The sequence below is a fragment of the Parasteatoda tepidariorum genome, chromosome 5 (assembly GCF_043381705.1).
Source record: "Parasteatoda tepidariorum isolate YZ-2023 chromosome 5, CAS_Ptep_4.0, whole genome shotgun sequence".
NCBI lineage: Eukaryota > Metazoa > Arthropoda > Arachnida > Araneae > Theridiidae > Parasteatoda > Parasteatoda tepidariorum.
The window spans coordinates 89,940,924-90,013,012 of NC_092208.1; positions in this window are offsets into that span (position 1 = coordinate 89,940,924).

The following is a 72,089-nucleotide window of genomic DNA, read 5'->3' on the forward strand; positions in this document are numbered from 1 at the left end:
TAATTAACGTGTTTGTATTTCATTATCAAGTATTTTACAAGGTTTACTTACAACTGAATCTAGAACATAAAAGTATCCAGCGTTATTTTTTTTAAAAATTCAGTATATTTAGTATTTTGACGAACTTTGCTAGCAAATGTGTTTACCTCTACTTTACCAACTAGTTGTCTGTTTTGCAGTGGTTTATTGCTAACAAACATTAAGTTATTATACCAATCTTTGCCTACTTTGGTAGTGAAAGATTTTATCGAACTTGTTTACAAGATAGTTCGTCTTAAATTCATTTGTAAAAAAATGGAAATTGATTTTTTTTTCTGACTAAAAATATCGTCTTTGATATATTTCTTTTTCTAATTTCATTTATGGATTATTAAGTCATTTAAGAATTTTAGTTTGTCCTGTCTGCTGGATCCATGAAATATCACCGTAATGAACAAATCATCGTAACCTGGAGTGGAAGATGATTTTAATAATTTAGATCGTTGGTGTCGCTTCAGTTCTCCTCATCCTTAAATTAATGGAATTTGGGTGTGGTTGCCTCTTTATTAGAACTCCAGACACCGTTTGCAGGTGTCTTCTTTTGTGTCCGGCCTTCATGCCAACAGTAACTTTGGCTTCCATTGCAAGGCTGAATTTCATTTCACTGCAATTGGATATTCCGAATTCAAAAATTAATGTATTGAAAGCTGTAAACAATTCCAAAACTAATGTGAATCCCCTTTTTCATATGTCTATAATTTTTCTTTGTTTTATCTTCATTTTGAACACACACACACACACACAGATATATATATAATCCAATCAGTAGATAAAAAGTTATGGAGGTGTTCCGTTTATTATTTTTCGCATTGTTCGTATGATTCCTATTTGTTACTCTCAGAAATGTTATGATGTAAAATTGGAGCAGAATCGGAAGTATAAAAATCGAAGCATCAGAAGCGCTTCTAAAGCGTTTGCGCATCTATAAGGCAGCGGTTCCCAAATAGTGTTCTGCGGAAACCTAGGATTCCAGTGAAGGGTCAAAGGGTTTCCGAGAGTTTATTTTTAACCAGTTATGATTATCAAAACCTGCTATTAAATCTAGGTATATACCATTAATAAACGATTTATTATTTAATATTTAAGCTATTTTTATTAAATTATTTGATTAGCATGCTTGTGAGGAAAGTAAATTCAAAAAAATATTTTAATGAAAATAAAATAAAGAAAGAAGAATATACGCATTTATGAAAAATTTTAGTAGTGCAGGGAAACCTCTCGAGAGTGACCACTCTTCGATGCACTGTAAACGGGTCGTTGATGGAGGTGGATCGTTCTCAGAGGTTACCTTCATTGACTGCAAACTGTAATCGAACGTACATGATTTTTCGTAAACGATTTTAATTTTAGTCATTGTTATTTCATTAGGATGTGAAAATGCCACTTGTGTTGGCGTCATGAAAACCGGATGGATGATGACCATTTGGCGTCCATAAAAATGATCCCTACTCGTATAATTATGAGTAAAAACAAATTTACCAATTATGAATGATAGAACTATTTAAAATAAATAAACAATTATTTTATTTGTTTAAGTTTGCATTTAATTTTATATCATAATAATTAGTCAGCTTTAAAGCCTGTTTGTTTGAGATGCTTAATTTTTTTTCCAAAATAGCTTTGTTTTTTTCTAATTTAATTTTCAATTCTAAAAATAAATCATTGATAGCATCGTCTTTAAGGGCACTCTGACTACAACATGAGACTACTGACTACAACATCTCATCGTCAGAAAGAGCTCTCTAAATAAGAGCCTCGCACAAATATTTTGAACTCATTTTAATCTACTTATAGTTGTTTTGTTAAAATATTTTTGCTTTGATATTCTCTCGTATTTCCTTATTTGACATTTTTCGCATTGGGTGCTGAGGTGCCTCCCAAAAGTGGTCGTAAGGAGGTAGTGGAGGTAGAGGTGGTCTTTCCTGGAGGTTTCACAACGGATAAAAATAACCAATTTCAACAATGAAGAAGTATGTATTTCTGATAATCTATATTTATTTTTTTGTTTTCATTTTAATGCAAGTCGTATTTCAGCTCATTCATTTTCAGGTCATGTACAAACTAAATTTAATATGAGAACTAGACTATATTTTGTCTAAAGTAAGAACTCCCCTAGCTTTTCGTCTGAACCCGGGGCGGTGACTATTTCAAGTAGGTAGAGGTTTGGGGTCATTGCTTAGGACAGGTTTTGGTTCCGGTCGGTGAGAAAAGGGAATCCTATCATTCGATCTATAGCTCGTTCACCAGGAGTTGGCACTTGGCTCCGCCTTCATCACGTGGTATGCGACGATACTATTTCGCTATTTTTGGGAGAAGGTTGTGAGCAATCCTGAACAATGTTGCTATTTGGCGATCGTTTGGCAAAAATATTTATTTCGCAAACTTAATGTTCATTTTTTTAACAATGAATATTTCATAAATTTGATGATATTTTACACTATTTTTTATGATATTTCTTTCTTTTGAGTGAATAGTTTGTCCTTTATGAGACATTTCGCTGGGAGAACAACAGTTTTTAAATTTAAACTATATTTATTTAGCTAGTGTAACAAAAGGTATATTAGCAGATGATAAAGCAAAGTAAGTGAAAACGAATTCACTTTCTGTGTTTGGCGCAAATCAAGGGTTGTCTCAATTTCAACAACGGAGATGTTTTTCCTCTTACTCCCCCGCGCTGAAATGAACTCTGCGTCCGAGGAGGTGGAGCCAAGTCTCAACTCCTGGTGAACGAACTATACTGTGTTAGCCCTTGATTGACGAGAAGCTATCCTCCCTTAAATGCGCTATTCTTGTTTCTATACCAGAAGCCGGCCTCAGACTTTGTGGCGGGGGGAGTTCTTACCGTAGACAAACTATAGAAACTGCTCCAGACCTGCGAATTCAAATGTCTGACCTAAAACCCAATTTTAAGAACAATTTTGATGTTTCAATGGATGGATGTGCGTTAATCGGTCGTTGTTGACTTTCACCGGTGAATGTTGACAATCACATAATCGCTATGGTGAATGTCCGAAATATATACTAGTTAAGTGTCATTGCCCGGTACTCCCGATATCAATTTTTTTTAAGGTCAAGTGCCCAGTCTGCATTTAACCGGTAAACCGAACACTGATGTCTCTCCTAATCTATCCTCAGCAGATATTATAATATTAAAATATCAGCGAATAAGTTTATATCAAATCGGATGTTTCGGACATTCACCAGAGTGACTATGTGATTGATGACATTCTCCGGTGAAAGTTGACATTCTCTTCATTTTGGTCATTCATTGACTAAACAACATGATGAAAAAATTTCATTCTTCATCCCTTCACTGTATAGATAGAAAGTAATTAATAAAATTTAGATCATTACATATTTTCAAAATAATTAATAGTCTTTCGTTATTTTATGTGTTCACAATTGCAAATGAAATTTATTCATTAATTCTCAGAGTTCCGCCAAAAGAATCATGAAGGGTTCCACAGCCGGAGAAAAAGGTATCAATTCCATTACACTATCTCATTTTTTTCCCCTCTAAAAGTTTAATTGATATAACATACATATTTAGTAGTAGTTATTCTTATGTTTCATGACTTTAACTTCATAGAGTAATATTTTGGAATATATTTTTCTACTTTTCAGAACAGTTCTGAATATCTCGAAAACTCGCTATCTCGAAATTTTTTTAGCGTCCCTTCAACTTTGAGATATCGAATAATACTTATTTTTTAATCTAAATACATCTTAATTCTGAAATAAAAAGGAAAAAAGCATTTGCAGAAAATATATGGCTCATTATTATTTTACATGGGGACCCTCCGATTGTGTGATAAAATATATTGCACTGGAATTACAACCAAAATGTGTAATCTTTGTTTTATTCGAATTTTTAAATAATTAGTAGTTTTTTAAGGTAACTGTAATAGTTATAAATTTTATTTCGTCATTGAATTGTTCTTTCTAAATAGTCTTTTTTTTTTTTCTTCTTCCAATTAACATCTACAACACTGGAGAATGTCACAATCAGCGATGATTTGCTTATTCTGAAATATATAATTGTAAATCGGCGATTAATTATTCTTTTCGATTATTTTGAATCTCCCATTAATATTATCAGAACTATATCGGAATTTAAAAATATCGATATATCGACAAGAAATATCGGTATTTTCCAGTAAAACGCAATATTTTTCCCATTTCGCAATTTTTTTTCATTGGTTTATACTGCTCAAATGAAATTTACCAATATTCACAATAATGATTATTGTAAGACTCGAGATATTATTATTCTCAATATCCATCGGTGTCGACACTAATCTCAATTTTATCGAATTAATAATTATCATTATATATATATCGATAATATTCACGATATTATCAGATTCTATTTTCCGAAATGTTGCTATCGTGGTAATATCGTTGTCGGTAATTATCGTATATCCGACGTTCATCGTAAGACGTGGTATTCGGATATATCGCCAGAGTTTTTGAAATATCGTTATTTCTCGATACAAACACTTATTACTTTGCTATTCCTCATATATTGCTTTGTTTTCCTCCTATAAGTTGCGTAGTATCATATAATTCTAATAAATTAACGAAGTTTCTGAAAATAGAGGGAAAAAAGGACACGCAAATAATTTGAGGTAACTGTAACTGCAATTTTTCGCAAGTTTTTTTCTTCCGAAACAAATTTTAGATATCAATAATTATATCGTTCAGACCTTCTGCACAACTATCAATTAAAAAACGGAGTTTAAAATAGCAAACTCTTTTATCATTATTATTTTTTAAAGCCATTTTCCTTTCTCAGTGATTGATGTTCAATTTTCGTCGCCATTCTAAAAGCAAATTAAACGATTGCGACAAAATGAACTAAGCGCTGCCCTCAAAAAAATAAGATCCAATTTCCAGTATTAAATTAATGTAGTCATTGTAATCAGTTATCTAATTTTCGGGAGAAAAAAAATGTATCTAAAATTCCAAAAGCGGAATTCCATTTCTCTCGCAATAAGCAAAACCTCCCGAAAATTATTCTGCGTTCTGTTTTTATCTCCTGATCAATGGGACGCCATTGATTTCAGACGAATGCGAAGCAAAGGTAAAAAGAATTCTTCCCCATAATTCCAAATTTTGGCGGCAAAAAGAATTTCAGAATCATTCTTTTAAAAGGAGAGATAAGCTTTTGACATGTCGACTATAAAAAGCTTAAAAACATTCATCTGTGTTACATTTATAACGAATTTTATGCTTTTGTTTAACTTTTTTTTCCACTCATTAAATTTTACCTAATTCGCTCCGAAGCGAAAATTAAAAAATAAATGGTCGAGTCTAACCCTTTCGTTCCTTCCTCGCCAACTCAGGAAAACCACGCGCCGGAACTGGCGATAAGACAAAAGAGCCCGGCTCCCTTTGGCGGAGATATACTTTCGCCTAGAGAGAAACAACATGCAAACTAGAAGGGAAAAAAATTCTAATTGTCAGTAATTGATCGTTTCCCGCTTTAAAACAATGCGGTTTGAATGTGTTTCGGTTGTTGAAAACTGACTCAAAGTTTGGGTTTGCGGTTGCTAAAACGGAAAAAGCCTGTTTTTTTTTCCTCCATCTTTCTGCCGTTGCTTTTGTTTTTATTTTCGGAAAGGGCATTCCTGGTTCTCTTGCATTAAAAGGGTTAATTAACATTCTTCTAGTTTTATTTGCGATTCTAAAACAAGATATTATTTTTGTTGTTGTTTCGTGAAAATACACTGAATCGTTTTATTCTTTGTGTCCCAAGCATTGTTTACAAGAGAAAGTTTCATCACGGAGATAAATTGAATATCTTTTTCAGAAATTAATGCAAAACTGAATTTCTATGCTTAGAAAAATTAACGGTTGAAAAAAAAAATTCCTGTATAAAAATGTAATGTATTTTTAATTCAATTATCTGTAAAAGCAAGTGTTCTTTAAGGAATAATGCCACTCTAAATCATCAGAAACAAATGTTTATTTATTTATTTTTTTCGGAGAGATGGTTTCCACAGATACATTAAATCTGCAGCAAAAATATTTTGAAATTATTATTATTAATTTTTTTTTTGATTGTGTGCACTCCGCCAAGGAAAAAAAACGAGCCACCCCGATTTTAACTTTTGATCTAATGATCGGATCTTCACGTTCATGGACTTTATCTTAATGGTTCAAAGAAGTGGCCTCAAATATGCTAATTAGTTACTACAGGCGATATTTTAGGTTACGAAATCAGACACAAAAAACGTACTTTATCTGAATAAACATACCTTTCTTCAACGGATTCGGATTTCTGATCCCAAAAATATGTAGGCGCAATCTGGCCAACATTATTTTAAAGTTTGCAATTTTACATCGCAAAATACAAAATTTAGTCGAAATTTGTTGAATAGTTCCTAAGAAATCGATTAAAATTCGATTTCTCAGAAACTATTTTACAGCTTTTGCTCAAATTTTTTTACATTCTGCCATATATAATTACTTCAAATTGATGTTAAAAATCGCATACCTTACAATTAAAAATTTTTTCGACAGTTATTAAATACAATAATAAAAAATAATAAATATTTACTGAGACTTATTTTTTGTAAGGAATTATCTTTGGATAAAGAAATTTCAAAATTTTATGCAAAACATTCCGACTAGTTTAAAAAGTTTTAGAGATATGACTCAACGAGTAAAATTAATATAATATAAAGGAGTCCAAACTATGGCTCGGTCTCCTGGCCGAAGTGTAGGGACCCTATTTCAAAGGTCATAAATCCGACTCCATTGAAAAAAATATATGTTTATTCACAATAAGTACGTTTTTGTGTTTGATTACCTAACTTAAATATCGTCTGTAGTAACTAATTAGCATATTTGAGACCCCTCGCCCCCTGAGCCATTAGGATTGAGTCTTAGAACGCAAAGATCCCATGATTAGATCAAAAGTTATTAAGGGTCCGTTTTTTTTGGTGCACTGTACGTTTTAAATATTCTATTTGTTATTGAATAGCTTGGGGTTATAGAATAGCATGCCACACTTTTTCTGAAGCTCACATTTTAACAACTAAATCTTCTTTAGTATTGTTTCCATATAGGCAGATAGCGAAATTTCTCTAAATGATAGCAGAATAGAGAGACATTTTTAATTGTCTGTGGTTTCATTAACAAAAATTTTTCTCAACTATTTAAATATCTGTCCTCAAGAGGGCGGTGTACAAGTGACAGAGAAACTTTTCATGGCGAATTCTATTCCACCTCTATGGATGCTCTAGAATTCAAAGTATAGAAAAAATGAGTCCGGATAAACCTAGAGTAAATCATCAAGTTTCAAATGCTGAAAAAATATTTTCAAAATATCAAAATGCAAACAAACTATCTCGGAATTAGAGTTAGAGATGGCCCAGGTTCGAACCACAGCAATGTTGACGTAAAATAGAATCTGTTTTAGACCGATTCTGAGTTCGAAACACTTTGTCCACGGGGAAAGAGGGTGGAAGATTTTCGTCTTTTTGTCCACCACGTAACACAAATACGGGTTAGTTCCATCAAAATGTTCTCCATGAAGAATAATTTGTCACAGTGATTAATTTTGAAGTGCTTTTGTTTTCTGGGTTGGGTTCAAAATTATAAAGTTATAGAGTTATACATTGACAGCCGAACACCCAAAAATGGGTCACCTGCCAGCTCAACGTAATAAAATGCTTCGATTTAAAAAAATGAAATGTTTTATTTTAAATAAAGATGTTTTCTGGAGGGCATATCGTTTGGGTGAACGAAATAAAATTTTATAAATAGGTATTACGTAGCTCTCGCCGTTACAATTTAAGTGAAAAAGTTTCGAAATTTTCAAATGGCTACACCCACTTTTTTTTTTATTTATTATCAAAACGTAATCTTTACTTTAAAAAGACTTAAATTCGAGTTGGAACGATATTTTTAGAAAAAGAAATGGCAACGCCAAGCATTTGTCAAGCTTCGCCATTTTTCTTATAATATCGTAGTCATAAAAAAATTACAACAAAAGCATTTAATGTTTTAAAAATGTTCCGTTGTCACGTATCCATAGCTTCTTCTCTGTTGTTAAAAGTTTTTATGCAGTGAACACTCATTGCTCCACCGTGAAAGGGTCGTTCTTAGGGGTTAACTCCATTCACTTCAAAATGTTTTCCAAGGTACATGATTTATCGCAAATGATTTTAAATTTAGTCAGTTTCATTTTCTCGTTGCGGTAATGCCGCATGTGTTAGCGTCACCGGATCGATGCGTAAATTTTAGGATCAACAAAAATAATCCTTACTGATATAATTGTGCAAGAACAAATTTAACAATTATGAAATATAGAACTATTCTAAATAAATAAACAATTATGTCTATTTATTTAAGTTTGCATCCAATTTTTTATCATAATAATTAATTAGTTTTAAGGTTTGTTTGTTTGAGATGCTTAGTTTTTTCCAAAATATTTTTTCCCTCTTCTAATTTAACTTTCAATTCTAAAAATAAATCATTGATAGCATCGTCTTTAGGGCTCTCTGACTACAACCTGAGATCTCTTTCAGAAATGGTCAAAAAGAGCTCTCTAAATAAGAGCCTCGCGCAAATATTTTGAACTCATTTTAATTTACCTATTTTTTTTGTTAGCATTTCATGCTTTGATATTTTCTCGTGTTTCCTTATTTGACTTTTTCCGCATTGGGTGCTCAGAGGCTTGCCCGGCCGGTGGGTGAGGTTTTGATGGTCTTTCTTAAAGGTTTTCTTTAACACATGCCTATGGAAAAAATTCCGTTCCTTCCAAAAGTGGTCGTAAATAAAGGAGGTCGTTGCATAGAGGTGATTTTTCCTGGAGGTTTCCCTTTACACTATCTTCTCGTAAGAAGTCACGAAAAATGGCAACAATTGGAAAAAGCCTAAGTGCCGCTATGTCTTGTGTGAAAAGTATCGTTCCAACTCCAATTTTGGTTTTTTACTGTAAGGATTCCTTTTTGATAAAAAAGTGGGTGTTGCCAATTGAAAATTTCGAAATGTTGTCAATGTAACTGTAACAGCGAGAGCTATGAAATCGTTCTTAACACCATTTTTTAAGCGCTTAAATCGTAATACCTATGTACTAAATTTTATTCTGTTTACTCAAACAGTATGCTATTCACAGGGTCATGTGTCAGATGCAACCATTAATACTGGACTCTATCGGAATTTAAATATTTCGTTATTTCATAGTAAATCGCGCTATTGTTTTCCTATTTGACTAAAATACACATTGGTTAACATGACTGATTAATAGGACTTCACCAAAGGAAATTCATCAACAAGAAACACGGATTTTGAGATAATGCATAGTTTAAAGCTCATGATAAAAAACACGATAAATAAAAATGACAATTGACACTATAAAAAACGCACGACGAATGGCGACATGGAAAAGTTAACATGACGAATGACGACATGGTAACACGAAAAAAATGAACATGGTGAATGAGGAAGTGATAACACGAAAAAAATGAACCTGACGAATGACGACATGGTAACACGAAAAAAATGAACATGGTGAATGAAGAAGTGATAACACGAAAAAATGAACATGGTGAATGAGGAAGTGATAACACGAAAAATTGAGCATGACGAATGACGACATGATAACACGAAAAAAATGAACATGGTGAATGAAGAAGTGATAACACGAAAAAATGAACATGGTGAATGAGGAAGTGATAACACGAAATAATGAACGTGACGAATGACGACATGGTAACACGAAAAAAATGAAAATGGTGAATGAGGAAATGATAACACGAAAAAATGAACGTGACGAATGATGACATGGTAACACGAAAAAAATGAACATGGCGAATGACGACATGGTAACACGAAAAAATGCACACGGGGAAACGATGTTTTGAACAGTAGCATCACTTGAGTTTCAATATAAAAAATAAAAAAAAAGAATCAAATTTCAATAAAAATATATTTTTTTCACCAGTTGAAAGGTGATTATTTGCACTAAGTAATTAAGCGGAAACATTAAGTAGCAAAAGGAATTAAATAATTTTTAAAAAAATAAAATTGAAACTAAAATAGATTAACCTTCATAATGGTAACCTCATTATTCGAATGCATATGATTAAAAAGGTAACTTAATTGTTATTCGCAGTTAATACTTTTTTGGTGATACCTGATATTTTCAGAGGAGAAGAATTATGAAAATGGAATTCTGTCGATAAAGAGCAGGTAATGGCGAAGAAAACTTAAATAAGTATTAAAATAGTCTCCGGTGTCTACGAAGCGACTTTTTCTTCTTTTCTCATCCTTTTCATGTGACGAGGGAAAAAAAAGACGTTTGGGGTAGTCGGCTTTCCTTTTGTGTCCCAATGTTCTGTTCTCTTTTTAGGTGGGACATTAGGGGAACATTGAAGATACAATATAAGGATTATTCTGGATAAATCAAACGAACAAATGTTCCAACATTATTTTCTTCTTTTCATTCTCGGACAGAAAGAAAGTTCTTTTTCTATCTTCTCCTAGCCTGGTTCCTGTTTTTCCTTTTTTTTTTTTTTTTTTTTNTTTTTTTTTTTTTTTTTTTTTTTTTTTTTTTTTTTTTTATAATCCTATTTTTTTTCGCTGTCGTCACTGTCGGGGGGGTTACTGTTACCTTATTCCGCCAAAGTCGAAAGAAAAGAAAGTCAGAAATCAGACCGCCAAAACATGTTTTTTTTATTTTTTTTAAAGGTAGAATTAAATTCTTGGGCTGAATTTAGATGTCAGCGGTAGCAGAATCAGTATTGGCTATACTGCGCCAGCACAAATGATATGACATGCTCAGCGTGAGGCACACAAGTCTACCGCAATATTATTGAAGCTGTACACAAAAATATTAGGAGATTTGGCACAGAGATTCGAAAGAATTAGCTAAGCGTTACGGTTTCCTGTAAACTCAAACGTTAACGCCACTTGAACATACGCGAAAATTTTCCAACGAATCCAAATATTGCAAGGAGTAGAAAATAAAGCTGGTTAAAGTAAAACAAAAAATATACGATGTCTCTCTACTGTCTGACGGCTACAGTAACACTAATCTTATTTGTACTCTTTGGCAACACTGCAGCGTGTAAGAAAGTTTCGCACACACCCTTTGAAGACCAAATAGCGTTAACGTTAGAGTTATAGAGAACCTTAACGTTTTGCATGATTATTATATTAATATCCTCGATTTTCTTACAGATAATGACAACCTGAATAACTTTTGATGTAAAGGTCAGATTTTTCACGTACTCGGACTCAATGGTTTGAAGGCCTACTCTAAATAATATGTTAATTAACTAATCATAATATTAATTATATAGAATAATTATATTATATAATATGCTAATAATTATAATATTAACTGAGTAATATATTAATTAATTAATAAATATGTTAATTAATGATCGCAGACGACATTCTAAGTTACACTGTAAAAAATTTTAAAAATATTTTGTCTCAATTCTAAAAAAAATATGCATTTCAAGCGAATTTTAACATTTCTTTGGTGAAAACTTCTACCAAATCATCCATTGGTCATACTCCCGCAGAAGAAATATACGGCCCTATTGCTGACCGATGAGAAAATTCTTGATTTCACATGTCGCAGAGAGCACAATAATAATAAAAAAACAGTGAAAAAAGATATCATTAAATGAGAGATATATAATTTACAGGTGAAAAATAATTTTATTTTAATTTTGAAACAATTGAAATCACGAAGTTGAAATTGCTTTTCAAATTCCCGATCTTGCAGATAATTAGGATCCGGTTAACACTACTACTACTACTGCATATATATAGGGAGAGAGCACCCCCCCCCACACACACACTCTTGAGTTACCCCCGCGGGGTCACTGAAAAATATGCTTGTTTTTAAAACGAAATGCTTTTGCAATGAAGTCCTTAAATTGATTCTAGTTCGCATGAAAATATGCGTTGTTAGTAAATAAAAAACAAAAATGAATAAATAATTAAATAAAACTATGACAGTGAAAAAGTGAATAAAAAATGTGACTTCATCCACTGTAAAAATTTGTAGTTAGCCTCAATGCAATAATAATGATGGCAACTAGACCCCAAAATTTTTTACAGTGTACGAAATCAAACTCAAAAACGTATTTTCTCTGCATAAATATAACTTTTCTTGATCCCCTTAGCATGGAGGGTAGCCTCAATCCTTAATATTAATTTTGCTTTTTTCATATTTTGCCACATCTGAAAAACGTTTAGAGCAAATCAAAAAGGTTTCGCGTTTATTCAAAGATAATTTACATATTTTTTCATTATTTTATTTAATAATAATCAAAGCAATATTAAATTGTAAGGCATAAAATTTTTTACATCATATAATGTACGATGTATCTATATACAATTTTTTACATCACATAAAGTATGACGTATCTATGTACAAATGTTTACATCGTATAATGTATGATGATGAGCCGACCGGACTGTGTAGGGGTCAAGGAATTGGCCCTGCATCAGAAGAGTTCTGGCTTCGAATCCCGGGCAAGGCATGGATGTCCTTTTTTTCTCTGTACTTACTGCGGGCGCAACGTTGACCCACTGAAAGAGTAACCGACAAATCTACTCTGTAAGTACCTGAATTGACGAAATGTTAACACAGGTGAGCATTGGAAATAAAAATGTATCTATATAGAATGTTCTATACCATATAATGTATGATGTATTTATATACAAAATTTTCCATCACATGATGTATCTATATGCAAAGTTCTATACCATATAATGTATGTTGTATTTATACGCAAATTTTTACAACACATAATGTATGATGTATCGATGTACAAATTTTTACATCATTTAAAAAAATGTAATTTCAAGTGAGAAAACACACTATTTGAACGAAAGAGGTTGAACAGTTTCTGAGGTTTAAAAAAGTTTACATTTAACACTTTATTTCCAAAAAAATTTTTAATTTCCGATTTCGTTCAAATTTTTCATTTTGCTATTTAAATTTACATTCTTTAAAATGATGCAAAAATGCGCATACCTTACAATTCACTTTTTTTAAAAAAAATAAATTAATTAATTAGCAATTATTAAAAATTAATTTTTTGCGCGGAATTATCTTTCAATGATGCAAAAAAACTTTAATACGCATTAAAAGTTCACGTGGTATGGATAAATACGCAAAAAGTAAAATTAACATTAACAGTCCCCTAATTATCGACCACTCTCTTGATCAAAGTGTTGGGACAACATTTTCTATATTGCGGCTACAACCCACATTTTTGTGAAACTAGATTCCTAATGTGTCGAAAAAAAGATATGTGTTTTATTTCGTTATTAAAATATCGTCTGCCATAATTATTTAGCATATTTAAGATTATGCCCTAGAACCACTAAGATTAAGCCTTTGTGAGTGAAAATTCAATCATTAGATCAAAAGTTATTCAGGGTTTCACACTATCATTTTCACTCATTGTGAATGTTAGCTCATGCTTGTATTATGAATGCGTATGTATGTTACCGTGATTAACCGAAATCAAGAGAACGTCGACTTTCACCGGTGGAAGTCAACAACCGCCCATTTCTGTCATTCACAGTAACAGTTATATATGTTTGTGCTTCTAAGCAAATGTTAATCCGTAGTTTTCTTTAACTTTGTTAATAATTTAAAAATTATAATTACGTTCCCCTGCCTTTGCAAATATGACAATTAGGGTCTGTTGCCTCTGAGTTCTTTTAACCTTTGTATTGTTTATCATTCAGTTTTAGCATATGTTCATTTAATGTATTATCTAATTTGGATGTTATTATTGATGTTGATTTCAGTTAATTTATATTTGTTATCACTGTATTCGAATGCTCTTTTGGGGTGATGACGAAATAAAGCTTCGATTATACATAGTAGAACTCTCCAGTTTGTACCATGCACAGTCAAGAATGTACCATCATTGCTTTCTCACTCTGTAGAAGTCGAAGCAGGTCGCAAATGATAGTTGATTGAAGTGGATGAAATCAACAACAAAAAAGGAGAAAAAAAAACTGAGGGTAAGTATCATTTTTTTCAAGCATAATTCTAACATTTTTTTTTCAAACATAAAATGCATAAGAGCAACGTATTACCAAAATGAATAGCGGGAAACTTTAATTTTGTTTTCTCACTTCATTGCCAGAGAAATATCATTTCCAGAAACAATGGACTGTGATTCAAAAAAAAAAGAAGAAAAAATGGTAATATGAACTACGGTTAGTATCGTATTGGTGCAGTTTTAATACGAAATTCAACTATAGACGAAATAATGTATTCATATTTTAATGAACTAGAATAAAAAGAACTTATTTTAAACAACTGTTTATAAATATTTTAAACAATAAATTAAAAGCCAGATGATGAAAATGTTATGATCCAAAGTTATTATTAGGATTTATAAGAATTCTATTTGTTTTCAAAATTTCGATTTTAGTATGCTGCCACTGATAAATGTATTTCACACAAAACTCAAATGTTAGAGGGTACAAATTATTGACACATTTGTTAACTGGGTACTTGCACTTCAAGAAGAAGAAGATCACGATATCCACACATGTGACCTATGACTTCTTAATGGCGTGTTAAAGTTGGGCCAACTTTCTCCCCAATAGTTAGAATGTTAATTAATTAAATATTGCTCAGTATCACACATGGGAATTTGTTGAAATATAATTTTTTCTCGTCTACGTCTTTTATTTAACTTAGATTTATTATTTGTTTATGTATTTCATTGTTAACATGATACATTTTTGTTTTTGTAATTGGCAACATCGATGCATCATTAATTTGTTTATATTCCACATAGCTTTGCGCCTTTCTTTGTGTTAAGTAAGAAATATACCAACTCACAATAGTATTCTATTGTGAGTTGGTTGCGAGCATCATGCTGAATGAAGCTGAATATTATTATCTATATTCCGATGGAATGAAGTAAAAAAAAACGTGCTCTGCTTAGTTTAATGAAAGTCATCGGAAAGAGCACCCAATAATAATAAATAATTTGAACCATTTTAGCTTTATTAATTGGGTAACTTGCACTTCAAGAAGACGAAGATCACTGACATCCGCACATGTGACCTATGACGTCAGCTCCAGCTGATCGTTCATAAGCAAAATGACGTGTTAAAATTGAGATAAGTTTATCTCTCACAAGTTAGAATGTTAATTAACGTGAAGTTATTTAAATACAGAGCCGTATAGCACATCAAATTTGCTGAAATAGAATTCCTCTCAGTATTTGTTTGTGTATTTTATTGCAAGCGTGATATATTTTTGCTTTGTGTACCTAGCAACTTCGGTGTTTAATCAGTATGTTTATATTAGTCATTGTTTCGTGCCTGTCTTTGCGTTAATTAAGAAATAAATCGGGAAATAAATGAAATCTTTGTGAAAGAATATAGAATGTGTCATTTAAGGGGATTGATACGAGAGAGGATTGGCTTACTCTAAATAGAATGGAAAGAGCAGTTGCTAACGTAAGCAAAAGCCAAGTTTGAACAACCCATCATCAGGATCGAGATACCCCACGCTACTTCACTTGCAGGTATCCCATTGTGTCAGATAGGCTCTTCAATTTTGATCATGGTTTTGTAGTATTGCTCAGTACTGATTTATCGATTTTTTTTCTTCTTCTGAAATTCATTCCGCTTCGCAGATTTACTTTAACAATACATAAATAGTTTTGGGTATCTTGATTAAAATTAAAGAGTCAAAAAACTTTTAGAATTTTTAAAAGGAACTTACCTTAGCTAACATCACGGTCTTTTAGTACGATCCCTGTATGCGTATGCCAACCGCAAGATAGAATAATTAAATTCGAATAATAGAAAAGGGAAAAACTCACCATTCTTGGAGATTTTCGCCAAACTTGGTAACCCTTTTTTTCTTCACTCGTTCTCATGTCAGAGATAGAGAAAAAGGAAAAGATGTGGGGGTGGTAAGGGGGAGGAAAAGGAAAAGGAAACCAAAGCATAAGAATGAAGGCGGTAACACCCAAAAAGAATGGGCAAAAACAGGAGCGCAAGTGAGTCGGGAGAGGGAAAAAAAAGGCAACAAGTAACAAAACAAAAGCAAAAACGTTTCTATGACGATAGTAACAAGGTGGCTTGACCACAGAGCTATCTTTTATGGCGAACCATCGGAAAAACCAACAATAGAGTTTGTCGCCTGCTCCAACAATGGACACAGTCCGTACTTTTCGGCTCCCAGAAACAGGAAATAGAAAACCCTCCCCTACTCCTGCACACCCACAAGCTTGAGACCCCCCTCCCTAAACGGTCCGAAGAATGTTTTCATGTCAAGGTTTGTTATGGGGCCCTAGGGCTATGTTCGCCTACTCAGAAAAGGAATATAGAACCAGATATATTGAGCAAAGAAAAAGGGGCACAATAAAAATCTTCCCCCACCCCCTCTTTATATCCTCTCTCTCCCCCCTACTCCATATTTGGATGTCCAGCATTGGCTTCTCAGCTGAAGTGTCTTCAACTTATGTGGAATATCTGAAAATTCAATTACAAACATTCAAAATTAAATGAATATATTACGCAAAAAATTATACTTGCTGTGAAAATTTGCAAAGGAAATATAGGTGATACTAAAATAAAAAACGAGTTAGTTTTTTTAAAGAAATCGCTATATTATACACGTAGTAACAAAATAAAAGTCATTTAGCCTAACGTTCACTCATAGCAACCTGCTGTTATATTTTACTCAACGCAGTTGTAATAATACAAATTTGATTCTCTTGCGCTCAGCGCATGTACGCGGACCAGAGAGATGTTACGCTAAAGTGCTAAACTTATTGATTGTAAGATAATAAAAATGATTGCGCTAAAAGTTATCACTTACAATTCCTTCTATAAAAATGTCACAAAATAATGACGCTAAGTCGTTTAAAGCTTTCGGGTCACATCTACCGAATGGACCCTTCTTCCTTGATATTTAAGATCTTTAATTGTAAACCAATGGGAACTAGAGTTAGAAGTAGTCCTAAGATCAGATGACTTGACTGTGTGGAAGAGGATTTTAAAATCTTAAGAATTACTTACTGGAGAACTATCGCTAAAAAAAGAGCAGAATGGAGGGATGGTTCTAGGGAAGGTTCTGACCCACAAAGGGCTGTCGTGCCAATAGAAGAAGAAAAAATAATGACACCTATTTTTTTGTTACTTTCTTCTTGAGATATCGTTAAAAAAAACTCCTCTTCGACTTAAAGTGGTTCTTCGGCTTGTTACTAAAAACATAAGAACACCTTTTTCGTATATTCTGCGCAAGAACCGAAATTGCAAAGCCCTGCTTAGTACATAATCACGAGAACATAACGGATACTACGTGAAAGTATCAAATCTCTAAGTCAACAACTTTTTATTTTATAACCGTCGTTGTACAGTCAACCCAATTTTGAATTTACGACTACGTTCAACTCTTTTGCCTTGTCATTTTGAACCCAAACCAGAAGACAAGGGAGCTTCTGGATCAAGTATAGGGAGAAATGTTGCCTTCGTGAAGGACTTTTTGATGGTACTAACCCGGATTTGCTTTACATCATGAAGAGGAAAGCCTCCCACGGTTAGCCTGACGGTAAGGGGACTCGTACCCATGATCCATCTAAAACTGAGGATATTTGATGCCATCACTGAGGTAGGTGAGAGCCGGGTGCGGAATTCGTATCGGCCAGCCATCACTGGGATTCGAACCCGGTTCACCTCATTGGGAGTGGGAGGTGAATGCTCTATTTCTAAGCCACTACGGCTCTAGTGTAGACATCTAATAGTGCAGACCTGAATTTTAACTAGTTTCGTCAACCACTGAATTGCGGAGTCTTGTGAAAAATATATCGACAATATAATTTTCTCTATTCCCTCTCGCTCTATCCCCTGAGCCACCACTGCTTAAGTCAACTACTTTTAATTTTCAGATGTCATAGTAATGAGAGGAATTCTAGTATTTTAAATTGTAATGAATTTATTGAAATGGTAATCTGCATTTTTCGCCTTTTGTGGGGAAAAAATCGAGATTTTTGGCATTCTTAGAAATTAAAACTTTTTAATAATTTTTAACTTATTTAATTTTTTTTTCAAGGTTGGGAGACGAAGAACGACGAATCGAAATGTGTTATATAATGGGAGCTGCTCCATGGATTGTCAGATAACGAATATAATCGAACTTACGAACATATCTTGACGAATAAACTCATTATCTGTTTTAGTATTTTTCGCGAATATTCCATGATGTGAACACTTGTCTAGGCATTTGTTTTTCTCCAACAAATTCGTAAGAAGTCCTTAAAAGTTTAATAATCTATTCAGAAGTCTAATTTATTTGCTTTAGTTCCCTTCACAGGTAAACGGACAGATTGGCGATTGACTTTCTCTTGGCGAAATTCTCCTTCGCCACTGTAACCGTGTGCCCTGAAGCTATTCCAGGTGGTGAAAAGAGGGAGGGAGTATCTACGACCGCAAAACCAAGTCGAACCATTCAGGATGTTTGTCCTAAAGTCCACAAAATTGTCGATTTTTAGAGAAGAACGAATTTAATAGTTATGACCACTCCTTCAAAAGGAGATTTTTGTCCGCTAAAAGTGAGCAGGCCATTGGACAGTCGACATAAAAGTACGGCCATACTTCCTTTATCGCTGAATCAAAGTTGCAGTTAATTTAGACGACCGTTCACACTTTTCCCCTTTTGGATTCTTTTTGATGGGGCCTATAAAAATGAAAAAGAAGGAAGTTTTCTCATACTGCTACGATCGTTTGCTTTTCAAAGACGTTCTTTTCTCAGTTGCTAAACAGATAAAAACTGGGCAGACGAGAAAAAAAATTTTTTTTTTGAAGAATAAAACTTATTTCCTACTTGACAAAAGTAAATGAAACTGATAATAGAAATTAAAGCTATAAAATGGTTGGGGAAAATTTTCTATTTACGTTAAGTCTGTTTTTCGAAGTTTCTGTAACGTTTTTTCTTTCCTTCTTCCTTTTTTTTCTTTTTACGAATAATATGCCCTTTTCATAATTGCTTAGAATTTTCAAAATTTATTCATAATCATGATTTTTAGGTCAAACTTAGCCAGCGTCCTCTATGCTAATTTTAAAAATGGCGCATCAATGTGAAAACATCAATATGGAGGGGAAAAAAAATCGATATTTTTGTGACATTGAAAAATGTTATGGATCAATTTTTTATTATTCAAAAAGATACATAAATTCTTGATCGTGAAAACTTGCAAAAATTGAAAATTATTCATTGCTTCCGATATTTTTCATATAGGTGGAAAAATTTCAGCCAATTTGTGGTTTATTAAAAACTTTTCAAAATTTTAAAGTTATTTTTCTGTTCTAAGACCCAGGGTAATTTTTTCCTACATTAGGATATCCAGCATTAACATATTGATGAAAATTAAATACAGATAATTAAAAGCATATCTTTCCTCTGAGGTCTTGCATATCATTCGATCTGCAAGAAACATACTTAAGAAGTAGAATAATATGGTTCTATACTTATCACCCTATTAGGGACATTTGAACGACAATGAGGTACAACAACTCCCTAAAATATCTAACAGTCTTCTCAGGTCGAGACTTGTGATAAAAGAACGTATTCCCTTTTCACAGCGTGAAAAGTTTGAATTCGCGTAATTGGTCTCACTTCCCATAATGCACTACGAGAGAATTACGCGTGCCCACTTTGTTATTCCCCCTCTCCCACCTCCTTTCATTTTATTAATTTTTTTCTTCTAGAACTCTGTCCTTTTATTCTCAATTATCTCTTTTTAATCTGGAAAGGAAGAAAAGAAAGAAGAAAGAAAACAAGTGTTGTGGGGGCCCCCCAATGATACGCCATCCGGACTTGGTGGCAAAATTGAATGAGAATGACATGGCCCCAACAATGGGGCCCTTGGAGAAAAAAAAACTGTGAGCAAACAAGAAAAAAGGCACTTCAACTTCCACCTTTTGTCTCTATTGTTGATTCAAACACTAAGCATTTATCTCTTTCTAAAGATGTAGTACTATTATGTACACAGAGGTGGGAGGGGGGGACACAGGCCAGCAGTTTTCATTCATAAAAATCGGAGAGAAATTTATTCACTTCTCTTCGGTTGGATATACAGGCGACTCACTCAACTTTTCTTTTATTTCTTTTGATGATTCAATAAAGCAATTTCTCCGATTCAGGATGTTGGTCCGTTTATTTAATTTCATTCTCTCACTTTTTTTTCTTATTTTTTTTTAAAAAAAAAGAAACTTACCTCCTCGAACTGTCTGATGAGGCTGTTGATTTCCAACATTTAAAATGTTGTAAGGGATTATTGGAATGGGCGTGAGAAAAAATAGATCTCTAAGTAAGTGACAGACAGGAGAAAAGAACGTCTCCCAGGAACTTCAAAGAGATTGCAAAAAATTCCGGTACAAACTACGGTAAAAAGTGATGGCACCTTGAGTGCATCATCCGTAAAATCCATTATTCCCATAAAATTTTATACCGCAATTTTTACAGCACTCTTTAGTTAATGATTCACAGTGATTCCGCAATTTTACGGTAACATAATTGCAAAAACTATGGTATATCAGATTTATCGTTCCGTAAAGTTTTACAGTAAAAATTACCGGCAGTTAGAGTGTTTTTACCGTCATTTTATCCGAAATTTTTGGACAATTGAGGAATTCTGCTGTCATTTTAATTTGGGTCACCATTAAAGTAAACAGATCATGTGCAAACGAACAACTAGGGTGAATTTCTTTAGGTAAACAATCTGCACATTACTTAACGTTTCAGTGAAAAGCTCGAACAACAGCAACTGAACTTAAATTAACAAAATGTTATTTATGATCTAAAAAATCAAGTTTTATTTTTAGGTAGCGAAACAACGGGATTAGATAGTCGAAACAAAGAATCATTCAGTAGCACTTTTGCATGGCGATATTTCAAGATAGTCAAAATTTACCTCAATCCAGGAATTTTCTTTCCTCCAATACTTACAGTCAGGGGAGGGGGGCAGAAAAAACCTATTAACATAGCACCTACTTAAATACCTGTATTAGCATACAGGGAAAGAATTTCAAATTATATGACGAATATGAAAAGTATTCGCCAAATGCAAATCGTAACAGTTTTTTTATGATTATATTAGGAAACTATACTATGGTAGTTTGCTGCAAGCTTATATTATTTGGACTCTATTCTAGTGGGTTATGCGGCTCATTTACTGAAAATGACTGTATTCGAATAAAAAATACTGATTGGTTTAGAAAAATTCATTTTGACGTGATTTTGAGAATCGAGTTAAATATATATTTTTATTTCCAGAGGAAAAAATCGTCAGAACACAACTTTATTCGCCAAATTTACGATTTTCGCGCAATTGGCGAGGTGGTGAATGCTTAGCGCGGGCCTTGGTACATTTAGTATTAAAACGATACATATTACCACATTTACAGTAGTACTAATTACTAAGACTAATTAAGAGAGGCCGGAATAGTCTGGTTGGTAGGGCACCAGGCCCATGACAAAGAGTTCGTGGGTTCGATCCCAGCTGGCCGAAGAATCCCAGAGTAGTATATGCTGACTGATGCACGTTTAATCTGTCGAGTCGCAAAGTCCTCCTTGTTCCCTTAACAAATCAATACCTCTAAGGGTACCAGGAGTTTCCTTGTCTTCTGGATTGGTTCAAAATTACAAGGCTACGGAGTTGAACATTAGTAGTCGTAAACCCAAAACATTAGGTCGGCTGTTCAACGACGGTTATATCTAAGCAACATGGCGTCAATTACAGATTGGTGATTTTTAACGTTGCTCCAAACGAATAAGTGCCTTTTCTCCCTTAATTTTCTTTTTACTTTATAATTTATTTTTTTTTAAATTTCAATTCTCATAATTAAAAAAAAAATGAGATAAATTTTTGAAAAAAGAAAGAAAAAAAAAAGGAAGGAAAAAAACAATTGATTTCCCAGCAATGGCAGGTCAATACGAATTCCGACCTCAGCACAGTGCTGACGTAATGTATCCTTAATGGTAGACGGATCATGGGTTAAAGTCTTCTTGCTGTCAGGCTAGCCGTGGGAGGTTTTCGTGGTATCTCTCTCAATGTTACGCAAATACGGGTTAGTTCCATCAAAAAGTCCTCCACTACTCTATCCAGGAGATCCCTTGTCATCTGCATTGGGTTCAAAATAGCGACGGGAGCGAACGTTGAAAATTCGTAAACTCAAAACTAAGTCGGCAGTTCAGCAATAGTTATAAATTACCATTAATTTTGAATTTATTCCTTTTTAACGAAACACCTTTTAAAAATGTTATTATAAACAAAATAAACGCGTGATTCCAGGTAACTTTTGAAATACTAATTCAGTGATGTATTATCCACGTTGATTCACTAAACATAAAGAATTAAATATAAATAACGAGCGGGATGCCGTTTGTCGTACAGGGCGAGGATTACAAATTAAAAAAAAACACATCAATGAATCTGTGCTTAACAACACTACAAAAAATCGTGCACAAAATTTTCAGACAAATACCGACGCAAATAATAAAGTTAAAATGATACAAGTGTTTTTTTATTTATTATTATTTGCAGACTTTCTCAGTGGCTTTACATTATTAGATTAAGCACGGCAAATTTTTCAAACTCCTCTTTCGAATGATTTAATTGAAATTTTTGAACGATTTTTAGGATCAGGTGTAAGTTTTTCCTCTCTGCAGCCAGTGTGCAGTGAATTTTAGGACAGGTTCTCGTTATTTAAGTTTTTGAGTTATAAGAGGGTCACACACACAAATTATTCATTCAATTATTACAAATAAGGCATAAATAAGCCTTTGCAGCCGCATTTCAGGACGGCAGATTAAAGGAATTCTAATGTAATTAGAGAAAGAGTAGCACAAACAAATTCTTCTTCTCATTGTTAATGATAACTTTGTTTGTATAAATTGATTTTTTGTTTTGGATCACATTTTTCTGCCTCAATTGAATTTGCAATAAATATACGTAAGACAATAAAATAAAATTATATCCAATTCGTTCCTTAGATTTGAATCCAGATCTCAGAGATTTGTGACTCCTATGCGAAAATAACTATAATAGTGTCTATAGAGAAGTGTTAATTAAATGAAAGAGGGTCTTTTATCTGAAAGTAACACCTCAACAAGAAGAAAAAAAAGGAACACCTTTAACATAACATCTTAATAGCAGGCATTGTTGCCATTCAATGGGAGTTCTAATTATAGATGCCTCACGGGTGCACGAATTGCTATCAAAGGTTGCCACGAATTGCCATCATTTGCTCTTAAGTGATTCAAACCGTGCACATTTATTGAAAGAACAATCTGAAGACTACAATATTTTCTTCAATGATTAAATGTAGAATTCTTTCGATGATGAAAACAATTCTGAATGCCATTCATTCTCTCTCTCTCTCTGTATATATATATGGGTCATTCTCACGAAAACTGTCATTTTTCAGTTCATAAAATCCCGAAAAAGTAAAGTGAATAAAAAGCTCTGAAACTTTTTATATTAATAGAAATATGTAATGGCATTATAAAGAAAGTATATATCCTATAAATTATACTTAATATTTAAATTAATTAATTTTTTAAATAATTAATTNCAGAAGCACCATAAAGAAAAGAGACCGTAAGTGAAAAATCGCTATAATAATACATTGAAAAAATTATATGGTACATGGGCCAAAGTAAGTGTTCGAAGTTTCTGCCACCGGCTACAATGTACACCTCACATCTCCAGCTCATGGACATTCAAACATTCTGCAATACTCCAGGTATATCTCGCAGGCAGCTACTGCGATTCTTGCAACCAGCTTTATCAACAGGGGTGTCATAAACCAGTGTTTTCATATGACTCCAGAAATCAAGACATGATAGGTCGGGTGACCGAGGAGGCCATGCAGTTTTTTCAATGTATTATTATAGCGATTTTTCACTTACGGTCTCTTTTCTTTATGGTGCTTCTGCATACGTCACCGCTTCAGGAAAGCATTTCCGACACCACATTGCTATATGATTTCGAATAGTCAGGATGCCCCCTACCCCTCTTAGAAATTCTGAAACGCTTAACTGAGACACCCTGTATAGATATACTAAAAGTAATTTCTTTGATAAAAAGTAGCCAAAAAATGGTTTCAAAAGGAACGTATTCAATAACCTGTCAAAATTAGTTTCAAGTCGCTAACATGTTTTTATGCCTATTATCTTTAGCGCTGGAAGACTTTATAGTATTTCTTTTTTCCTTCCATTTTAAGCTCTAAGAAAAATTTAATTTTGTGTATTATTTCACAGACGTATTTCTGTTTTAATAACGTGTCTCTATTTATGTTTTAAATTTAAGATAAGATATGGACGGCTGACTTGCAGATTAACTTCTGAGATCGGTTGAAGTGCGGAATCATAATTTTTCTTCTTCTTCTATTCAAGGATTCCGTAGCGTTAAAATGCAAAAACTTGTTTCTCTTCATTAAATTTTCCATCACATAATTTGTTGATTATTTAATGAGATACAGGCAAGTATGGGTATATTGATCCTGATAGGTTGGTGAAACGTGGCATTTGTTAATGTTTGCTCCTTCCATTATCTTTAAGGGAAAATCAAGCCCGTCAAGTATCAATTCTCTTAAGTAATACATTCTATATTCTTGCTCAAAGATTCTTCCATAAAGATTTCAATTCTTTCCTTGTATATTTCTTACTTAAGACAAAGACAGGCACGAAGCCATGTGGAACATAAGCAAACTAATTATGCATCGAAGTTGCCAATTACAAAAACAAAAATATATCACGGTTAATATAAAATATGTAAACAAATAATAAGCTTATATTAAGTAAAAGACGCAGACGAAAAAGATTCAACAAAGGGACTGTATTTAATCACGTTAATTAATTTTCTGACTTATGTGGTAATGAGCTCAACTTTAAAACGCCGTTTTGCTTATAAGCTATCAAGTGGAGCTGACGTCACATCTGTTGAGCTTCATCTTTTTGAAGTCAATTATAGTAGCTGTATTTATTGGATAGCGAAATAAAAATTAATAACATTATGTTAATTTAAGTCATCCATCTTTGAAACCACCGACCACTGTAAAACATACTCAGTGGAGTTAAAATTCGTTTGCTGTTGGGAAAAATCGAGAGTGGTTTCCGTGATTTTCCTCTGCATGAAACGTAAACGCAGATGAGTGGCATTAAAAAGTTCATCACTAAAGTTATTTTGCTCTAGTCCTAATTCTTGACCTTTTGTCTTTTGGATTGGGTTCGAAATTATAATGCTATTGAGGGGAACATTAATAGTCGTCATTCCAAAATAGGGTCAACGCCGATTATAAAATAAAATAATCATTTCTTCCCCGAGAATGAATCATTTTTATAACAATTTTTAGCCCACCGCTAATGGGAAGCTAAAACAGAATTTCATTTAACACTGATGAATTTCAATTAAACCTATATTTTACTCACAGTTTCATCCAAACCGAAAAAATATTCCGAAATGTTTCATTTTAATTACTTTTTCTCCATTTCATCCCAATATTAATAAATGCCATGCATGCACTTTACGAAAGATTTAGTTGAGGAAGAGAAATAATATTGTTAGATTATGAATCCATGTGATTAATAATGGAAACGTTCTCTTATTAAGGTTACCTAAACACACACCTAAACCCTTCAAACAAACCGGAAATGTAACTACCGCCTGAAATATAATTTAAATGAACCAACCCGCTATTTGGAATGAAAAATATGCTTCTGTATTTATTTTAAAGGAAAGGTAATTAAAACTCCGCGGTTACCGTTAATATTTTTTCCCTCATCCACTTTAAACAAAAAAAAAAAAAAAAAAAAAAAAAAAAAAAAAAAAAAAANAAAAAAAAAAAAAAACTCCATCCCTATTTCCCATTTCGTCTCGCTGTTTTGGGGGGCGAATTTTAATTTTGCTATAGCTGCGCCGCTCAAATAAATTAAAATATTCTTATTATTTTTTTCATTATCTCTATACGTGTATCTTTTATAAAATAAATTCGAAACTCTGAAAGTATAACTCGTTCGATTTCCTCTAGTTTTCAAGGGATGTCCGAATACTCCAAGAAACTTTTTAATTAACGCTTTGCAAGCGTTTTATATTATTGTTACAATTAATTAAAACTGAGGAATAACTTTTTAACGTTTAGCATCAATTTAATCCACTACTTTAACGCGTGTATGCATAATATTGACTTATATTAAGAAAATGTGTTACCTTGAATGATCGAAATCAAGAGAATGTCGATTTTCATCGGCGAATGACAACAATCACATCATCGCTTTCGTGAATGTCCGAAATATGTGTTATATCCGATTTGATGTTAATTTATTCCTTGATATTATTATATTAATTCGATATTTTAACATCTGCTGAGGATAGAGATTAGGAGAAACATCAGTGTTCAGTGTAATTACCAAATATATACAGGGCAGTGGTATTAAACCTTAACAAAATCATCAGTGTAGGGCAGGGCTCGAAAAAACTCAGAAATTTTACCCGTCCCCAAGGACGGCTTGTCCAACAATGTACCCGTCCTCCTTTGAAACTAACCCGTAGCTTCTAAATAAATAAAAATATAATTTTCTCTTATTTATTACAAACATTCATATAAATTACACAATGAATTAGTAGTTACTAAGATTGCATTATACAGTAATAAAAGAAACACTAGGTTACTAATAGTAACCTAGTATTTCTTTCATGAAATAATTTATTTCTTTTATGAAATAATTTATTTCTTTTATGAAATAATTTAAAAGACAAAGGTCAAGTTATCTGGAATGTCAATTTATCCGAGAGTACTGCGTTTTTTAAATGAATCAAATATGACGTTTGCCAGTTCCACAATCAAGTCAACGATTTACAGAGGTTTCTGCATAGAAATCTGAATGGGGTTTTCCATTTAGGTAGATGTTCATAATTGCGTTTAGCGCTTCTTGTTTAAGACCAGTACGTTATGCATTTTTTTGTAAGTTCATTGCTGAAGTTCATTGCTAAGTTCATTGCTAGGTTCAACAGCTGCAGTACTCCCAGACGGAGAAAACATCAATTCAATTTCAGGGTCATTTCAGAAATGAGGCGCAAGACTCTTGTAAGATTACAGAAATTGAAAATATATCATGAACATTAACGGGAAAATGGCCGTCCGCGCGGACGTCGGATTCGAGAAATTCGTTGTCCGCGGGGAATTTTTGACCGCCGAGGACTGGCGGACGGGCGGTTTTTCGAGCCCTGGTGTAGGGTATACAAAGAAGTTTTTTTTTTTTTTTTTTTTTTTTTTTTTTTTTTTTTTTACGGTAGGTACTTGAACTTTCGTTGTTCAGCTGGGAAGATGTCGGAAGTGTTTCTCATTTAACATTACCCGGTGGGCACCTGTGAACCTAAGTCACGGAGGTGAGCAATATTACCCACCTCACACTGCCACAAATACCCGTTCATAGGGTGGGCCACATTCACACATCACACACAACAGAGGACAACACATGAGAGAAACATCCATGCCCAGAGCGGGATTCGAACCCTCAGCCATTGTCTTCGCAGTCAAGGACGCTAACCGCTCGGCCACCTGGCCGGCCTATACCGGGAGATGGCACTGAGCCTTAAAAAACTTCGGTGTAAGATATACCGGGCAAATGTATACCAGAAAGTGGCACTGAATCTTAAAAAAATCATCAGTGTAAGGTATATCGAGCAAATGTATACCGGAAAGTGGCACTGAACCTTACAAAAACGTCAGTGTAGGGCATACCGGGCACTTAACTAGACCTAATATATATTTCGCCTGTTTACCAAAACATTCATTAGCGGAAGTCAACAAACACTCACTTCGGTCATGCGCAGTACCATATATATTTATAGATGCATGAGTTTCGTGGTGCAACTTTGTGATATGAATTTCCCCTTTTGACATTAAACTATAATATATAAAATAAAATATTGCACCTCGAATGTCATTCTTGCTTGAAGTCATTACTGATATGCAAAGATTATTGCTCTATTTTAAAGAATGACACTTCAAGATAATATTTAAAAATAGTTGTTTTGCGGTTTCAACTTTGTGAAATAAATGTCATAAGTATCCTCTCTCATAATAAACGTTAATATCTAACAAATAAAAGAAAATCGACTTTCATAAAAAAGTTCACTCTTGCATGAAAGCTCAAATTCCTTCATTTTTGAAAATGACGTTTTCAGAAAACATGAAAATATTTTCTATCCTAATAATAGAGGTATCGTGGAACACACAATTGAAAAATGATAATAATAAGAAAATCTCGAATACCTTTTTGGATACTCGAATGTAAATTATTTAATTTAATTTAATAACCCTCTTTGATCCAATTTTTTTGGTTTTACGACTACTCATGTTCAACTCTGTCATTTTGAACCCAATCCAGAAGACAAGGGAATTCCTTGATCAGTACCCTCAGAGGTATTGATTTGTTGTGGGAACATGGAGGACTTTGAGACTCGACAGATTTAACGTGCATCAGTCACCATTTACTACACGGGGAGTCTTCGGCCGGTGAGGATCGAACCCACGACCTCTTGGATATGGGCCCAGCGCCCTACCGACCAGGATATCCCGGTCCCTAGGAGCAAGTATTGGGAGAAATTTGCCTTCGTGGAGGACTTTTTGGATGGAATTAATCCGATTTTGCGTTACATGGAGAGGACAACCACGAAACCCGCCTTTGGTTATCCTGACTGCAAGGGGGTTCTAACCCATGATCTGTCTACCACTGCCGATATTTTGCGTCAGTACTGTGGTTAATGCAAGCGGGGATGCGGGATTCGTATCGATCCCCCATAGCTGGGATTCAAACCCGGTTCACTTAATTGAAAAACGAGCACTCCATCTTCTGAGCCACCACGGCTCAATATAATTCATTACACCCTTATAAAGAAGATCACTTGTTGTTGTGGTTGTCGTATGCCATTAAGGCAAAGGGGATGTACTTCTCCATGTTTCCAACTGCGTCATCCATGGCCAAGAATTTGACTTCTGCCACACACATACGTCACGACCTATAGGGTAAACCCATTCATACATCCACAGATCGTAATTTTGACCTGAGACAGAGAAAGATCCATCTTCAATTCAGTACCCCCCAGAGGTCTGATTTGTTACGGGAACTTTGTGACCCGACAGATTTAACTTGCACTAGTTACCGTTTACTATACGGGGAATCTTCGGGCTACGGGAATCGAACTCACAGCCTCTGGGACACGGGCACTACGCCCTACCCACCAGGCTACCGTGGCCTCTAGGATCACTTGTAAAGAATATTTATGCCATGAAAATATCGGTTTCATGGTACAACGAAATAAATTCTAAAATGTCCCTTTACATATTATTTATCAATGGATAAAATAATAATAGACAAGTGCCTACGATTATTATAAAGCTAAATGCATCGAATGCCACTCTTGCATAAAATTACACCTCAAATGCAAAGAATATGACACTATTTTTTAAAGAACAAGAACTCCATCAAAAATAAAATGGTTTCGTGGAAAATTTATAACATGAGTACACATTCAGTGATTTATCGGGTTGTACAAATACTAGTTGTTCATTTCTCTATTGACTTTATTTGCAAATAAAGAGCATCATCGTATGTATTTTTTTTTTTATCAATCTTTTCACTTTAAAGAAACCGTCAAACATAACATAAAGCATTAAAAAGATAAAATTGTAATGACACATGATTAAAATTTTGTAATGTAGTATTATTGTGAATGCTGATAAATTTTATCTGAGTAAAGAAAAAACAAATTGTACAATGTAAAAAAATAATGCGAATTGAAAAAATATCTCGATGTATTGATAAATATCGATACTTTTTGTGTCGGCAGCAACTCAGAAAAGCAGTCAATAACCGATCAATGAGTATTGATTTTTGAGACAGTAAAAATCATTTAGCAGTCATAATTAATAAAGGAAACTAGATACAACGCAAATTTTAGTGAACATTTTTTTTATAACAGAAAACAAAACGATTTCTACCTTATATTTTATTGAATAGGAATATTATTTATCATTTTAATCGAAATTAGGCAGCAACTGCAACCCATTCAATCCACTGCACTTTTTTTTCCCCTTCTTTTCTCGAACTACTGTAATTATACCGTGAATGTATTTTATTGCCTAAATNTTGATTAAAAAAAGTTGTTATATGGATTTGAATGATTGTTTTGAATTCTTAGAATTTTGTGCATTTCAATGTACCTAAGTTAGTAGCGAGCGAAGCGAGCTTGGTTTGCGAAGCAAACCATATAAGATTGCGTAGCAATTTTCGGGGGTTGGAGAGCGTTAGCGAGCAGGGGGCGCAGCCCACTAGTATAACATAAAGCATTAAAAAGATAAAATTGTGATGACACATGATTAAAATTTTGTAATGTGATATTATTGTGAATGCTGATAAATTTTATCTGAGTAAAGAAAAAAAAATATTGTACAATGTAAAAAATAATACGAATTGAAAAAATATCTCGATGTATTGATAAATATCGATACTTTTCGTGTCTGCAGCAACTCAGAAAAGCAGTCGATAACCGATCAATGAGCATTGATTTTTGTGACAGTAAAAATCATTCAGCAGTAATAATTAATAAAGGACAACGCAAATTTTAGTGAACTTTTTTTTTTAACAGAAAACAAAACGATTTCTACCTTATATTTTATTGAATAGGAATATTATTTATCATTTTAATCGAAATTAGGCAGCAACTGCAACCCATTCAATCCACTGTACTTTTTTCCCCCTTCTTTTCTCGAACTACTGTAATTATACCGTGAATGTATTTTATTGCCTAAATTTCTACTCGGAAGAGGCGATCCACTGAGAGTATTGAATATCAAAACCTTCTCTTTGTTTTATGTTTTCTTCTTAGAAGTTTAAAAAAAGTATCAGAATAAATCAAAAACTTTTTTTTTCCTTTCTCTCTCCTTTAATTCTGTTCCTGAAAGAATACATTCTAATTTCTCGAAATAAACGCTTTTCTATGACGGCCCAAACCCTCGGCCGAGTAATGACATATTCGAAACATGGAATCGGCTGCGAATAAATGATCATCATTAGTATAACTCTAGACAAGGCAATCACATCCCCCCCGACCCTCTATAACACTCCAAAGAAGGTAAGGAAGAAAATAAAATAAAAAATAATAATAACTGAAATAAAAGAAACGGTAATCACAATGCCAAGATTGGAAACGAAAAATCTTTGACACCAGTCTATTGTTGACTTGAGGTTAGAAATGACGAGGTTGGTACCTGAAGGTAAGGTAAGAAAGGAAGAAAAAAAAAGGCACAAAACTGAAATGAAATAAAAGACTGGTATAAAAGAGAAAATCGTCCCCCCACATCCAAACGGTCAACTGTTTTCGGCAGATCTCTGTTATTAAACCTCCCCTCTCTCTCTCTCCCTCTCTCCATCCAATGAGTAAAGAAGCCCTGTGGTAACTTTCATGGTTTATTTACTGTGGGGAGTTCCGTAGCTTTTGTTGACTGACGAAATTCCTGGGCCGCATCCATTGTTGCTGGCAACAATGACACCTTGAATGACGGGGGCACACTAACAATTACTTCTCCAGTTTTTAAAATTTTTACTCATTATTATTTGTATGAAATCCTACTATTATTTATTACGATGAGAAAAGGAGAGGTTTTTTTTTTATACTTCATCCAAAATTCAGTGAAAGCCGAAAATATTCGTCAGACAATGGAGACGAGGTATTGTTTGAAGGCGGGTGGAGTTGTTAGAAGTATTTATTAAACAACAGTTGTTTATGATTAGAACAATAGGGGATAAGGCAACAATGGCAAACGATAAAATGCAGAGAAAAATGTTATCAATATGTTTAATTATGCGCTAGTGCAATGAATAGAGTCCTTCGTCAATGCCTCCTATTATTTTGCTCAAATCTTATTTCCCAGTTCCTCATCTCTTATTATTCAATTTTTGTTTCATCTTTTCTTTAAATTTTTGTGAAAAGAGGCTCTTTTATCCGGGAATTAGTTTAGACGTTCCCAAGAATTCATGTGTATCTTTATCTTCCCCATTCGAAAAGTTTTCCGCACTTTAAAAAGGAGCACGCAAAAATCAAAATATTAATTCAGTTTTTTTAGTATTATTATAATTGTTCATTTTTATAAGAGGAGACGTATTTGTCATTGCGCTGGATAATAAAAGTCATTTAAATTTATCATTCGCAAAACATAAATAGGATGAATTCAAGCTATTCTATAAAATTAGCAAATTAAAAGATGAATTGCTTCTTTCAAATTGCTCTTAAAATGTACGTTACATATCTTACTTTTTTTCTTTTTAGAATCAAACAAATTTAACTATTATTTTACTATTTTTGATTTAGTATTTTCGTTTTATTGCCAGCATTGAACAAATGGATTCATATTCAGGGATGGAACATGCTCCTAAAAATTATTAACAGTGGGTACCCACGAAAAGTAATAAGCAACCAGAGGTAATTAAAGCTAGCTAAATTTTGACACTTATTTCTTTCAATTTATTATTGAAATGAATGCTCTGCATATTTTTGATATAAATGTGTACATATCCTTCAAATTTGTATTAAATGGCACTAGCTAATTTATCAAATTGTGAAAGTGAATAATTCATAATCGTCGTTGCGCAGCCGACCCAAGTTAGGGCTTACGCCTATCCATGTTCAACTTCGTAGCCTTGTAGTTTTGAACCCAAACCAGGAGACAAGGGAACTCCTGGATCGAGTACTGGGAGAAATTTGCCTTCATGGAGGAGTTTTCGATGGAACTAACCAGCATTTTCGTTACTTGGAGAGGAAAACCACGAAAATCTTCCTCGGTTAACCTGACGGCAAGCGGACTCTAAATCATGGTCCGTCTACCACTGAGGGTTATTGTACGTTAATACTGTAGTCAGTGCGAGCCGGGTGAGGAATTCGTATCGACCAGCCATCTCTGGGATTTGCACCCATAATGAGCGACGAGTGCTCTATCCTCTAAGCCATCCCCGCTCTAGTGTAGACATTTAAAGAGACCTGAATTTTTACTAGTTTTATCAGACACGGAATTGCGGAGTCTTGTGAAAAATAAATACAAAATAATTTTCATACATATTTGTACAAAATTCGTGACGCATATGACATTTACTTACAAGCAACATACCACCAAAAAAAAAAAAAATCTTAATTAGGATTCAAATCTTGAATTCATATGGTATGGAGTAGACCTGAATATGTAAATTTTCAGTTATTAGCCAGTGGTCGGTAGACTCGAATAACTTATTAGCCACTTTTTCCTCAAAAGTAATCGGTCGGAGACCAATATACACTGGTTATCATAAATTAAGGAAAAATCACAAAAATNAATGGCCATTTTCTGAAAAAAATTTTTTGCATCGACTAAATTATTATTTTAAAAAAAATTCATATGAGAAATAATTTATGGCTATAAAAAGTTAATTCAACAACAAAAATAAGGCAAATATGTGTCACAATTTAGTTAAACATACTGACTTTAAAGAACTTCATGTAAAAATATTTTGGTAGGCAGGATACATTTAATGCGAACATACATTACAACTACGTGAATTGTTAAAGAGCTCTCTTTCTACAGGAATCTTTCCATCACTAATTCGATGAAAGCTATTTAAGAAGATAAAAGGTTGGAAAAAGTTGTTTATCTAATAATGTAAGTCGCCACTCTCTCTGTTGACGCGCCATGTGGCCAGTGGTTTTTTTATAGTATGGAGCAAACTCTATATGTCCAAAAATGACGAAGTATTAAGCAGTTGGTATTCTGCTCATTTCAAGTGTAGAGCAGTGGGTAGCTTAGGGGTTAGAGCACTCGCCTCCCAATGAGGTGAACTGGATTCGAATCACAGCGATGACTGGTCGATACGCACCCGGCCTGCACGGACCACAGTGCTGATGTTAAATAACCTCATCGGTAAACGGATCATGGAATAGAGTCTCCTTGCCATCAGGCTAACTTAGCTAAGTTCTCGTGGTTTTCCTCTCCATGCAACGCAAATGCGAGTTAGTTTTATCCAAAAAGTCCTCCAGAAAGACAAAATTTCTCCCAATCCAGGAGTTCCCTTGTCTTCTGTATTGGGTTCAAAATGAGAAGACTACGCAGTTAGATATTGGTAGTCGTAAACCCAGAATTGGGTCGGCTGTTCAACGAATGAAAATTGTATCGTGTACTGAATTGGAGGAGGGGCATTAGGTGATTAAACTTAAATATACTCATTAATTCTCTGAGAACGTGAGAGAAAAAATTCAACTTGAACCTCTAGGACTGAAACAGAAAATATGGTTATTAAATTGAGAAGCAATTGTGGAATTAAGAGTTCGGGAGCTTAAAAGGCAATTTTGGACGACAGTAAAAATAAGCATATTACGAATCCCTGCCATGCTTACATAAAAAATAATCGCTGACCATCCCCTTACCCTAGTATTATCTTTAACTTTGAGTAGTAATTTTAGTAGTAATAATTAATTAAATTCTAGTAGTAGTAATTTGAGCAGTACGACTTTTTAATAGTCATTAAATTCAAATAAATGATGTCATTTTGCACAAAACATCATTTATATTTTATGCAATTTTATAAAATTGATGCAGAATATTTTTTTAAGAATCCCTTGTGTTTAATTTTTGTGATCGAAACACTTGAGCCCTGAAATTCCTATAATTCAGAGGTCAAGTGAACTTTTTTGTAACATTTTCTTCTCCCAAATTTAACTTCTATTTCCAATTCGGAATTTTTCCTGAAAGTAATATTTTTTCAAATCTTTTTGTTATAGTTTTTTATATTTAAAAAAATAGAAAATAATGCGATTTTAATGTCTTATGTAAACATCGCTTATACCAACATATGGCAACGTTACTTTTAAAAAGTAACGAGTAAAAGTACAAGTATTTTCAAAAAAAGTAACGAGTAAAAAGTTCTTATTTTAAAAAGTAACGAGTAAAAAGTACAAGTAAAAGTGCAACTACTAAACAAAAAAAGTAATGATTTAAAAGTACATTTCTAGGAAATCGAAAATTCAAAGTAACCTAAAATTTTATTGAATAATATTCTTATGTTCTTTAATGTTTTTGCAAAATTGTTGTTATTTACCTAATTATTTTTAATTTTGAAAGTTATGGATATTAATTTATTTTTAAATATGGAAGAATATTATAATATAATTTTATAATATAATCGTATAATATAATTTTACTATCCAACTTTTTATGGATTTGCACGAAAAAGAAATTTTTTCTATTTATTTTAATTTTTAGTTTATTTTTTATTATTTAAATTACCATTGATTTAAAATTGTTTTGCTTTATAGAAACGCGTTTTAAAAGCACAAACATGAAAAAAGCAAACATGGGGCTTCAGAAAGCTTTGTGATCTTTGAGCTAGTAAAAAATAATTGAATGTGCAGTATAAGTTGAAACAGAACAGTCTACAATTTTATTTGTAACAATGGCTAATGCTGAAGTCATGCAAGAAAATCATTTTCCGAACATTTCTGCCTAACGGAATAATTAAAATTTGTAAACGAATTTTAGTATAAGCGACTAAATTAATACCTTCGAGTTTTCAAGAGTTAAAATAGTAATTATAATAGTTTTCAGTAGCACAAATAGTTCTGAAGTTCTTAGAGATTTGAATGGGCATTGTTTGACAAGGTCGGCATAAGCATAATTTTAGTAAAAAATTTACTAGGTAAAAATGTGTTTAGTAAAAAATTTATTAAGACAAAAATTGTATTATTAGTGAGTTCAAACAGAAAATTGAAAAACGTAATAACAAAATCCAAAATTTTTTATTTAAAATGTATTAAACAAATGCATAAAACTCGAAAATGAATGAAAATAACTTGCTAATTAATATTTTTATTCATTTTGCAAAATAATTACATTTCGAAAGCATTTTTTTTTTTTTTTTTTAGAAAGCTTACCGAGTTTTAGAAAAAAGTAACGATTTCATTCGACATTTCCGTTACAAATACTTGTACTTTTTCCCTAAAAAAGTAACGAAAGTACAAGTAAAAGTACTAAATTTAAAAAGTAACGAAGTACAAGTAAAAGTAGGTACTTTTTACTTGTACCGGCGGTACAAGTAACGAAAGTAAAAGTACTGCCATATATGCTTATACCCTCCTCTTCCTTTGTCAGCGAAATCAACAAATTACAACCCTCAATTTACTGCTTACATAATATTTGAACGGCTCTTTAGGGACTGAAACTGAGAATATTGCGTTTAAAATTAAGAAGTAATTAAAGTAGTAAAAAAAAAGTTATTTCCACCACTGGGAAAGAAATTAAAAATTATCGGAAAAAAACTAAACAGTTAAGATTGCAATTTGGACTACTGAGACAGAAATTGAGAGCTTTGCATTTGAAACTAAAACGCGAGTAGGAATTTTTATTTTATTTTATCAACAATAGGAATTTGCTCCCCGCATTATTCAGATGCTGAATTCCTTTAATATTCGCAATGAGGGGAGGGGAGTTACCACAGTTTCCATTCAGTTTTTGACTTCAAACCAATATTTTCAACTAAAAAACATTTTCGAACATTGAGGATACACAAAAGTAAGGTATTAGGAATGTTCTATTTTTTTCACCTTGGCTATCAAAGGCACCCCCTCCCCCCTATTTTTCTAATCGAACACGAATGCAACAATAATCGGCTATTTTTCCATCTCATCTATCAGCTGACATCTCAATAAGTCACACCAGAGATTAGCACAGCCGATAAGGTGCCCACGTGAAGAAGCTACTTTTGAGAGCCGATCAGTTGAACAAAAACAGCCCGATAAACACCTACAAGTAGTGAGGTCAGACAGGTGTGGCCGTGACAGTTGCGTGCCATGGCACACACTCAACGGGATTATGGAATTGTTGTGCACCGAATCGCGGGGGAGGCTTCTCTATCAATACAGGTGGTACAATAAACAGCCATTGATGGGCTGTTTATTGCACCTGATTATGCGAACTGAAGACAAAAAAAAAGGGGGGAGCATTTATTCTGGAGGGAGAATTTATAAGGGGATGTATTCAAACTCAAAACAACCCTATTCAGAAATAAACGGCAAAAAAGAAACATCCCTGGCTATTGAAAAGAATTAATCTCACGTGGAATCATAGCTGTTCTTTGAAGGCTCTATCCTCGCATGAAATAATATTTTTTTTGTAAATAGTGCGTTATTTTCATAACTGCTACAACAGTTATTTGTCTCCGTTAAATTTAGCAGGGTTCAAAGTTGTCCTTAAATTCCTTAACTTCTTTAAAAGAAAAGAAAAAAAAAGTGTCCTTAATTATGAAACATTTCTATAAATACGCTGAATTTTTTTTGATTCTCTAATGAAAAGGAAGAAACTATATTATTTATCTTAAAAGGAATTGAAAAAGTCTCAAATTCAAAAATTATGTTATATGCCATGAAACAAAGTAAATAAACAAAATGAAGGACAAAATCTTCATAGCGCGATAAAGTACGATATTAGTCTGCTTACAGTATTAGAGACAATTACTCTTCATTCGATGGCATTAAAGCATTCGATGTGGGAGAAATATATAAAAAGTTCTTTATCTCTCTACTCCCGCCTCATCACTATATCATACTCTATTGTTTTCCACGAAAAAATCCTCGTACTTTGCTGTTACTTAACGATTTCCCATATAGAGACTATTTTCTCTCCTTTTTCGTATTAAAAAAATTGCGTAACTTTTAAGTAAAAAAATCTGAGCTTCTTCTGATCTGAAAATCTGATCTTAAATGCAGAAATTACTAAAACTATTACCAATTGTATATCCGTGAATCCATGTTAGTATTGTACAAAATTGTTCCCATACGAGAATCAGCCTCCTTAAATTGTCCTTAAGTTTGGAGGAAATTTTGTCCTTAATTTTTATTTATTTATTATTTTTTGGATTTCCAGCCATGATTTACCCATCGCCCTCTTTACTAACTCTAAAAAATGGAACTGAAGTTCATTTGGGGAAGAAAAAGAAAGAAAACAAAAAATACAAAAACAGTTTTGTTAAAATCAAAAGAGCTATATATATATATATATANAAAATTGCTGAGAAAGAGTGAGAGAAAGACAGAGAATATGATCAAATGATCAGTAATAATGTGATAACAATCAGTAATTATCAGAAAATTAATAAATAGGTATAAATCAAAACTCAATAAGATAAAAATAACAAAGCAATGTAACAAAATTCAATAATAGAAAAATAACAAAAGCAACGATACTATCAATATTCATTTTTGTTACGACATTCCTTATTCGATTTTTATAGACTATGCGTAAATTTTACAATCATTGTCTATTATGCTTGTGTTGCTGAAAATTGTGAGGTTCTGAAGCTTGTGCTGAAGTTACCTGGTAGAAGCGTAGTAAATTAGTTCAATTATCTAGATAAAACTAGATCAAATGTTAAATATTTGATGAATTAATTTTATCTAGATTATTGTGTCCAAACAATCATTTGATCCGACGTATTTTGTAAAATGTGAACTTTTATTAGCCTTCTGTGAGTATATATATATATATATATATATATATATATATATATTCTGACGCTTTCATAACAAGCAAAAAAATATATTTTGCTACTTTTTAATAATAAAAAATAGTTTAATAGTAACTAGAAAAAATCCGTTAGATTGTCGGAATTATGTTTGTACTAAAATACAAATCCGAAAAGTAGTTTAAAATTTTTTTCTCTTCATTCCTTTTCAAAAATCTATTAATATATTTTGTAAATTAGCGAAATTTCCGTGATGAATTACTGTTTCTCTGTTACTGTTGTTGACGTATGCCTGTTTAGGTAGAGGGGGTGCGACTGTTCTTTCTGTTACTGTTAAATGGTAGTATAAAAGTGCAAATGCGAAAAATTATTATTTCTAAGTGGCCGTTTGGAGGATTTTACCTTTAACTCAAAAAAGACAGGTGTTCCATGCTGTATTTAGTATTCATACATTATAAAAATGCTAAATATAATATTTTTGATTTATTTTGACTTAAATTAATACAAGAACAATGAAAAAGTAAGAAAAATATGTTTACTGAAAACATAAAAATGAACATATATTAATTATTATTCATTGATTTTGATAATTTTCATCTAGGAGTGAAAATCTCGCTACACAGGCTCCTTTTTTTTTTTTTTTTTTTTTTTTTTTTTAATGTTTAAAAGCTATTAAACTGTGTATTTGTCTATTCTAAAGCAAACAATTCTTTATGCACATTATAATTTAACATTATAACTTTGATTTAACTTTAATGCATCAAAATTGGATTTTTTATTTTCCTTAGCGAAAGAAAAAAACTGTTAAGTGTTACTTGATTAAAAATTTTCTTTGCTTCTAAAAATTACAAATTAGAAATAACAGTCGACATGTATCGAAGGCTCAAAAGCAGGCACCCATATCAAGACCTGCCACACGAGAATGAAAAGAAGCAAAACTGATTCGAAATAAAAGTATAAAGTTGTCAACTAAAAATGGAAAAATAAAGACGAGAAACAAAACTAGAAAAACTGCAGTTGCCGAGAAGGAAAAAAAAGATTAAAAAAATCCAGAAGACAATGAAATCCTGGATCAACTATTGTGAGAAATTTGCCTTCATGGAGGACTTTTTGGCGGAACTAAGTCTAAATAATATTAAGTAAATTAAAAAATACTGAAGATCTCTCCAATAAGCCTGCTGGCGTATATGATATTCCACCATGTCCAGCCTTGATACTTATTTTCATAATCCTTAAGTGAAAAAGGTAAGTATGTTGTGGGGTTCACATTATATTTTTTAAGTATTCTGTATCATCCATTGGAGCGTCGATGAGGTAAAAACAGAATCGCGTAGTTGACTTTGCAATGGAGCGGAAATCTCAAAAAAAAGAATGTGAAAAATTCATTAGCGATGCGTAAGGAAGCCCCACTAGTGTTACTCGTGAATGGCTGTTCCATTAAACAAGAAGAACTGCCTTTGAAGTTACCCGGGTGTGAATCTAAATGGTGGTCTAATGAGGGGGCAGCGGATGCTTCGAAAGAAGAAGAAATGATCATAAGGGAACACGCCCCCTCCCCATCACATTCAACAAGAAATGAAGTCAAAGGCTTTCCTTTATGAGATCCATATAATGTGACAGATTAATTTAATGACACCACAAAAACACTCTTCTTTCTTCTTAACCAACAGGGTTCCTCAACAGTGGCGCCTCTTTATACAATATCTCATCCTAGAATGTTATGAATATAGTTAGTTAAACTTCATGCAATAAAGGCTATTCATTTTATATTTTCTGCAATACGCTGTTGTCTAATACTTTCTATACTATTATACACATGGAGTCAGTCGATATAGATATAATAAAGGCTGTAAAATATGCTGCAATTTTATACTTCTTTCCCTATAGTCTGCCCTACGCTTTTACAAAATAATAAAATTTGGCGGGTAAAATAATCAAAGTAAAATGATGTTAAATTTCGCAAGCAGCAAAAGTTCAGGAGCTCTTGATTTAAATAATAAAATTCGACTATGGGAGACAAAAAGAGGTGAACTTGGTTCGAATCCTAGCCATGGCTGGTCGATACGAATTCCACATCCGGCTCACCCCGAATACAATGCAGTAAAATATCGTCAGTGGTAAAGGAAACATGGGTCAGAATCCCCTTGACATCGGGCTAACGGTTTGAGGTTTTCGTTGTTTTCTTCTTCATGCAACGCAATTATGGGTTAGTTCCATTTAAAAGTCCTCCTTGAAGGCTAGTTTGTCTCAATGATTAATCAAGGATTCCTTTGTCTTCTGGGTTAGGTTCAAAATCACAAGGCTATGGAGTTAAACATGGATAAACGTAAACTCATAACCGAGATGGCAAAGCCAGTTATAAAAGAAAATATTAAAAAAAAACAAAGGAAATTATAGGTAAACTATCCTTGAAATCTCATCAGAATCAGGAAGACATTTTTCCGAAGATCGTTTTGCTCCGTTTTCTCCCATTAGTCTCTCTGTTTTACGCGTTTGTTAAAATAGTAAACATTGACGAGAAAAAAAACTGCATTTATTTTTTTCTTTGCTTGAGCACTTAGTAATGATGCCAATAATTACGCGTAATTTGTATTCACTCCACTAGCTTCTCAAGTCTGGCATCATTGACATTTTAATGCGAGTATTTTGTTCTGAAATAGCCCCCCACCCCACAGTTGACTTGTTTGTATCGGTCATTGAACAGAAAGTGGGTATTCTCATTGACATCAAGACAAGGGCAATTGAATTCATAAGAATCTTTGCCATCTCAACCAATGAGATTGCTTTTCCTGTCACATCTATCGGTCGACCCATTATAAGAAACTTTAGTATTTAACTCCAGAACCGAAACACATTATACTTCCATCATGGAATAACTAAAGGGTGCCCCCAAAACAAACACGTGATTACGCTATTTGAGTAATGAAATGTACCCCAAAAAGAATAAAACAGCAGAAGGCTTTTCTTTTTTTAAAAAAATAAACACAACGGAGACGTGGTGGCTCAGGGAATAGAGCGTTCGTCTTCATTCACCGATGGAGGTCACCCATTTCTGTCATTCACAGTCACATATCCATCACCTGAGCCACCACGATTCATATGTATGGTTAATATTTCATATATACATATATCCAAGCCGTGGTGGCGCAGGAGATAGAACGCTCGTTTCCCCATGAGGTGAACCGTGTTCGAATCCCAGGAATGGCTGGTCTTTGCAGATTCCGCACCTGGCACGCACCGATCATAGTGCTAACGTAAAATATCCTCAGTGGTAAACGGATCGTGGGTTAGAGTCTCCTTGCCATCAGGCTAATCGTGGGCGATTTTCCCCTCCATATAACGCAAAAGCGAATTAGTTCCATCAAAAAGTCCTCCACGAAAGCAAAATTTCTAGGAATACTTTATCCAGGATTTCTCTTGCCTTCTAGATTGTTCGTCGGAATGACAAAGCTACGGAGTTGAACATTGGTAGTCGCGAATTCAAAAGTGGGTCGGCTGTTCATCGACTGTTATAAAATAAGATGAAATGAACACAACGCGTTTTCATTCTTCAATGGTACGGAGCTCTTTTTTTTTTTTTTTTTTTTTTTTTTTTTTTTTTNTTTTTTTTTTTTTTTTTTTTTTTTTTTTTTTTTTTTTTTTTTTTTTTGTTTGTGGCTGTATCGAGCACATTCGAGTTACCGGATAGTTTAATTTCTCGTTTTGATTATAAGAGTGGGCAGCCCAGATCTTACGATTTATCATCGTCTCTGTCGTTGCGTGAAAAGATGTTTTTTTTTGCGAAACATATGCTATTTTCATAACTGCTGTGAGTTTGCAACTCGTGAAGGACACGTTTAGACTATCTTTTTCGACGTCCTCTCTGTGTTTCATCTGAAAATGTCACAAAACATCACTATAGAGAAAAGCCGCAGTTTTGAGAAAATGTAAAACTTTGTAGTCTCATTTTTTAATATCTAAAAACTTATTCCAATGCTGCTCATAAAAACTAGAATAAGGCATTGCTTTTGATAGTTTTAATCTAGATGCATAAATGTCGTGAAATGAGAGATTTTTAAATAAAGTTAATTCACTTTTAAAATTTTCAAGTTATTCGTCTGTCCTACAGTCCATATAATTCTTCTCGTCAAGATTAATAATAGTTCTGCTTCAAATCTAACACACGTAAAATGTATGACTTTATTTTTATTTTCCTTGTGGAAAGAACTTCGAGGAACCATGTTAAGGAAAATCAACTGCATTTCTGAAAATATACTTTAAAATTTTGCACGCTGTGTTATTCATACATAACCCGATACTCTGTATTTTATAACTCATTACGAAACTCACAGTTTTTAAATAAAAACATACAAACCTTTTTTTTTTTTAATCAAAATGACTTCTTTTGAGGAATTGCATTTTAAAAATGGAGCTGCATTTTACAAATTCAGACGAGACATGTTAAAATAAAAAAGGATCTACAAATCCCGGTCACCATGGCGCTAAAATAATCGTGGTTTAAGCCCTATATTTCGGTAAAATTCAACATAATAATAGCAACTGCTGTTCAATTTTCTATCCCATAAGACTCTCATTATAACACCTAAAATTTTTGTAGATTACTGAAAATAAAATTAATCTACGCTTCACTTAGAAGTGAATTTTGGAACAAAATGCAATAATAATCTTTAATTTAAGAAACATAAGACCAGTGGTAGGAAAAACTACATTATTTTTGTAGTTTACTACATTTACAACTACTTTGTTACAAATGTAGTTAACTACAAACTACTTTTTTTTTAAATGTAGTGACTACAAACTATTTTGGAATTTTAGTGACTACTTCGTTATTTTAAGGAACCGAACTTTGTTGGAGAAATTAATTTACACATTATGTTCAAAATGGTTTTGAATTTTAAAAAAATGACTTATATTAAACAAGAAGAAAATACTAAGAAATATTTATTCATGTTTACATGAGCCAGTTTGTTGTTCTAAAACATTATTTTTCCGAATGTGTTCATTTAGTCGTCGAATATAATATTTTAAGAGATGCTAGGAAATTATCTCGTGAAGTGTTTAAATGCTCTTTCATTTCCTCTCAGAAATGAAGTATATCGAAAATTTATTTCCTTCCTTTGAAATATCATCAATGTTTGACGAGTGTACATTCGCATGCGATACATTATATAATATTCTTGTTAACTCACACTCAAATGGGCATTTAAAATTGCGTTATTGTCAGAACGTGAAGATCTGTACCCATCCAATTCGAAAAAGTAGTTGTGTTAGAACCCTGTTCATACGCTAAACTAACGTTAAAAGTAGTTGCCAGGAATAGCTACAAACTACACTATTTTTTGTATCTCACTACACTACGTTTTTAAAAAAAGTAGCATACTATTTTTGTAGTTTACCACAACTACTTTGTTACAAATGCAGTTAACTATAAATGGGCGTACATTTAATACAAGAGAATAACTGAGAACTATTCATTTTTATATGAGTCAGTTTGTTGTTCTAAAACATTTTTTTCCGGATTTGTTCATTTAACTTTTTATACCTTTTGAACAGGAATTATTTAATTTAAGAAATGCGAAATTATAAATTATTGCAGTTTTTTATTGTTTAATGCTCTTCTATTTCTTCTAAGAAATTAAATACATTGAAAATGTGGTTCTTTCCTTTGAAATAACATCACTGTTTTACGAATGTACATTCGCATGTGAGAGTGTGACCAAAGTGATATATAACTAAACTAAACTCAGTGGCGCGACAGCCCATAGAGGGCCAAGGCCTACTGTGTCCATCTCAGTTTTCTGGACCTTGGGCTCTGGGGTGCAGGAGCAGATGTTCCGGTCAGGTGGTCAGCCGAACGCGGAACCCCCAGTGTTTACTTCCCAAACATGCTTGGTACTCATTTATCGACCCACTGAAGGGATGAAAGGCTGAGTGAACCTTGCCCGGCCCCAGGATCGAACCAGGGACCCCGACAGCGCGAAGCGCTACCGCTCAGCCACCGGGCGTCTAAAGTGATATATACTTAGCTTAAATATTAGTTTTATTCTTGTTATTAGTTCTAAAAACGAAATTCTAGTTAGCACATAGTCGCAGGGGCCATTAAAATTGCATCCTTTGACAAACCCGCGAAGACCCATCCAATTCGAAAAAATAGTTGCGTTAGAACCCTCTTCATATACTAGACTAACGTATAAAGTAGTAGTCGCTACAAACTAATATTTTTTCTATCGCACTCACGAAGCTACTTTTTTTAAAAAAAGAGTAGCACACTACACTACAAACTACGAAAGAAAGTAGCGGACTACAGTAGTTTTACTACTTGTAGTGCGCTATTTCCCATCAAGGAGTGAAAAGATTCGATACGAGACATACTTTCAGCGTGTGGTTTCCGACATTACCCTCCACCCACCCTTACTGAGGGGGGTGGGGGGAGGGTGCGTAATGGAAAAAGAGGGTACTATACCATTATTACTTCTATGATTTAAATCTATTATTGAGAGACCTTAAGAACAGTAACACTTAACCTCAAACCCCAAGAAAAATTCAATGAAGAAATATCCATTGTGTCTGGCAAAATGCAATGGGGCGGTAACCAGTGCCCTACAACGGAAGTTCTGAGAACTATTAAGCGGCAGGTGAAAAGAACCAACGTGTGTGCTCTTTTTTTTTCCTTTTATTTCACTCTTTGTTTGATTGCGTGGGAAGAGTGAGAAAACAGCCATTCACTTTTTGATACTTTTTCTAGGGTGGGCAATGGTTTGTTTTCCCCTCCATAAAAGAAGAAGAAGAAGACAAGCTCATTTAACGATAATGACTATCTCCTTCCAAACTATTTGACTTCTGTGGATTTGGTTGTAACTCATTTACCAGAACATAATGATTATTCGTAATTAAAAATATGTTTTTCGTTTCATTTTTTTTTTAAATTCAAAAAAATTCATTTTCTTTTAAAGGATAAAGAATATTCTAAGTTTCAAATTAAGATTTAAACTCTTTGCACAATAGAAATGTTGCCAATCGGAAAGGAAAGAAACAGCGAAACACAAGTCTATTTTATTTTTTGTATGGTTAAAAAAAGAATGTCTGGAAATTGATGCAAAGTTTAAATTTCGTATCATTGGTTCAGCAAAATGCAACCAATAAAAAAAAAATTGAAGATAGCGCAAGGTAACTGATAGTTCAGGGCTATTAAAAATAGAGCACTACACGAAAAAAACAATAAGTTTTCTATGTTGAACACTATTTTGAACATTTTTGAGTTTTTTCACAGTCCGGAAATTTTTTAGTTTCCTGAATGATCAGGTTAGAATGCACGATTTATTACCCTATAACCCTTTTTTTTTCTTTCCTATTTAAAATAAATCCAAAGGTTTAAGCAGACAAGTTTAAAATCATTCACGTTTTGCTGGGGAAAAAATAAGTGTTGAGAAATTGAGTCGCATTTATCATTTCAATATATTTAACGCCATATCGAAATATTTTTAAATGATTTGTTACCTTGGTTCTATTCCCATAACTTATTGAAGCCTATCCTGTTTCAGTAAAAGCTTGACGGGGAAGTAAAAGCGGCTGATGCGCATTTTGAACTACAATGTGTATCCGTTAGTGATAACATCTATTGCCAACAATTCATGGTGTTTTGGGAGATCTCTACATTTTTAATATTTCCGATATCCCAATTAAACTTATTTACGATAATATTGAAATCTATAACTTTTGCATGAAAGTCTGTTCGATAACATTATATTCGATAAATATCGTTATCATTATCGTGATATTAATCGTGTTCCATCTTTTTCGATTAAACTCCAGACATAAATTATTATCAATATTTTAAGAAATCGATAATCATCGTATATTTGATAATAATCTCATATTCGATATTTACTGTTAAATGTGATTTTTTACGAAATATCACTTTGAATAATCGTTATTACGATCTTGAAACACATCTATATTTCAAGATGAACACATTTTAAAAAACTATTATCGCGATATCAAAATATCTATATTTAACGATAGATCATGAAAATACATTAAAAAAAATCATTGCTGTAATATTAAAAATATCGCGGTATATTGCTCATCTCAAGTATGAATGCATATAATTCGATGCAAGTTTCAAGAATTCATATCAGTGGTTATGTCACGATAAAGCAAAGGTAAATATCGTTTGGAGGTAAAAAGCGTGCCCCTTACGTTTCTGCAAAAGGGCACAAAAAAAAATCTATTTATGATAAATATATTATACTCCCAATATAAAAATATTCCACTTCATATTAACCTTCTGCCCGAAATATAAATGCCCTTAAACCCCCACTTCAATCTGCCTTCTCACATTCGATCCAAAAGAAGGGGGAGTGTGTTGCGTGACTTTTGGGTGACAAAATATTATGCTCTCTTTGAGTATTCCATGACTTCCAATATTCTTTTTTTTTTATCCCACCAGTCAGGGATATAAACCCACAAATCCCATTCCCCTTATGCATATATATATGTCCCTCCCACCACACGATTTAGAACGTTTCGGCAATACCTAAAATTCGTCGCTCCGTCTTTCGAACGTTTACATTTTATTATCAATATTTTTATTTTTTTCAATGGCCCGAAATTTATGGCCTGTGCGATTTTGAATTCCATAGGAACGTCGGCCGTATGAGTGACTTTCACTCAAAAAGGATAAAAGATAGAACCGGTTCCCTTCTCTTTTTTTTTAAAATTTTATTTATTAAAAGGGTGAAGAGGATGAAGGGTATGAATTAGAAATATTTCATAAGGTTAGTTAAATATACTTTAAAATTTTGCACGCTGTGTTATTCATACATAACCCGATACTCTGTATTTTATAACTCATTACGAAACTCACAGTTTTTAAATAAAAACATACAAACCTTTTTTTTTTTAATCAAAATGACTTCTTTTGAGGAATTGCATTTTAAAAATGGAGCTGCATTTTACAAATTCAGACGAGACATGTTAAAATAAAAAAGGATCTACAAATCCCGGTCACCATGGCGCTAAAATAATCGTGGTTTAAGCCCTATATTTCGGTAAAATTCAACATAATAATAGCAACTGCAGTTCAATTTTCTATCCCATAAGACTCTCATTATAACACCTAAAATTTTTGTAGATTACTGAAAATAAAATTAATCTACGCTTCNTTTGCAAAAACATTTGTTTTTCGTTTTAAAAAAAATCTAACTTGATTTATTTTGACTTGCAAATAAAAGGAAATAACAAATATTTTCAACGGGGAGATAAAATGCAATTGCCCTCTCTTTATGCATGTACTAGGGGGCTAAGCCCCCTGTTCGCTACCGCCCACCAATCCCGATGATTGCTTCGCAATAATTGTCTTTTCTTGGCAGAAAACAGTTTTTCTACGAAAGTTAAAATTATTCACTTAACATATTATACTAAAAGGAATTCTGTTTGCTTGTGCGTCCACTTCCCTCGTCCAAATATTACTATCTAATAGTATTATAAACAATTTGATCTCTTGGTGAACAGAAGTGATTTTTCGAAGTAATCATTTTTTAAAATAACATTCATATTCTTATAGCATTACATTGTTCAAACAAATTTGATGCGTTCACAACCATAATTTAATATTTTCGCTAATAATAGCAGTACTGGAAAATAACTTTAAATTAGGGATATGAAAATATTTGAAGGAAAAACCTTTACGACTTTCGTTAATTTTATGTTGAGGACAACCAAAGCAATATTGAAATGAATGAGGAAAAGCTGGATCCACTCATCTCATGTTATGCATGGTAAGTTTAGTTGTAACATTTCAGCAAGCAGCATTGTTAAAAATTATTACCTTTTCACACACATGCGTTCTCAATTTTAATTGGCTGTTTTGTGCGCTACTAGCCACAAGAGTTCTGTTATTGGCTATTAGTTATCATTTCACTCTCTTTTTATGTTATATCTAGGTATATATATTTATATAGATATATATATATATTAGTATTATTTCAAGTAATACTTATTGAGCCGTAGTGGCCCCGGTTCACCTACCGATACGATGAACCGGGTTCGAAACCCAGCAATGGCTGATCGATATGAATTCCACATCCGGCTTGCACTGACCACAGTGCTGATTTTAAAATATCCTCAGTGGTAGACGGATCATGGGTTAGAATCCCCTTGCCATCAGGCTACCCGTAGGAGTTTTTCTTGGTTTTCTTCCCCGTGTAACGCAAATGCAGGTTAGATGGATCAAAAAATCCTCCTCGAAAGCACAATTTCTCCGAATATTTCGTTCAGGAGTTCCCTTGTCTTCTGGATTGGGTTTAAAATGACAAGGCTACGGAGTTGAACATTAGTAGTCGTAAATCAATAATTGGGTCGGCTGTTCAACGATGGTTATAAAATAAAATATTACCGCACAAATGTTTAAAAATAAATAAATAAAATAAAATTTTGCTAAAATTTCGGGATATTCTACCGAAATTTAAAGATTTTGAAGCTTTAGAAAATGGACACTGTTTTGACATTTATTATTGCATTTTGTGAAAAAAAAAGAAAAATTAAAATTAAAAAAAAGAAACAAATAAAAGCCAAGACCGATTTTTATCCAACCCAGTGAGACACCTGTTTCATAAAATGATTACTTAGATCCGGCTCAAAAGCAAGGTAGGAGGAAGAAGAAAAAAAATAGTTTTATAATCCTACTTTTAAAAAGGAAGCAAATAGAAATAAATTACAAACGCGCATTCAAGTAGACCCTGGGAAATTTAAAATTTTTCACTTCTTTTGCATCCTCCCCCCCCCCTCACAACAGAGGATAGATGAAACAGCGGCTACCATGTGTTTGTCCCTATATTTATGAAAGAATATTCAAGTCCGCACAATACATAACTATGACAAGAAAATTAGGATCTGGTAGAAAAGTGAAAATGCGGTTAAATAGATCGCCAGATGAATTGTCTAAGGATGTGGGGGCGGGTATAAAATGAGGGATCCCTAAGGGTGGGGCACCTTTATATCCCGCATCCAATCATAATAATAATAATAAATAAAATAAATTGCAAGTTATGAGAATTTAAGGAAAATGCTTCTGTTATAGAAGAGCTACCAACAACTATTTTGATTTGTCCATTGCCGCAGATGTAAATAAACATCCCTTATTATTATTAGTAGGCATAATAATGATTATTAGAATATTTGGAGCATTTAAAGAAGGAACTCGGAAGACGATTTTGGAATGTTGGGTGGTCTGCTTTTATTTTCTTCTTCCGTAACTTTATGATGAGATGCTTTGTTGTGAGTGATTTCTTTTCTTTCCGTATTTCTTTTTCTTCTTTTTTCACTGCGGGATATATTTTTACTCATATAATACAACAATGCTCATGTAATCCGATAAAAATTTAAAGAAAAGAAGAAATACGTTTTTTTTTTAATAGAAAAGTTATGATGAAAAATATTAAAATTTTTTTAATTAAAAACAAATTTAAGAAATGAAACAAGCAAATGATAATATTTTGTCGTCATTTAACATTATTATATCTGCCGAAATAATGCTTTATAGTATTATATTAATGTATTCAAAAGCAAAATATATCAGTACAATAGTGTGGAGAAAAAAAACGATTCGAAAATAAAAACAAATTAAGCAAATAAATACAACGATTCAAAAAAGATAAATAACTAAATAAATAAAAAAATACAAAAATTCAAGAAAATACAAAAATTCAAGATAGTACAAAAAATTTAAGAAAATACAGAAATTCAAGAAAATACACAATTTAAGAAAATACAAAAATTCAAGAAAATACAGAATAAAAACGCAAATGGGAATATAAAAATAAGAGTGAGAACAGAGGACCACGTAATTTTCATTTTTGTAAGAATATTGCTACAAATACTTCAAGTAGTGATCATTTTAAATGTTGCACTTAATCGTGTAATAAATCTTTTACTTTATTAAAGGTTTTTAAGTATGTAGTTACTGTCTTAAATTGTTTTTCGAAAAAAAATTCCTATGCCCACGATGGCTTAAATTTCCAATTCAGAAACAAGTCTCTATCAATAACATTGCATTTTTAACTCATTTTTAAAACTCAGTTTTTGATTCATATAAATTTACAAATTTATTTAAATGAGCTACGGTAACACACATCTTCATATCCGGCAACAAATTTTTTTTAAATCAAACTATAGACCGATTTCAATTTTGATTATATTCTCTAAATTAATCAAAAAATTTATGCCAAATAAAATTTAGGATTTCTGTATTCGACAAATTTTTTATTGCAGCTGACCAGTTTAATTTTATTTAAACGAAGCAGCATGAATGCACCTTTAAAATTCACTAATTTCAATTAACGAAGTATCAATAATAATAACAAAACACTTAAAATGTTTTTTAGATATATCCATAGTACTTGATAACGACAATCATTCAATTTTAATTTAAAAATTCTATCATGCTTGAAGCGGTAATTGATTTGATAGTTATTAATCTAATCGACGACAAAGAGTGAAAATTAAGAATGATTTTAAAAATTTCATTTTAGTCACGAAGGCTGTTTTTCAACGTTTCATTCTAGAACCTTTCATTTTTTTAAAAATTTTTTATCAATGATTTTATAAATTGAAATTATTTGGATCTATTAATACTTATGCCGATGATTCTGTCCTGCTATATTCGTGTTCTGATATAAATGGGTGATTCTCATGAAATATGGCAATTTACAGTCTCTTGCTTCAAGATCTATGTATTACTAAAATAAAAAAAAAAAATTTTAAATTTTAATAAATAGCATTGCTGCTAGTATTTTAAAGTGACCTTGTACTAGCATTGGCTGTTTTGTATATTTAAAAAATTTAATTGATTTTCAAAATCTCATTTTCCTGATATGTCACAATCAATATTTCCAATAACTAACTTCAAAACATCCCATAAATTTTTCAATATCCAATTTTTTTTTATCTCAACCGTTGTAAGCATTTCTAGAATATATGCGGTGGGTATTATTTACAAAAACTTTTTTGAAATTTTTTTTTTCCTGTCAATAATTTGTTTGTCACAAGAAAATCTGTCACTTTCCTGGCTACTTTTATTTAGTGATTTATAACCAAAATAGATAGCGCCAGCAATCAATATCTTACATTAATAGATTGATTAGAATACCTTCTTATCTGAACATGTCTTATTGCATGAATAAAGTACCAATTTTCTGGTTCAAAACCCATTTCAAAAAATTTTTCAAAGGGAGTAGGTTTTTATGTTGTCATTTTCCTGTTTTCTTGAAATCATTAATGACATAAACTACATAGATTTACCTGAGTTATTTCAAGAAATCCTGTTGTTTTCAATGTAAATCAATTCAAATTTCAAATATCAATTCTCTTGACTCATTCTATATTCTTACACAAAGATTCCTTCATAAAGATTTCAATTTTTTCACTATATAGTTCTTACTTAAGACAAAGAAAGGCATGAAGCCATGTAGAATATAAGCAAACCATCGAAGTTGCCAGGTACACAAAAGAAAAATAGATCACGGTTACAATAAAATACATAAACTAATGATAAATCCAAGTTAAAGAAAAGACGAGAAAGAATTATATTTCAGTGAAATTCGATGTGGACGATACGGGGCTGTATTTAATCAACTTCACATTAATTAACATTCTGACTTATGTGAACTGACGTCATACACATTTGGGTATCTGTGATCTTTTCTTGAAGTGCAAATACTCAATTATAAATCCCTAAATTTACTAAAAATATGCCTTTTTCGGTATTATTTAATACCAAAATAAATCACTTTTCAAGTTAAAAGGAAAAGAAAATATTTCAGATAATTTAACATTTAACTAAGAAATTTACCGAAAACACTTTTTTATTTAATACCACCATTGGAATTGCAGTCAATAAACAATTATTTTAAGCAAATGCTGTTTCATTAGAAATTGACGATAGGGATTTTTATTTCCAAATCTAAAAGCGAAACATTTTTTTCAATATCTGATATGACCAGACTATAACAAAATACTATTTTTTTTAACATAATATTTTCATGTTTGTAATATTTTTTTAATTTGCTTATTAATTTTAGTATTATGTATCAAGTTTTTTCTTCTGCATATATTTTTTAATTGGAAATTTATTATAATCCTTACACATCCGTTTTTAATGCTTGAGAATTTTAAATTTTTTCCCTTACTTGTACGTACTTGAACTTGAAATATAATTTTGTTTTGTTTGTGCTTTGTTATGTTGTTTTGTTCATGTATTTTGTCTCGTTTGTACTTATGCTTGAAAATGTTGATTTGAGATTAGTATAAGTTGACCCTAGTACTGGCTTTTTAGTCTCATAGTAGCCAAGACAATTCTGCTTTTTTTTTTTTTTTTTTTTTTTTTTTTTTTTTGTAGAAAATTAAGAAATTTAAATAAAATTTGTAATTTGTTTGTTGTTGTTTGTTTTGATATCAATCAATTTTCTAAGTAATTTTTGCACTTTTTTAAGAAAAGCTCTGAATGGTAAGGGTTTTTAAAAAATAACCATTTCGTTAAAAATGTCGCCGGCATTAGGAGGGAATATCCCCCATGGAATTATATTCTCTTCCACATCTTTTTTTCTTTTTCTTATGCCATCTCATTTTGGTAGACAGACGATTATTCTAAGGTAATCTTATTTGTTTTTCAGTTTCGTCTTATAACTCAAAAGGATTTTTTGTGGCAAGATTATTTTAACACTTTTTTAAATATTTAATTTTTTTTAAAAAAATATTATTCTCTTTTCTTTCTTATTTTCTCTTATACCATCTCATTTTGTTGTACAGACGATTATTGTAAGGTATTATAAATTGTTATTCAGTTTTGTCTTATGGCTCAATATGATTTCTTGTGGAAAGATTATTTTAAAAGTTTTTTAAATATTTAACATAAAAAAATGTTTTTTACCATATCATTTCCTTTCTAATATAAAGATTTCATAGACTATATTAAAATAATATTTAGAATAAAATATCTATGGAACAATTCTTATTCCCATCAGCATTGAAACTTCTTTTTCTTCATTCTATTTTGAATCAGTTCCGGACATTGATAGAACACATCCCCCGGGGGCATCTTTTGAGTGTCGGCTTCTCTTAAATTAGAAGGTCCGAACCGTCCACAGACCCCACGCACACACTCTTCGGCAATAGTTATTCTTTTGTTTCTTCCTCCACCACCCCCTCCTTTCCGGGCGGGGGTGGTTGTTATTTAGGATTCTTTTTCGGAAGTCAGATTGTTTCCATTTTTTTTCTCCATTTCAGCTTGTCCTAGACATTGTGGTCCGAGCAACAGTTCTGTAGGCATTCTGTGATGTGTTATTTCTAAGGAAGTGGTGTTGAAAAAATATTGTGACTGTTTTGCAAACATTTATAGAATTTTACTCATAAGTGTTCATGGAATTTAAAAGATTATTGTTAGTTCATGACGATTCTTATAATTTTTCATAGAATATTAATAAATCATGAATACTCAAAGGATTCCACATAAAATATTATTTGCTCATGAAAATTCGCAGTATTATTCTTAGAATATTTTAGTTCATACAAATTCATTTTAATTATTCATAAAATATTATTAGACAATGAAAATTCATGAAAATTGATCGAATATTGTATTAGGAAAATTCATAAAATGTTGTTTGTTCAGAAAAATTTTTAAAATATTATTTGTTCATGAAAATTTATAGAATTATTCATAGAATCTTAGTTCATGAAAATTCATGGAATATTATTAGATTTTGAAAACTCATGATATTGATTCATTATTCATAGAATATTGTTAGTTTTTTTTAATTTATAGAATTAATAATCGAATAAAATTTGCCAATGAAAATTTCTGGAGCAATACATAGAATATTTGCTCATGAAATTTCTCAGAATATTATTTGTTCATGAATATTCAAAGAATTATTCGTCGAATATTATTATTTTGTGGAAATTTATCGAAAAGTATTAGTTTATGAAAATGCTCAGAATTGTTCATGGAGTATTAGTTCGTAAGAATGTATAGAATAATTCGTAGAATTTCATTCTAGTTCATGAAATAACTCTTTTAAGAGAATAACATGCTATTACTATAATTGATTTGAATTCGTAGCAGTCATTTTTGTACTTTTAAGTTTTGTCTATCTACAGCCAGCACCATCTATGCTAATAAACAAGGCCGAATTAAAGGGAGGCTATCGGGGCTGTAGCTCAATGCCCCCAAATTACACATGCCAGTCACATTAATGTGACCACCAACTATATTCGACGTCAACGTAAAATAATCAATTGCAGACAGCAGGTGGCAGCACATTGCAGTGGAACGCATATAAAGGGTCCCAAAGAATCGAAAAACATTGCAATCGTTTTATTAATGCAGAGACGTAATCCTGCATTATCAAACGTCCAAAAGAGTATGATTATTGGCTATCGGGCCAAGGGTTGAAGCATTTCCGAAATGACTCATTTTGTTAACTATGTAGCGCTAACTTTTGTGAACTATGTTTTGTAAAAGCTGATATAAAAGTATATCGTGCATGGCGAAATTAGACTATCCAAAATCAACGACGTGGCACCACGTGTCATAAATGACAGAGGGGAGCGAAGGCTACTGATTGTGTTCGGGCGAAATTCCTAATTGAGTTCCTAACGGTGTTACCGTTGAGCAACTGACCAACCAGAATAACCAAGGTGCTACCAACAGTGTCTCCTCAACGACGATTCAGCGCCTGGTTGATGCATCTATGCTGACTTCTGTTCATCAGCGACGAAGATTGGAATAAAATTACACGCCAGGACTGCAACTGAACGTCCACTGAGTGGCAACAGATGGTTTTTTCCCTCGATAAACTACTTCTTACAGGTCCTGCATGGTCCATCGGGACAGATGGATGTTGGCGTATAGGGCGTGAAACGTCTGAAAGTAAGCACTCTGCAACAGTTGTCTGGAAGGGTCTAAAGCTAGAGAAGAGAGCATTATGGTCTGGGGAATGCTTTCGAGGTGACTCCCCTTGCTGCCTAACTCCCCAGACTCAAGCACAATCGAGAGGGATCAGGTAGTTCGCGCCATGGATCCTCAACTACGTAACCTAGCGCAGATGGCCACGGCATGGTTCAACATCCTCGTGAACACCTTCAAGAACCAAATTGACCTCTTAGTGCATGTCTATCAGCAATCCTTTCAGTGTCCTCTTTAATTTTCACGAGGGTAAAAATGATTTTTGTAATTGTCAAAAAATTCAGAATAAGTAATTTTTTACTCCTGAGACTCTACATCCTTTGGACAACATTTGGAAATACAATTTTATCACTTAAATAATAAAATTGTAATTTTTATTTTATTTTATTTTTTTTATTTATTTACTTATTTATTTATTTATTTTGAGACAGGGTCTCTCTCTCTCTCTCTNATCACTTAAATAATAAAATTGTAATTTTTATTTTATTTTATTATTTTTATTTTTTATTTATTTACAATTTGGAAATACAATTTTATCACTTAAATAATAAAATTGTAATTTTTATTTTATTTTATTATTTTTATTTTTTATTTATTTACTTATTTATTTATTTATTTTGAAATATAATTGGATTTATCCTCATTCGTCGGAATATTTAGTTAGAAAGGTGCGAAATTTGATTCAAGTAAACTTTTGGGCAGTTTTACGGCAGATGAATATCTCATTATTTCATTCATGTGCACTGTCAGAAATTTTTGAAAAAAGGGTTAAATAATAATGTATTTCATTGTTATTTTACCATATTCAAACAAAACAGTCAAATTACCAACAATTTAATGATCATCTATTACCATTTAACTGCTATTAAACTAATATGGTGAAAAGAACCACAATTTTATCGCACCCACTAGCAATTTAGCTCCTTGCAACTGTGCATTTATTATAGCCGAGAGGGTTAATCTGTCAGTCTCATGACAGTCAGTTCGAATTCCAGGGTTGATGATACTAAAAATATTTCCTCCCTTCAACACATTCCCGCACTCTCCAACCTAACGAAAAGCCTAGCTCCTTTGTCCGGTTATTTTTTCGTTCTTTTTTACGATTTTGAAACCATGCCAATTGTAAATGGTTCAGAAACCGTACAGCTTTGTATTTCTGGGTTCATAAACATACTAGTTGTAAACGATTTCAGAATCGTAAAGGTAAAAAAAAATTATTACCACAAACTTTACGGTTAATCGGATGGACAGACTGTTTTACCACAATGTTAGAAAGAGAATTCTAACAGTGTGGAATTTGTTACGTGACTAAAACGAGAAGAAATGCATGATAAAAGCATCCTATATAATATATAAGAAGCGCTAAAAATTGAAATTTACGTACTCTTTTTCTGCAACAGTTGAAAATAATTAAAAACTTTAATGAAATCAAATTGATTGATTTTTTTCCTCGCATTCATGAGTTTACTTTCTTCTGCTTATTTCGAAGTCAAACGCGCCCTTTTTTGTTTTACCATCATTTAAAGCTCGGGTCGCGGGAGTTTAAATGATTTTTTAAACAGTTAAGAGTGAACTCACCTTGTTGTTGTGAATGATGACAACAAGAGAGTTTTCCTAATTGCTGGCTATCTAGAATGTTTTCGCTGCTTATTGTTTTATTGAAATTGCATACCTTTGCCGACTTGTTTGCGCAATTTAGGTTTATAAGCCTCTGTCAAATAGAAGGACAGATAGAACAATTTAGAGAAGGGCACAACAAAGACTACAGCCAGGGTTACGGCGGGATTCGCACCCGCCACCTCGGCGATACCGCTCGGCCAGAGAGGCTGTCTTCTGTTGAATACTTTTTGTTTCGTCTAAAAGTGTGATTTCATATAATTGGGTACTGGTGGAAGAAGAAAATCTCCCATACCCACACATGTGACCCATGACGTCAGCGCCAGCTAATCTTTATAAGCAAAATGCCGTGATAAAATTGAGCTAAGCTTATCCACACAAGTTAAAATGTTAATTAACGATTAGTTAATTAAATGCATAACCTTATCACACATTAAATGTTTTGAAATATAATTCCTTCTTGGCTATACGTCTTTTACTTAACTTAGAGTTATTATTTGTTTATGTATTTTATTCTAACCGTGATGCATTCTTGTTTTGTGGCAACTTCGATGCAGAATTAGTTTGTTTGTGTTCCACATGGCTTCGTGCCTGTCTTTATTTAATTATATTGTAAAAGAAATGAAATCTTTGCGTAAGAATAAAGAATGTGTCACTTAAGAGAATTGATACTTGACGGGATCGGCTTACTCTAAATAGAATGGAAAGAATAGTTGCTAACGTAAACAAATGCTACGTTGCAACAACCCATCGGGATCGAGCTATCCACACTTCGTCACTTGCAGGTATCTCATTCTTGAGTAAACAAGTTTAGGAAAAAGAAAGACCAAAATAGTGATTTGATATTATCTAAAAATACATAGGTTAAAAGCTCGATATAACGATATAATACGAGAAGCCTGCTACTATGACAAGCTTCCAACCACCGCTAAAATGCTAATATTGAAGATTAGCATTATACTCGTTATAAACGTTTATAACGAGATAAAAATTACTAGTTTTCCGTTATTACGACAAAGAAAAATTATTTATTATTTTTTTTATTTTTTTAAAAAAAGATTTTTTTTTTTTTTTGCTGTTTAAAGAGCAATATTTTTCAAACAAGATTTAATTAGAAAAAATTTTTATTTTTGATATCAATGTAAAAAAGCAAAATGTTTAGAACAGGTTAAGAACTAATTGTCACCCGTGGCCTTTTTTTTTTCTTATGAGAAATGCATTTTCCGTTGTTTAAGTGAGCAATGTTATACGAAAAGGGACAACATTAAAAACATTTTTATTCATATCTGATATCATTTCAGAAACGTGAAAATGAACATCGTTTCTCCTTATTTCCTTTCTATGATTTTACGCTTTACGTTTATAAAGCAAACAAACGTAAGCGACCATCGGTCAAGTCATCTCCTTGCTTGCAGAATAAAAATTATTCTGCTATTTTTATAAATGTCTTTCTTGCAGATTACGTATATACCATGCCCTTTTATTTCCTCGTCTTTAACAATACATTGAAATCAAAATCCGATCGCGTCAAAAGCACTCTACTCCTTGCAACTCGCCAGAACTCTCAGTTCAGTCTACAATCTGTAGGACAAAACCATCTAAATATGTATTTTAAATCATAATGCAGTTGAACTATGTATTCCTCTGTGAATTGTCTTTTTTTAACGGTCCCATCACAATTCCTATTCTTATAATGCTATGAACACCCGTTCTAGATACGTACATATTCCTCTTCACTCCGCACTGGAGCATAGGGCTTCTATCATAGCCTTTTGTTGATATCATGATTGGTATCAACAAAATAGTCCTGAGGGTGCCCTGGAGCTAAAAGGTGATAGGAAACTGCAGACACATAACTAATCAATGGTCATATCCGCGGACTAACATTTGTTTAGGGTCAAAAGACTTTCCCTGTATGCCTAAAATGTAATGTGCACCAGGCTACACCTGATCATTTGCTGTCCTGTATGGGGCTAGAGAAGAATTTTAACTCGGAGGGTCCAGCGATGGTATATGATTTTCTATCGGTGGACTTGGTCTAGCCTTGTTCTGGGCTAAGTGGAATAAGTAAAAAAATCATAGCCTTCCACCTCACTCTATTTGTGGCCAGATATTTTGCCTCTCTCTCTCCATGTTTCTCCTAATGTTTTCAATCCGCTTACAATTGTCCTGCGCCAAGTACTTTTTTGATCGCCCTCTCTTTCTACAGCCCTGAGGGTTCCGATCAAAAACTTGTCTTACTTTAAATTCTTCACTTTTATGACCAATCCATTTCCATTTTTGGATTTTCAGATCAATCGGTTTCTGTTTTGCTTTTCTAATGATTTCTGCTTTACAAATTTTATGGAACCGCAAATATTGTTTCGATCGTTTTCAAAACTAGTGATTCTTGTCTCAAACAACTCTTGTCTGAAACACTTCTTGTCTCTATCGTTCAGAAATTCTTTCAATTGAAAAAAAAAATATATTTTGCTTATAGAAGAAAGCAACTCCTAATGCTAATGATGAAGGGAAAAACAAAACAAGGGTTTGTTTCAATTTAGGGTAAGTGCTTCATTTATCACGTTTAATGTTTAAACTTCTAAGGTTGATGAAAATGTTGAAATTCGAAATGTTCAAAAAACGGTTTCAGAAGCCAAAGAAGCACACTCAAAAATAAAATTCTCACTTTTGACGATTCAGCAATCCTTGAGTTGTACTTCGTTCATTTTGAGAATCATTTCGTCAGGAAATCACGTGATTTGTGATGAAACTCGATCTTTCAATGACATGACGAAAATGTTTGCTCCACTGGAGACCTTATCGTAGTGCATTCTGGGAGATTGTTAGCAGTGTCTTTCGAAGCTCTCTCTGTAGTTAAGAAAATAAAAAAAATAAAAAAAGCCGTAATTTAAGTGACTTGCTCTTGAAGCAAAGAAGAATTATGTGGTCTTTCAAACGGACAAATAACTTTGATATTTTAAAAGTTATTAATTTTTTTTAAAACTTGCAAATCGACCTAGATTTTTCCACCTAGAATGAAAATTATTTAAAATCACTTTCTTATTCTCAGTTTTTGCAGGATGTTATGACCCCAGGTAATTCAGCATAAATGTAAGTTCTTAAATAATAAAAAATAAGTCCACAAAAGCTTTTCTTTTTCATATTGTTGCTTTTTTCCATATTGACGTTTTCCGCCATTTTCAAAGTAAGCATAGACAACGCTGGCTAAAAATAGGCTAAGTGACCAAACGGTCATGGATTGCAAACTCACAGCAGTTACGAAACAGGCATATTTTTCCCAGAAAAGCATCATTTCACATGATTTATTTTATAGAATGAAGACTAGACGATCAAAAATTAAGTGACGGGTCTAGCTGACGGACTGAACGGTGACCAAGGAGATGACCTCACACCAGGGTGATCACGGGTTCGAATCCCACTTCGGGTGTGAATGTAATATATATCTCTGTTCTATCTGTTCCTTCTGTATTGTTTGGGTGACATTGATCCACCTGTATAGTTCCCACGATAAACTGATCATTAAAAAAAATTAAATGGTACGAGTTCTTCTTTTTTTTTTTATAATAAAAGGGCGAAATGTTTCTTTAATTTTAACAAAATTCGCCTCCTCGAAGAAGTGACTACTGTTATTTTGTCACTTTGACGAAAATTTCTCTGGGAGCATATACCAAAAAACGTTTCGTCAAAAACAGAAAAAGTTTCGTGAAATTTGCTCATCCATTTTGAGTACAAAATGATAGAGATTAAGAGAGCGAAACGGATCCCAATGAGTGTCCTTTGAACACTCTTACAAAAAATGAATAGTAATCCGTTACAAATGTCGAAAATTTCATTGTTAGTGCAGCGAAGAAAAAAGTGTTTTCAAACAAAAATTTTCAATTTTTTTATGTAAATAGGGGGTATTTATTCGTATTTTTTCTTTTACTGCAAATATTCCTGCAAAAAAAAGCATAATTGTTTTCATTAAAATTTTAAAATATTTATAAATCTATTAATTTTCATTTCCATTCATTCTTTATCACTTTTCATACATTAAGTCCTTGTTTCATAGTTGATGTTGGTCCATGTTCGACGTCTACCAGTATCAATTGTTCGCAATGATTTGTTCCATGAGAAACGATCGATCAAAGTTCTGTTGTAGTTATCCAAAATAAAGGGAAAAAAAGAGGTAATTTTGCCTGTTATATAGTTTAGTCCTTTTTTATTGCAATTTCAACATTGAACGTGTGTATTTGACGACTCACCATGTCGACAATTCCATTTGTTATTACGAATTATCGTTGTAACGGAGTTTTCTTCACATTTTTCTTAATTGAATTTTAAAAAATTATATTAAAATAGACGTTGAGAATAAGAAATCAAACATTTCCATTCAGCAAGACTAAAAACCTTCTTCACCCCTTTTTTTTCTCGTTGTCAACGGTAAGTTAAAAATTCGTCATTACTTTAAAATCTGAAGTCAAAAATTGTCAGATTCCAAATCGAAAAAGAGTTTTATTCTATTTTCTTCCCCCCCTTCACTTTCAACAAAAAGTTGAGGAGAATATACGTTAGACTTTTCTTTATTTCTGCATTCGAATTTTTTTTTATTCCATTATCATTTCGAACCAGGGCGCTCAATCCATCTGCATTTTTTATCCCTTATCATTCTTATTCAATTTTCTTCACCCCAACCCCCCCTTGATATACCATCCCCCCATTTAACACGTGCCTCCTTCTAAGGGGGTATATATATTGATATAAATTCCATCTCACTGAAATAAATCCCATGAAAGCAACCGCGGGTGTGTGGGAGTCAAAATTTTTAACTCTTTCGCCCCCTGTTCTGTATAGCACTCCCTTTTTTCAATACCGCTTTCCCCTACTTTAAATACATAAATATATATTTCCGTTTATTTCTTCTAAGGTGTCGCATTTTTCATTCCAATCCCTCAATCGGCGAAGGAATCGCCATTCTTTCGCCAAACACTCGCCGCCAAGGGGACGCACAAAAGAAACTGCATATCAAATGCCCGCCTTCTTTTGAAGAAGAAGAAGAGCGAAAATGGGATGTAGGTAAGGATGCGGAGGAACTCCTTCACATCATCCCGCAGTATCCATCCCACAAAAGATCCTTCTCTTGGGCTGCCAATGGAGAAGAAAAAAAATAGCCTTCCTCCCCCCACTTCTTCTTGGCACACTTCTTGGAGTGATAGCGCGAACAGAAGAGGCAAAAGAATATATTTGACTTGGTGGATTGAACTGACCGCTTTTTGATGCCTTAGAAGAGCACGCGCACTTTAATATCCCGCACCCTCCCCCCTTTTCATTTTTTTTGAATAGGAGGGGTGCTTGGGAGACCGCACACCCCTGTACTGTGCAAGCGATAACCACTTTATTCCATAGATATATTCGCCATTGTTTGTTTTCAATAGCCAAATAAGAGGTTTTATCCCCCTCCCCTCGTGCAAATCCCCCTTCACGCCCCTCCGAATCTATTGCGGTTTGAGTGACGCCCCTTTATCTAGAAGAGCCCCCTTCCCCACACACACGTGGATAGGTTTCTGTAGGATGTGTCAAAAATCCTATTTCACGAGTTATCGCCCCAACAGAAGAAAATGGAAAAGTGGAGAGATAAATACTCTCCGTCTTTCATGCATTTTTCTCCTTAAAACAGGGAATTTCAATACTGTTTTAGGAAAGGCTTTCTGGAATTTTAAAGAGTTTATTTATCGGATGTTTACAGTAATATTAAACGCGTTAATAGCTTTTTAAAAATTCCCAGAAATACTTTTTATTTTCCCGTTTTGCTTTCAAGCAGAGTATAAGTATTATGTTCAAACTGCAATCACAATTACAAATATTCTGCTTTATTTTTTTTCCAACACTTAATCTTAATTTTATATAGTAATATCCGCCTCCAGAGACCAGCTGGTCCGTCTAGTAAAATTTTAAAGTATTGCGAGGTATGAAGTAGTACAATTCAAAACCAAGACATTATGTAAGTATAAATTGATATTACACAAGTGATAGTGGATTTTACTTTTCCCTCTGACATGTTCGTACTCTCAGTTTTCGGTCGTTTCAGGGTATTTTTCACATTTGACAATAAAGATAAAATAAATTAAAAAATGAAATAAAAAATAAAATAAAAAATAATAGGAGATTTTATGAATATTAAATCTCAGAACCGTGCTTTAAACAACAAAAAAATAGAAACAAAGTTAAATAAAAAAAATTGTGATCGCTTTATTACGATCACTGGTCAAATGTTTTTTTTTTTTTTCTTTTCTGTTTTGACTCCGATAAACATTTCAAATCATGGGTTGCTGTCTCAATTGGATGTTTGTCGTCGGATTGGTTTTCATATCCTTCCACTATGTACGTGTTTCAAGACGCCACGAAATACTTCTCCTTCTTTAGTACTCATATCTATATAATATAAAACGCTAATACGTACGTATGTATCAATAAAACCGATGATATTTCTTTTCTCGCGCTGGCAACAGTTTTCATTTTTAATTGATTGGATTCGGCGCGCAAGAGCACGTAGTGAGCATCCAGATAACAATAACCAGAGTGAGCATTATCAGGTTGTTCAATTCAGATTCATGCACTAAAAACATGACAATATTTAATTTAAACTCAATTAGGAATTAATTAATTAATTGAAGTGAGAATGCTTTAAAAGGCCGCTGTTGAATTGATATTTTTCTACTGGGAGCTACNTCAGGGAATTGAATATTACACAAGTGATAGTGGATTTTACTTTTCCCTCTGACATGTTCGTACTCTCAGTTTTCGGTCGTTTCAGGGTATTTTTCACATTTGACAGTAAAAATAAATAAAATAAAAAATAAAATAAAATAATCTCAGAACCGTGCTTTAAACAAAAAAAAATTAGAAACAAAGCTAAATAAAAAAAATTGTGTTTGTCGTCGGATTGGTTTTCAAATTCCTTCTTTAGTACACATATTTATATTAAAATCACCGTCAAGACAGTCATTATAAGTTAATAATAAAAAGAATATAAAAATACCTTCAATTATTATTATGTAAAAGAGTACATTAAGAATGACTGCTGGTGAAAAGAAAAAGAAAAAAGGAATTCTAAAAAAATTATCAAACAGCAGCTGTCGCCATAGCAACGCATGCAATGACGACGCATGCGCGCTGTTCACTATTGCTCTTGAACACAGTTAAAAAATGTGATGACTTCCAAATAAAGTGCGCAAGCCATAAAACCCAAAACAAGACCTATTTTGCCAATGGTTAATAAAATAAAACACCTATTGGTTCAAGGGCGTTTCTGACGAATAATAAACCAAATAAGCAACTTTGCTAAAATCAAACAGTTTAATTTTCTATTATAAATTACCGTTGTGTTAGCAATTAAAACGTTCTATTGAGAGCTACTATATTTTATTTGTAAGAATTTTTTTTCATTTGTTGCTTAACGAAACAAATATTTACTGATCAGTTGAATGAATACGCATATTCAAAACAATAATAAAAAAAAACACATTTTAAATCAAAAAAGAAAGAAAAAAGAAAATAGCTTTTGGCGTTGTTTAAGAGCTAAAAGAGAAGACAGCATCACTAAGTAAACTACAGCCCTTACATGACACGATTAATTGGTTATAAATATGAACTTTTGATTGGCAATCAGTTTTAGTTAATTTTTTTTAGCTGCTGAAATTTCTCCTTTTCATAATATTTTGCTCCAGGATTTGCGACTTACATAATTTGTGTAATGTATCGACCCGTTTAACTCACCTTTGCAAATTTAGATTGCTTCTTATAAATTTTATGATATTTTCATTTAAAGGATAATAATGCACGTCAAGAAATTTAAAATTGTGCTAAAAAAAGACGTTAAAAATAGTTGTTATTCTAATATTAGGAGCCTAAACACGCTGTTCGCTACCGCGCACAAAACCCAATGATTGATTCGCCATAATAGTTTTTTTTTTTTTTTTTTTTTTTTTTTTTTTAAGCGTAAAGCAGGTTTTTTCTAAGCAAGTTGAACTGGAAATATAAATATTAAAAATACTTGAATTTGCGCACCCCACGTTCAACATTCATCTCTTTAAATTTAATGTTTATTTTTCATTAAATAAGGTATGATTTTATTTACTTTATGATTCTATTCACCCTTAATGAACATGAATAATTTTGCTTAGCAATCATTTTTTCTTCACTATAACATTTAAAGTTATACTGTTGTCGCAAATTTGGTGAGTATACATCCATAATTTTATATTTTCTCTTACCAAACAATCTGATATATTAAATACAAATTGTGCCCTCATCACATTGGGCACGGAGGAAAAAAAATAAAAGTACAAAGAAAACAAGGAAAAATACAAAGAAATCAAGGGGAAAAATATGCATTTTTTAAAAGAGAAGGGAAAAAAATATTAAAATGTGAAATGTTTTTTGAAAAAAAAATTTTGAAATATTAAAAAGAAATAATAATTATTTTGTTTTATTTTTTTACGGCTTTATTGTGTTATATATATACATACACGATCCACGCTAAGGATTTCAAATTATTAGCTAGTAAATTAGCCAATTTTCAAAAGTGTTCGCCAAATGCAAATCTTAAATGATACAATTTTTATGATACATTTTTTTCCCATGGAAAACTATTTTACGGTAGTTTACTTCAGGCTTATATTATTTGGACCCAATTCTAATGGGTTATGCGGCGAATCTACCGAAAATTACTGTAATCGAATTCCAACTATTTTGCCAACCCTTTCAGAAATTTAATTTCTCGATGATTTCAATTTATAGTTGTCTTTATCCTACCAAGTACGGTCCTATTTGGTCTTATATACTAAGTATGGAACAATCTTTATGGTACACATATAGCCGTTTTAGGATTTCTGTGAAACATCTTTAATGCAATTTTTTTAGCCACATTCAAATCATTCCTCGTCTGTTTAAACAAAAATAAATGTATGTAGTTTAAAAAAAAAAAAATCTAAAAGCGGACAAATTATCTATCCGAAATTATTATTTGCACAATTGTATTGCTTCAAAAAATTCGAAATAAGTCTAAATGTTGCGTTGTTTTGCTACTTTCTTAAATAAATTAGTTGTGACTTTGAATAAAGTGCTATTCAGACATTTATTCATCTATTAAAAATGTTTCAAATCAAAAATTCTCCTAAACACACGATGGCGAGAGAGGCCTGTACTTAAAATATACCACGGATACTCAATATAATCTTCGTTCACCAAGATTTTTATATCAATACTCTTCAGCGTTGAGTCATGATGGTTCAGGGAATTGAGTGTTTGCCTTCCAATGAGGTGAACTGTGCTCGAATTCCGGCGATGGCTTGCACCGACCACAGTGCTGACGTGAAATATCCCAGTGGTAGACGGATCACGGGTTTGTGTCCCCTTGCCGTCAGACTAACTGTGGGAAGCTTTCGTGGTTTTCCTCTCCATGCAGGTCAGTTCCCGCAAAAAAGTCTTCCAGGTGGCAAATATCTCCCAATGCTTGATCCAGGAGTTCCCTTGTCTTCTGGATTGAGTTCAAAATGATTCGGCTACGGAGTTGAACATTAGTAGTCGTAAATCCAAAAGTTGGGTCGACTGTTCAACAACGGTTATAAAATCTTCAGCGTTACTTTTCAAACGAAGCTTTTGAAAATATGGAAATAAAGGACTTTTTGAACATTTTCTATAAAACGCTTTTCACCCTCTCTCCGAAATCACTAATTAAATTTAACTATCCGAAAAATTATCTTCATTTGGGGACACCTCCTTTCTTTTTTAATTTGGGAGCGTTTTAAACTGCCCAATAGATTCCTATCTCGAATGCTCCTTAACTGTGACCGCGATATTAACACTTGTCCACCATTGACTTCTAAATGCGAGTCTAAAATTCAATTTTGGCATTCCTCACACTTCCCGAGTGAAAAAAAGAACTCTGAATGGCGCTATAAAAGGGAAAAGGGAAAAAATGGAGGGAAAAAGGCTGCTTTTATAGCTTGTTTTTACGGTGAATGGCGATTATTAATGGAAAAATTCCCTGGGCCCCAATGTTGTGATTAGATGAAATTTATGGCACGCAGGGTATTTTTGTCGTCTCTATCGCACTCATCGATATTATTGACCGCACGCATAAAAACATTTTCCTCCCATAAATAAAGACCTCCCATAATGAAATCATTAACCGTTCTCTCTTCATCATCTCCGCCGCCGCCATACTTGGTCACAGAAATAAAATGAAGATAGAGGATTGAAAAGAGCAATTCTCAAATTGTGGACCCCTTACGAGATTTAAAATTGCCCCTATATCTGTCTGCGGTACAATATTTATTCAGTCGGTCCCCGCTATAATGAACCATCTGCCGATCCAACTTCGAGTCCACTATAAGCGAGTTTTCACTATATTCTAAATTTTTGAAACAATATTGGATAGTAGATACCAAGGCGTACTGCCATATCTATTTCCAATAGATGTAGGCCTAGGTAGACTCATAGTCCCAAGAAGCGGTAAGATATAACTCGATTTAAATCTTTAAAAATATACAAAAAGAATCTAAGAGTCTCAAGTACTCAAAAATAAGCGCCTATTCTTAAGACTTACCAGAAGTGAAACAAAAGAGATTAGAAATAAAAAAAACGTTAAGTTGCTATTTTTAATTAAGTAATATTCGATACTATTTTTGGAAATAATATCGAATTATGTATAATGATTGCATTAGTACATAATTTGCTCCATAATTTAAGTTTCTTCTATAACAAAATTCTATAACGTTAACGTTCAAATAATTTTCCATGTTAAGAAGTGTTTATATTCGATAGTATTTTTGGAAATAGTGAATGCAAAAGTACATAGTTTGCTTTATAATTTAGTAACTAAAATATGTAGAATCTCACGGCAACGAAATTTCCATGCAACGAGTTTCTTCTGTGAAGAAATTTTGAGTCGGAACGTTAACGTTCAAATTATTTTCCGTATTAAGTGTTAGTCTCCCTATGATGAATTTTTAAGTGTTTAGCAGGAGTTTATCGGAAATTTTTTGAAGTTTATTCTTCAGATTTCCGCCATTTTTGAAGAGGGTTGCAAGTAAACGTTTTCGCTCTACTCTGTGCCTATTTTTAAAAACAACACGCGTTATTCATCTCAGCAAACTGACTCATTTTTTTAAACACATAATTACATGCTTTCGAACTTCTCACATAAAGAAGAAATTCTGCATCATTTGTTTAAATAATTACAAAAAAAAAATTTTTTTTTGAACTTTTACTTTAAGTGTATGAAACAACATCGTTAAATGGGAGTTCGGACGTGATCACTAAAAAGGGGGTCACTATAACCGAGTTCTTTTTATATCCCAGGGTCATAATAGTAGGGTTAGACTGTATCTGTTACTGCGAATAACCGAAATGGGTGATTGTTGATTTCCACCGGTGAATGTTGACAATCCGATCGTCGCTTTGGTAAATATCTGAAATTTATACTAGTCCTAGTTAAGTGACACTGCCTGGTATACATTTGCCCGGTATGCCCTACATCAATGTTATTTTAAGGTTCAGTGCCACTGCCCGGTATGCCCTACATCAATATCATTTAAAGGCTCACTGCCCGGTATACATTTGCCCGGTATGCCCTACATCAATGTTTTTCTAAGGTCAAATGCCCAGTATGCATTTAACCGTTACTCCGAACACTGATGTTTCTCCTCATCTATCCTCAGCAGATGTTAAAATATCGAATAATAACAACGAATAACTGGATATAACAACTATTTCGGACATTCACCAAATGTGATGGTTGACATTCATCGGTGAAAGTTCTCTTGATTTCGGCCATTCACGGTAACATATTTATATGTGTCATGTGTGTAAGAATGAAAAAAATATGTGATGCAAATAAATAACATGGTTAATACAAGAAGTTTTGCTTAATCAGGAAGTTATCTTCATAAGGGTATGTAACATATTAAGTGAAGGGAAACTAGGGAAGTGTGACTCGCCAATTTTAAAATAAACTAGTGGGATGTATGCTTTATAAGGAATAATTTTAGGGGGAAACATTCGTTTCGGCCCATAGAAGGTCCTGTGATAAAAAATAATTCAATATATAGAAAAATCGGTATTTTATTACTTCAATGCAGGCTATTAGTTATTGTAATTGTCTCATACTCCAATTAAATTTGTGGTACTTTCACGCACTATATAAACATATTTACTGTTAAAATTGATTTCGAAAATTTTATATATCTGTAGTTCATCCGAAAAACCTGTTAGGTTAATTTTAAAAAAAATTGACATCTAATTTTTTAAATTTTTTTTTTAAATTTTCCAAATTAATTGGAGTATGTGATTGCAAATCAATTAATTAATTAATAATTAATTATCAATTTATTAATAATTAATTAATAATTAATTATCAATTTATTAATAATTAATTAATAATTAATTAATAATTAATTAATTTTCTGAATAATTTATTAATTATCAAATTAATTACAAATTAATCGGATTATGAGACAATTACNAAGGGTATGTAACATATTTAGTGATACTAAGAGAAGACATAAATGAAGAGTATTCCCTCTCAATGGTATTGTGAATATCTCTTTAATTCACTTTTCATCTCGACTTGCATGTCTTTTTCGATATTTATTTTCGAAAGTTCTGCAGAATAGCGATTGCTGAAACCACACACAGAAGTTGAAAACTTTTTCATTTAGCGAAAGATAATTATTATCTAACATACGTTCAAAATTGAACGCTTTATTTTTAAATAATAAACTTGTAGTTGTTCTCTTAGGCCATTAAGGAATAGGATTGTTCTTGCCTTTCCAGTGGTGCCATCTATGGCCAAGAATTCGAACTCTGCCACACCCATACGTCAAACTCGTTTACCCATTCATTCATTCACAGATCGTCATTCTGACCTGAACCAGAAAACGGTCCATCTCCAATTCAGTACCATCCAGAGCTATGATGTGTTATGGGAACATGGAGGACTTTGTGATGCAACATATTTAACTTACACCAGTCACCATTTACTACACGGGCAGACTTCAGCAAGCAGGATTCAAACTCCCGTTCTCACGAACGTGGGTTCAGCGCCCTGCCAACCAGGTTCTCCCGGGCCCAATAATAAACCTTAAGAGGCAAGATGACAGCAGCTAATGCTCTCTGCTCATAATTTTTTTGCATTTTAATATTTCGAGGAAATTCTTTCAGTATTCAGATTAACTCTAACCTCATGTGAGCTCACTTTTTTCTTCTTAAACTATTAATGGATGTGAAATATCGGAAATCGAGTACCTTCTAGAAATACGTTTCTCACCGAAATTCATTCAGCAAATCCTTATTTTTGAGTTCATGTCGGGAAGCTGTATAATATTTCAGGCTTCCAAATGAAATAATTCATAATTATTTTCTTCAATAATAAAATGTGTTGTTAGCTTTGCGCTTTTGTAGATACTTTGGGAACTATGCTAAAGGAAAATCGGAAACGCTTCAACCTCAAATCATACTGAATTTTTGGTTAAAGTTATGTTAATAGTTTCAGATAATTTTTATAAAGCTTGGGGAAATATAGTAATAAGCCAAGCATTTTTCAAACACGACATTTTTACATTAAACTGTTTCTTAATATTATTTCCAGATGCGTACTTGACAAATTTCCAGAAACTGTTTGCCGCACAATACACAGGAACTTCTTATTGACATCTTTCTACACGTTCTTTACTCCGAATTCGGAGCATAGGATCTCTATCATGTATTGCTCTCCATTTTACTCTATTTGTGCTTCGATGTTTTTCCTCCTTCCATGCCTGGCCCATTTCTTTTAGTTCAGTTGTGATCGTCCTTATCTCTGCATTGCTCTAAGCCTCCCTCTTTTTCTGTTGCCTTGAGGGTTCCAATCAAAATTTTTTTTGACTTTAAACTTCTCTGGCTAAGGATGACTTGATCAATCCATCTAAATTTACGTTTTCAAATTTCAAATAGTTTCTGCTTTGCAGTTCCAGAAACATTTTATTACCCATGTATTAATTCGAAGTCTTTCTTTCATCCATTTATTGAGAATGTTCATTATATTGCTTAACTGCAATGTGTTACCTCCATTCCTTCCATTTTACTTTTCAGAATAGCATAATTTTCACTGAGTAATCCGTGTCTCAACCACGTAATCTTATGACGTTGAACCTGACTCAGAAGACAAAGGAACACTTTATTTTATATCCTAATCGGCATTTAACATCCAAACCATTTTTGGGTTTACGATTATCAATGTTCTAATCCATAACTCTTTAATTTTAGACTCAACCCTGGTGACAAAGAACTCCTGGATCAAGCATTGCTACAAACTAATCTTTACAGTGAACTTATAGATAGAGCTAAGCCGCTTTTGCATTACAAGGATACCTCTCACGGATAGGTGGACGGCTTCAATCATTCATCCATCTACAATACCTTTTTTCAATGCTTTTTTTTAACTTGTCACTCTGAATTTTAGGTGAAATTGTGATTTTTCTTTTCCCAATGTTTTTGTATTTTCTAAATTTTTAATAACATGATAACTTTTCCGTAAGGTGAAATATAAAGACTTCACCTCATTACAGAAATAGTTGCTTTTAGATAATCATTTGCGTAAAATAGCAATAGGATAGCGAGTTAAATATTTTAGGATCAGCGATTACGTACCTAATTTTATATTTTTTTAAATTTTTTTTATTTACTCTAAATCTTGTTTAAACTGACGGTAATCGGTTTGGATAATTCCGAACAGTTCTTTTAACGTTAATCGTTCTATGACAAAGTTCTTTAATAACACACAATCATTTAATACTAAATTACCTTTTCGAATATTGTAAAAAGTTCTAAAATAAGGTTTTTTTCCTGACTGGATGACGATTTTGTGTTTTTTCTTTTTCA